Below are 60,948 nucleotides of genomic sequence, written 5' to 3' on the forward strand. Positions count from 1 at the left end.
CCTTTTCGTGTATAAATTTTCCTAAAACATAATTTTGCGGCCACAACCATGACCCCTAAACATTTTGTTTTTTATTCATGTCAATACATGCTTTGGTAAATTTGAAAAAATTGCAAATTTGTAGTGGCAAGTTCATTTTGGTCTTAAAAATTAACCAAGGCATGTATTAACGTGATCCAAAAAACAAAATGTTCTGGAGATATGGTTCTGACCGTAAATTTATATTTTCGGAAAATTTACACAAGAAATTATTGCACAGGGTGTTTTAAAGTTAGGATAAAAAAACAACACCTCGATTAATCCTTTATAATATGCCGAATTGTATACAGCTTGCTAAAAAAATCATTTTTTTATTCATTCATTATAGATTTTCTCACATTTTGACACTATTTTTTGACTGAAAAAAACTACGTAAAAACTTGCCCCTCTCTCCCACATGAGATTTAGTGAGATTTGGCTTGACCGTCTCCTCCCCTTGATTCCCTCATGTAATTAATTGACGCCACCTAATAAATAACGGTATAGTTAGTCAACACTGTAAATAAAGTTAAATTAATAATAATTTGGCGCCCAACGTGGTGCGTCAAATATATCGCACCAGCTACTCAGCAGATAAAATAATTAATTAAAGAATTATTTATTGATAAATATAAATAGCATAAACTGGAGAAAACTATCAAAATACACAAAAATAATTATAATTCTTTTACGCGGAGAAGCCGCACATGTCACTCTTTATCTCCATCCGGTCTCCTTGTATTACTGGTTGCAGCCCAGTACAACGGTGGCCTTCATGAGTATCTAACAGTACATGACGATGCACTGTATGAAAAAAACGGCGTCGAAAACGGCTGGGGAATGACAATCGATGATAATTTAATTTGCCTATGAAAAAGGACCGGTGGAGGGGGGTAAGCTGTTTATTGGGAACTGCCGATTATAAATCGCTACTTTAAAATTACAAAAAGCTCTTTTTAAGATTAAAATGGTTAAAAACATATCCTAAACTATCATTTGACTAAACGGGGAGTTCGAAATAATGTTGCCGATTCTAAACAATAGTATACTGTTTTATTAAGATTAAAAATAATACTTTTTGTAGTGGGGCTGTACTTTGATGACATTACATGCGAGGCATAAAAAGTAATTTTTACTCGGAATAGAACATGCTATTTTTTTTAAAACGTTCACAAATAATTTTTTTAAATATTTTCAAACGTTGCAAATAATATAAAAAAATTATGATATGATTATGAGAAAATATGATTACACTCGTTGAATTTGACACTTTATGTCAGTTTAATAATATATTTTCGTACTTTTGTGCTTAGGCGAAAAAGTGCTTTACTTTTATACCTAGGCGTTAAAATGAGTTTTTATATCGCAATCACGTCGCAAAAATTAATACTTGTCACGTTTGAAAAAAAAACTTTATTTATATGACATGCCATGTTATAAAACCTAAGTTTTATAACATGTCCAATTAAATTCGGACTAAAGGAATATTGCTGGTTGCTGTACTAGATATTTTCTTCAGGAAAAATACGTAAATGAAAAGGCCTTTTAGGTTAAAAAAAGTCAAAAGGACAATTTGTTCCAAAAAAGGACTGTCCTTTCCAAAAAGGGACAGGTGGCAACCCTACTCTAGACGTCATTTACTAAAAATTGACATAAAACTTTTTCTCAAAAATAATAAACACTAGTTATAGAATGATTAAAAATGATAGAACCCCCCGTTTCCAGACATACAAATCTATTCCCAAAAAAATTTTCTCGAATTTTAAACCACACCGTCAAAATTATCATTGATTGTTATTCCCCAGCCGTCTTTGACGCCGGTTTTTTTTTATCGTAAAGTATTTTATAGTTATATTTCTATTATACACTTGATATTTAATAAAGACTGTATGCCATCCAAAAACGCCACAATCTTATAATTATTAAACAAACAGAATCAGTTCAACAAAATGGAATTATTTATTTATTTATCCTATGTGGAAAAACCGCGTCAAAATGAATATATTTACATACCTTCTTTTATTGTAGATCAGTGCCAGCTTCGGAGCACCCTGTCCCCTGCCCCCGCCCAACCTATCGCACCATTCCAAGAAGTACCATCTGTCGGTGAAGAGGAGACTCAGCGATGCCTGCGGCGTGGTGGCCCCGAACGTCAGAAGACCCAGTATACGAACGGACCTGATGATAATGAGGACTAAAACTTATAATTGTGGCAATAATAGTAGTACTCATAGTTCGCCGTTGAGTTGGAGAAGGAACGATAATCAGACTTGTGCGGTGCAGTAGCGTAACTATAATACTTGACACAAAATACAGATGTTACATAAGTGATACTCGTCTAAGTATAGAGTGCATTTTGGCGGAAGTTACTCGGATCTGCTGAATAATTCTGATAGTGTTAAGATTTATAACATTCACTTGCAGACTCTAAAAATAGGTAAACCTAAATGGGTTCTGAAATATTATTTGATGATCCCATCATGTTTTTTTGTTTAAATCTTGCAAAATTGTCATATTTTACAGGACTATCTCTTGTATAAAAGTCATATGCATATCGGAAATTTAAACAGGGTGGCGCCGCGGGACCTCCAAAGAGAACGGTAGTTTATATCAAAATGAAATTTCGGCAGCATATGTAGATTAACTGAAAGCATTTTATAAAAATATATAGAATTATACAGAGTGTCTCCAAAAAAAGTTACACATCAAAGTTGTGTTTTTTCTAATGGAACACCCTATATATTAATTGGTTTTCGGATTCTAGACAAAAATAAAGGTGAGTTATATTAAAGAAGCATATACCTAAAATCTAAGGATTTTGACATATTTCACATTTTGTGAAAACGAAGAGTCAATTTTAAATTCCGATAACACCTAATTAAATTTTAGTTGACCTTGTAGGTATAGCTTGATATTTAATTACAGTAACCGTTGTATGTTAAACCAAATTGAAATTTGACCCGAAAACTTCTACAGGGTGAGACAAAATTAATATAGAACATTAGTCACTTTTAAAAGCAAGTTACTCATTTATTTTATTCACAGTATATTATTCCGGTGTTCTATTATATATCTTTAAAATATTATTATGGTTGCTGCTAGTAGATCTTTATTATTTAAAAAAAATAAAGATTGTAGAGCCAAATACTCAACGGTAATAAAAAGATACACGTTTAAAACATACTTAAATTGTTGCAGAGTTAAAACTAGATATAAACCTATAATTATGCTCAAATATACAAATGCTCAAAATGCTTCCTTTCCTGTCAACTGCATAAAATGATGGTATTTTCAAAAGGATCTTTTCATTTTAAAATGCATATGTGGAGTCCTACCGCGAAAAGCAGCTACAATAATTTCTCTCATGTTGGCGACAATAGTTGGTCGAGTTTTGTAAACACTGTCTTTGACATATCCCCATAAAAAACAGACTAGATAAAATCAGTAGCATTTAAGTATTCCATTAATTGGTGAATGCACTGCTACGGTGTGCTACTGCACATACTGCATTCACCAACTAATAGAATAATATCAATTCTTTCTGATGTAGGATAAGTTTGCATTTTCGGCAAATTTTTGTGAATTTTTTTTATATTTTAGCTGACACAAAATGATAACTAGTTGTTAAAGTTGGACTAATTAGACAGCTGTTTTGAAGTAACGTCAGACATACCTACATATGCTCACAAAATTTTATTTCAATACGAACTGTCGTTCTCTTTGGAGCCTCTGCGGCGTATGAGAGGTGCCACCCTATACAGGGTGTCCCAATATTCTGTGGACATAGAACAACTACGTTTTTTTTGGAATCAAAATAAGTTCATTGAACACAATTTACCTCTATTTAAAAGTGATTCATTTGTCCGCTAGAGGGCAGCTTAATTTAAAAAAATAAACACATTTTTTAAGATATTTTAAGAACCGTTATTCCGATTTGAATGAGATTTTGAGTGACTATGTTTTGCTAAGTGCTTTAACATTTGACTTTCACAAAAATCAAGAGAAAGTACAGGAAGGATGAAAACTACCCCCACCCCTACATAAATTTAAGTGTAAATATTCCACCGACGATTTTCTTTTCGTAAAATGGTCCTTCTGGTATTTACTATATTTTCCTTCTCTTGTAAAAAAACGCCACATGGCATAGTTTTTGAGAAAAAAAAATTTGGAGAAATTATTTTTCCCAAGCAGACATACAAAATATACAGGGAGTTCCAATATTCCGTGAACATAGAACAACTATGTATTTTTTGAATCAAAAAAAGTTAATTGTACATAATTTCACATAATTTTAAAAGTTAATTGCACTTAATTTTCAAAGAGGGCATCAATCAAAAATTAACCTAAACGTTAATTAAATTAAAATTTATTTTTTTTTAAACTTTTTATGAATCTTATTGTGGAATATAATTTGTGATACTAACATAAAATTCCATATTTTGGCCAACTAGATTATTAGAGCATAGATTTTATGGGCCTCCATAATTTGATGTGACAAAAACATTTTTTGGGAGTCGAACAGTAGGTATGCGCGGTGGCGTTTTTTTACAAGAGACAAAAAATTTAGTACATACTAGAAGGACCATTTTACGAAAAAGAAATTGGTCGTCGGTTGAGTTGGAAAATATTTATACTCAAATTTATGTAGGGGTGGGGGTAGTTTTTACCCTTCCCGTACTTTTTCTTGATTCTTGTAAAAGTCAAATGTTAAAGCACTTAGCAAAATACAGACACGCAAAATCTCATTCAAATTGGAATAACGGTTCTTAAAATATCTGAAAATATGTGATTATTTTTTTAAAGTTTGATACCCTCTAGCGGACAAACGAAGACATTTTGTACTTATAGAGATAGATGGTGTCCAATGAACTTATTTTAATTCCAACAATTCGCAGTAGTGCTATGTCCACGAAATATTGGGACAACCTGTATATTTTACAAAGACTGGAGTGAAAATCTCATATAATACAAAATTTGGTGGATATGTTACTTAACACTGCGACTACTCTGATTCGCCACCAAGCTTATACAACACCCAGAAAATCGACAATTGAATATTTTCATCTAAAATAGTTCTAAAACTATTATTTTTTTAGGCTCACTAGCTCTATCCATAAAGGGGTAAACGATCATTTAAAATATGTACAGGCTTGCCCAAATTGGACACTTATAAAGGGAAATACCCTTTTCTATAAATAGGAGATAGACGAGAACTAATATAGGTGTCTGGAGCTCAATTTTTATCAAAACCATCATGGTAAAAACCGCACATCGATATCTGTTACCGTTTCGGAGTTGCGGGGTGTTTTTCAAAAATGTGACTTTTTAACAAATCGCTGTATCTTCTTTGCTATGGAAAATTATGCATTTTTATGAAATCATTTCCAAAGCACCTTTTTACATAGAATTTAAACGTTTGCAACTTTTAATTAGTAGGCGGTGGACCCCTTTATTGATGATCTGCCCCTAATGGAACTCGAAAACATATTTTCGAGCAAGACGAGGTACCGCCTCAGAACACTGATATTATCAACTAATTTATGCAGCCAATTTCGAGAATAATTGAGCAGCTAACCAAGATCCCAAACTTAATGCCTATGGATTTTTATCTTTGCGGAAGAACAAAGGTTCTTATTTTTAAATTGTCCGTATAATCTAGACCAGAATTAGAAGTACTTAGCGGTTATGCGAGGGTATCTTTCACCCCCACTGAGTTAATGAATTCCGTGAGAAATGTTAAAAAAAGGTCGTCTGTCCATAACAGAAGACGGTTGACATGTCGAACACCTGTGCCACCTTAGTAGCAAAATTTCACGTCTTGGTTTGCTATTATATATTAAAAAGGTGCTTTGGAAATATTTTCATAAAAATACAAAATTTTCCATAGCAAAAAAGTTACAGCGATTTTTTAAAAATGCACATTTTTGAAAAACACCCCGTAACTTGGAAAGGGTAACAGGTATCGATATGCCGTTTTTACCATCATGTTTTTGATAAAAAGTGAGCTTTAGGCACCCATATTGGTTTTCGTCTCCTATAGTAAAGAGCGTGTTTCCTTTTAAAAGTGTTCAATATTGTTAATATTGTTAGTTCTGTTGTCGTTATTAATGTTTATTAAAACCAGGACTGTACCGTTAGTCTCTAACGTTTTTTTTTTAATTTGGAGTATCCAATGCAGCGTAATATGGCGTTACGACAATAGCCACCAAAACCATCTCGTCATATTGAAAAATTACATAAAAAAGTAAGTATTTATTGAAAAAATTGCAAATCGATAGTGATCAGTTAATTTCGTTCTTAAAAATTAACCAACGCATATATTGACATGAATCAAAAAAAATGTTCAGGAGTCATGGTTCTGAGCGTAAAGTTATATTTTAGGAAGATTTATACAATAAATTATTGCACAGGATGTTTTAAAGTTAGGCTAAAAAAACAACCCCTCGATTAACCCTGTATAATATGCCAAATACTAAAGTTTATAAAAAACTGAGTTTACGAATTAAAGTTGATATAATTATATATAACCAGCTAAAAAAATCATGAAAATAGGGCTAAAAATATCAAAAATATAAAACTTTAAATTTGATCAAAAATTTCTCCGTTGCGTTTTTTTTGCATCTGAGTGCACTTCTGTGGCGAAATATCATTTTTCAAGAGGTATATGAGTTCAAACTTCCAAAAAACATGTATTTTTTTAATTAGCATCAAAAACGTAAGGAATATTTTCAAAATGTTGGGAAGTAAAAAACATATCTATTAAAAATACTTAATTTAGGTCTTTTGGGGTAACAAAAGAGTATCTTTACTTTTCCCTAGAGAAATTGTTGAGTTTTGCTTTGGTACATAAAACAACAAAAGTAAATATTTGTGATACTACCTGCCCCCAAAATAACATAATATATTCCAGGCCAAATAGAAATGTTGAACCAAAATATCAGAGTATCTCTATACTGTAACATCTTTATTATGTGCAAATGATGTGACTGCTTCGAACCAAACAAAATTATTCAGATAAAGTTGGTTCTACACTTTGCGAATTTACGTATAAACCTGCTGTTGGTGTAATTGATAAAAATACGTGGTATTTTGTAAAGACTATACTCTATAGCATAAGCATAATAAGATTTTGTAATCAGAAAACGTGGAAATTGTCATTCATACTGTGTGAGACGTGTGAGTTGTCATCAATACAATATAACTATCATTTAGATACCAATGAAGAATAATGATCCATTAAAAATTACTTCCCTTCAAAATTATGTAACTATAGAAGATATCGCAGAAGTTTTCCCTGTTTTGGTAGTTCCTATCACGTATAGAAACCAGTAAAATAGGAGTTTAAACAAATAAATACTTATACAGCATGATACAGATTTTTTGGGGTGTTCTCTGGTGATTTACGGTCCCTTTCGATTTTAACTAACGTTTCTGCTATACCGTGTATGTGGTTGCATCGTCGACCTGAACCTCTCTTGTAGCTTGTAGATTTAGAAATTATAAATAACAAAAAAAACTTATTTGAAACTTATAAAGCTCCTTAAAACGGTGGAAATTTTTCATTTTGAACAATTTATTACTATTACTGCTATTACTCGCTGACAAGTATTTGACACGCACCAGAAGATGGTTACGTAAGGCTGTTTTCTTTCGTGAGCTTTTCTGTGACTGGAAAGCCCAATACGTCTATATCTGTCATCTAATCTTATTACTTTGTTACTTCTTTACTTTTTAGTTGTCGATGATAACTGAATTTACAGAATTGTAAATCTCCATTGCGTTCTATTATGGTTTCCTCTTACCGTCTACGGGCTCACCATAAAGAAGATATTTTGGTAAGCGGTTTTCTTGAATCCTGCATACGTCACTAGCGTTAAGCAAGATTTAGTCGTCATGACTTCCACGCTTTTGCAGCTGGCTTTTTCAAGGACCGATACATTTCAGACATGGTGGAACCATTTTATTCTTAAGAGTTGTCTAAAGTATCTCTGTTGCAACCCAGGTTTCGCTTCCATTTAACATTATGGGGATTATTATTGCTCGGTATACTGCAAGTTTCGTTTTTGTGCTCAAGTCATGATTGTAGAAAACCCTGACTTTTAATTTCCAGAATGCTCTTGAGGCGTTGCTAAATCTGTGCTGAATTTTAGAGTTGATATTGGCCTTTTCCGAAATAAAACTACCGAGGTAATTTAATTCCGCTGTATATTCCAATAGTTTCTCTCCGATTTTTATAGCATTGTTGTGATTTTTCGGTGGAGTGCACATAATTTTAGTTTTATCGATGTTCAGCTAAGGCCCAAAGCGAGGTATATGTGTTCAGCATTTCTAGTAATTGCTATAACGTTGTAGTAAAACTAAAGCGCAATCATCAGCGTATTGAAGTTCTGTGATGAATTTTATACGTATTTTTGCCCTGAATCTTTTTATGTTGAACAGACCGCCGTCGTATCTGTATCTAATGCCCATTCCTCTTCCCTGCAGTTTGCTGTCTAAAGTTTCTTTAAAAAATTCCAAATACTTTTTTCTATAAAATAAGATGGCGAGCTTTTATTTATGGTTTATAAAATGTCTATGGGATTTTCCGAGGAATTTCCTGAATGTTCAGGAATGTCCAGGTTTGCGTTGCAACAGACGAGACGCTATTATTATTTTATTTAGTAAATACATGACAAAATTAAAATAACAATTTTATTTCATCACTCATCAACCAACAAATCTCTAGAATGGTGAGAAATTCACCAGTGCAGAAACAAGCAAAAGAGTTCAAAGTGAACATTCGCCAAAATTCACAGCAGACCTGAGAAGCGAAGATAGACAGTCAAATCTATAGCGGTTCTACTGACAGGTTGTTGTAATCGTAATAGGTATCTAAAACTGATGGAATTGACGAAGCCATGTGCAGGTGCTATCAATCTGAACAAGAAAGGAGAAAACACATTTATGTCGGTGGGACAGACTGCCAAATTGAGGTTCTTTGTACTAGGCAATGATAATGATAGGCCATTGACAAAGAACTATATGGAGTGTTCAGTCTCCTAAGGTCCTAAATTGCTAGGCAGTTTTAAAAAATAGAACTAGGGAATGTAACCTAAAGACCAGAAGAGGACCACAATAGATCTGAAAAATTGGCAGTGGAACACGCCGATTAGTACCATCAAAGGATCTAACATAATCTTCATCTTTCACTCTTGGTTGACAAAAATATGGAAACAATACTAGGTTCTACGTTCTACCACTTATACAGTTTGTTTCTGTAGTTTTGTGTTTCTTGAAATATCTACATAATTTAAATAACAGTATGAATGACATATATCTACGCTATTTGGTTATTTTAGTAAATAAGACCATACGTTAAAATATTTTTTATTATGTATTAATAGTATGACATACCAATAATAATCTCTTGACCAATTGATATTGATATTCGTAATAAAATAATACAATTTATTATTTATAATTATTAAGAGAAGGCATAAATTATTCAGTTTAAATATGCACATAATCTATTTTTCTTATTTAAAAAAATTGTCGATTTTTATAAAAATTTACACTGTATAAGTATGCAATAATTAACAATTAATTTTTTATATTTGTTATATAGTTTTTAACAGAAAATACTCCATTTGTTAGTTAATAAAATGGTTTAAAAATATCGTAGGAAAATAAATAAATATACTACAAGCGGCTATGAAAGAAGAAGGCCAATTTTAAGGTTCATCTTTCTGTTCTAACATGTTTTTATTTGGTTTGGTTTGGGAGGAATATTACTAGATCCGGAAAAAAATGTTGTTGGTTAAGAAAATTTTGGAGAGAACAAGTAAAGCGATTGTAAATTTGTCTCTGTGGTTTTCCAAACCAATAACTTTTTAGCATAAAAAAAATAATATTTTGTAGTACTTGATTGCAAATGACAATCGGGATAATCTTCAATCGGGAGAAGATCAACCATGATCAGCCACCGCTCTTAAGTACTAAAAGTATTAATGGAGCTCTGACAATTTATACAGGGATCACCCTGTAACCTAAACCAAACCGAACTGTATTCCGGAATCTTCGGCAGCATATTATGCAGATAAAAATAAGTAAAAAAGTTCGTATAAATGTATGTCCTAAAATGCTTAGTTTTGGAAATACAGGGTGTAGAAGTTTCATTTTTATTTCGATTTTTTCCAAATAATTTATGAAGTAACATAAATATTTGGATGAAAATTGGTGTTTGGGGTTTTTTTGACATGAGAAATTTGATTTTGATGTCAATATAACTCTTACTTCTAGAGGGCACCACCTACATATTTTTAAAACTGGTTTGAAGAGTAATAACTTTTAGTCCGTACCTGTACAAAACTACTGAGTAAAAAAAGATTCACAGATTTTGCAACATGCGCAACAATCATAGGCGTATTGAAAATACCAGACACAAAAGTCGGCGGTGGTCAGCAATCACCTGTTTTATACATTTTATATTAACTTGTGACGTCATTTGGAAGAGCTCAATAGAAATATAAAAGAACTAATGCTTGTTTGGAAAGCAATTTGACATTCGTGACGTCAGCACTCCGGCAGTCTAATGTATCGCTAATTGCCATTCGCAAATATATTCCAGATACGTATAGTAATATTGTATTAGTATTTTGATATTTGATTTTTATCGTGAGGGTTTTTTATAAAAGTGAAGAATTTAGTAAGAAAAATATTAATGATGGAGATGAACGTGTACGGATTCATGAATGGTCACGATCACGGTCACGACACTATAGAAATGTGAGGTATGTATGTATATATATATATATATATATATATATATATATATATATATATATATATATATATATATATATATATATATATATATATATATATATATATATATATATATATATATATATATATATATATATAATTATTTAATTAATTATTCCCTTTAATGCATCGATTGTGCACATTATCCTACGGGCCAAGAAAAAATATTGCATTAGTCTAAATTTATTATTTATGTTATTCCTCTCTTTCACGTATAATTTGCCCCCCGCTTCTCATACGGAAAGAGTTAGATTAAAATAGCCCAACTGTACTTAACAACCTATGCCTTGACGCATATTCTTTTTTATAATAATATCGGCTTTCAGAGACTAAACATCCATATCCATAAAATAGTTGGCCCACACTAATAAGACCTCATTTCGGCCCTCGGACGGCCTTGCTCTATTCAGCTATCGACTTACGTGTTGAAAAGTTGATTAGGCAGGTTATTGCACTCCATGTCGCCTCTAGCATGTCGTTTTTTCAAAGATGGGTCCCATATAAACGCGGTTAGAAGTATTTTCAATACTAATATACATTTACGACATTTTTTGTGTAAAAAAGGTCTCTTGGGAAAAATCGCTACGAGTAATGGTTCTCGAGATATTTGGACTTGGACGGATAGTTATTAGACTGAAATCATAAATTTGAAATGTTTTTGTGCCAAAAGCTCAACAGAAACTGTATTATCATCATTGCTTTGCAGAAAAATTTATGATTAATTTATAAAAATAAAAATTTCCCGAATTTATTATTTCAGTCAAATAACTATCTACACAACGTGTTTATTTTTTTGTCAATAATGACATGTATTGACTATTTCCATTCTAAATATCTTGAGAACGGTTACTCGTAGCGATTTTTACCAAAAGATATTTTTTATGTAGAAAGTCATGGAAATGTATATTTTTTCACTCAGTACTTTTATACAGGTACGGACGAAAAGTTATTGCTCTTCAAAACAGTTAAAACACATGTAGGTGGCGCCTTCTACAAATGAGAGTGATATTGACATCAAAATCAAATTTCTCATGTCAAAAAACTCCCAGACACCAATTTTCAGCCAAATATTGACGTTATTTCAGAAATTATTTGGAAAAAATCGAAATAAATATGAAATTTCTACTCCCTGTATTTCCGAAACTAAGCATTTTAGGACATACATTTATACGAACTTTTTTACTTATTTTTATCTGGAGAATATGCTGCCGAAGTTTCCGGAATAACAGTTCGGACCACCCTGTATATTGTATATTTAATTTTCATTTTATAACTCTTTGCAGAATTAAATATTGTACACAAGTTTTTATGTTTTATATCTATGATTTATATCATTCAAACGCATACAAATTGTTAATATTGTTTTAACTTTTTTAGAATAGTGCAGACATATTATATGAAATTTAAAGTGTGGTGATGTAACAATAATAGCATATCATGATAAAATTATATGAATTAAGTATGCCTATCAAGCCATACTAACATCAGATATGTTAAATATATCATTTTATTATCAAAATTTGGTTTTTACCAATGAAAATCGTTTTTTAGTGTTATGTCACATACACACGTTATACATACATATACTGGATTAATGTTTTATAAAACCTAGTTGTAAGCAGAAGAAATCTTGAATCAAAAACAAAACATGTTTGTGCAAGTAATAAAGTTGATGTTGATATAAATTTTTTGGTCTTTTTCCCAGTTTATTTCACTACTACAGTTCACTTTTAGTCAATTGATTAAGCTTGACCGTCACAGCGTTGTCCACTTTTATATATTTTCTTTTAATCAAAATATTTTATGAAACAAAAATTAATTAATTATAAATTATAAACAGTTATTATTGCTCAATTGCTGCAACTCACCTTCTTGACAGCACTTAAGGAACATAAAGAGCCATTACTACCGCTTTGCAGTTCAAAATATTCTAATAAAGTTGCGATGAGTTTTTTACGACTAAGATTAAGCTATCTTGTACCGCTTCGCACTAAAAGACGTCCTAAAAAGAACAATGTTCGACTGCAAGCTTTGCTAGTAAACATTTTCAAACTTAAAGTATCACAACACTATTTATTTAAACCAAAAACTCGTAAATATACAAAATATAGTCAGTGGCGCGCTGTATAGGGGCACGGGGAGGGGGCGATTGCCTCCTACGCCCTTAGTTCTGACCGAGGCTCTGACTGAGTGACGCGCCCTAGTGAAATCGCAAAATTGAACGTACAATCTAACTATTCTCATTCTACCAGGGGCGGCTTGTCCTATGAGGCAGATGAGGCAGTGCCTCACCAATACATTTGAAAAATTACACGTATTAATCGATACATCTTTAATCACAATTTTATATTTTTTTCCCTATTTGCATCAATAATAATTGTATTTTTTAACCGTCATTCTACAATAAATTACGTCGATGGTATTCCTTTAAACGCTTCCTTTCCCATATGCGACAAACTCGACGATGTATATCCATCTCATTTGTTCTTTAAGAAGTATATGTGCAGAGGTTTGCCTCTCGCCTTTCCTTGTCTAGCGTATTGTGGTATATCCATAGATAAAAGAAAATAATCTACTATTAAGATAGATATGAAACTTAATAGTAAAATTTTGGGTCAAAGCGCCCCTCCGTGTTTTTAGTGGAGACTACGTTTAACCCAGCGCCTTCGCCTTTTCTGCTGTAAATGTTTTTTATGTTTATATTTGAATTCAAAGGATTTATTTTTAAAGTTACACTGATATATTAGTATATCAGAGTAACTTTAAAAAACATAAGAGTATATATATTTTACAATTTATTTTACAGAGCTTCATTTAAATGATCGTAAGTCGACTGGCTGTCTAATGAGGAGATCGAGATTTATAGATTTTAAAGCGAACGAAAAAAAAATAAAACAACGAATACATACCATATATTTTTCTTTTATCTAAGATACATACCTTATCGTCTTTTGGAAACACGTACATTTTTGCAGTTTTGTTAGTTTCTTTGCAAGACGCAACACAACAAGAAAACACCATTTTTACAGTTAATAAATAATAAAACTTTTTCTGACTATGATATTTAAAATTTAGATAGATAGAAAATTAAAAAACAAACGAGTATTTGCAAACGCAGGCCTAAATTCAATAAAAATCAAAATTTTTCCTGCGAAAATCAGGCTTTTTTCACTGAAAAGGTATTTTTTGATTTATCAGCAGTCATTGTCAAGTTGACAATATACAGGGTGTTTTCGAATTAGTCTAAAAAATTATGGTGTGATTCCTCATGTTCTTAAAACAATTTTTATATAACCATTGGGTCTAAAGTACTTCCTTTCTGATCTAGAGGGTGTTAAAAATTAAAAAAAAAATCGATTTTTTTGCTTAACATAAATGGTACACCACTGCTTTATTAAAGAAAAAATATTTTTTTCTTGACTGGCCATCCTTTTTTAACAAAATTGATCTTTTGAGTTTTTCTTGTTCATCAAACGGTTGTCGAGAAAAAAATAATTATACTTATTAAGAGCCCGCCTTAATTCGTTTTCTAACGATTTTTTATTTTTTAGATTAATTAGGAAACACCCTGTATATGCATATCACAGGCAACCAAATAAACTACGAACCTCTAAAAATTATTTTTCCGACCACTAGCGACATACCGTGTTTTTAGTGTGTAATAAATTATTTTATCAAAATTTTACCATATAAGTTTCCAGGCAATGGGTATATCGCACTGACGGAGCGACAGCGTTTACTGGAATCTCAACTCTGTAGAATTAAAAGAAAAAGCATAGGCAAAACCTTTAGTTGAAGAGAGATAAAATGTATGGAGTAGTAGCGCGTAAAAAGACTGTATTGAGGCGAGCCTCAAATGTAAATTTGAACCTTAAAAGCCGTTCGTTAAAAATATGTATCACTTCCGGATCAGTTCCCGATCAGCTCGAGAGATTTTAGGCGACAGGCTGAAAATGCAGAATTGCATTATTTGGGAATTTGGCTTAGTTTGAATCAGAGTTTGAATTAATTCTGCCGTTTATTACACTGTTTTGTCTACGTTTTTTAATGTGAATTGTTCATATTAAGTAAATACCTAAAAAGTGGGCAGTGACTTACTGTTGATTGATATGATGATTTAGAGGGACCATGCATCATCAGAGGACTTCCCCAGGTAAAGTTTTTCGAATAATTTCTAGATAAATTGTGTATAGTCAAAAAGTAAAGCGACCTGTTACAGATTTCGTTTTGTTTTATTTTTATAGGATGGGTAGAAAAACAAAATTTTACCATACAGAGTAAAATATAAGAGAAAATATCCTGAGGTCGCTTTTGATAAAATTTACTGTTGCAATAGCCCTATGTAATAGATACCGTATGATCGAGAAAAACGGCGTCAGCGTTGGCTATGAAATGAAGATCGCTGTCATTTTATATGTAAATTTATATGGGAAATGTCATCGTGATTTCCCAGCCAACTGGACGCCGTTTTTTTTCGATCATACGGTATAATACTGCGAATTATATTACATAAGGCTATTTCCGCAACTGCTAAAAATTTAGAAATATTTTAAACACAAAAATGTGCGCTTTTTAAGTATGTAGGTATCTAAAATACTAAAAAAAATATATATCGTGTGTATTGCATTTAAAAAAAACTGAGATATAGCATTATAATATTGCAATGTTGGCCGCGCCATAAAAAAATCCCTGTGAATGTGAATTTTTTTCTCGGATTTCTTCTTTTATCCTACATACCTCGCTATATTATACGTACTTAAGCAATAATATATCAATAAGTTAAATTCACTCCAGGTTTTTACCACTTTTTAAAAGATAAAATTTTTCAAATATGAATTATCATGGAAATCCCGCATATATAGTGCTTCAAATAAATCAATAGTGTGCTGTATGCTGAATTTTATGCTGAACCCAATTCTGTACAGAAAAATGGTAATGCGATTGCAATTTTAAAGAAAATATTTTTTTAGGATATGTACTTTTTTTATATAGAACTTCGTCGTACTAATGGCCACCCTATATACATACTAATAAAAATTCTCTTCTAATGTGCCTCACCATTTTCCAGTGCTACGAGCCGCCCCTGCATTCTACGATCACGTTATGGTCTAGTCTTTTTATTTGTTTGCATTTTCGACATTTTCCTGTGACCAACACTACTTCTTGTAAGAGCGGTTGGCAACGTTGCTTTGTCCAGTCGAAGAGCGCTGCCGTCGCGCTGTCCGCTGGAGCAGAAAGATCGTTTAGCAGGTTAAATAAAATTTTGAATTTCCAAAGATGTTCAATGACTCAGGAAAGGACAAATAGCTTATCATTACTTAGTATCCAATAGGAAAAAGCGCAATTAATCGATTATGATAAGTTATTAAACAAACTTAGCCCACGGCCACACAGAAAGCGTTTTTTTTGCGTTTTTAGCGTGAAGCGTCTTTAGCGACTAAAACAAAATAACAGGATTATATAGGAGTGGCCACACCAAAAGCGTGTAGCGTTCGGCGTGTCTCGTAAAAAACGCAAATGAAAACAAATCAGTTTGTTTTCTGTAGCGTCTTTAGCGTTTTCTAAGATGAGACCCCGTCATAGGTGGACGTTATATTTAATAATACAATAAAAATAAATTAAATAGTATGTATTTTTTTTTTCATTTTAGGGTATTATCTAAAATATTTTTATAAAGAAAGAACATCTACTGTTTAGGAAGATTCTATTAAATCCAAAAATTTGAAGGAAATGTTTGAAAAAGTGTAGTTTGAAATGTTGAAAAAGTAATAAATTAAAGGAATATTTTCTTACGCGTAAAAAATAGTTTTTTATGCGTAAAGTGTTTTTTTCTGCGTAAAAAAGGTTTTTTTAACAGAAACAAATAGATTTTGACGCGTAAAAAATAGTTTTTTACGTGTAACAAATAGTTTTTTTACACATAAAAAATATTTTTTTTTGGGTAAAAAAGTTTTTACCAGAAACAATAAGTTTTTGACGAGTAAAAAATTAATTTTTTACGTGTAACAAATAGTTTTTTACACGTAAAAAATATTTTTTTTTGCCTAACAAAAGGTTTTTTACGAGAAACAATAAGTTTTTGACGCGTAAAAAATAGTTTTTTACGTGTAACAAATAGATTTTTACACGTAACAAATAGTTTTATATGCGTAAAAAATAGTTTTCTACCAGTAACAAATAGTTTTATACGCGTAAAAATAGTTTTTTTACGTGTAACAGTTTTATTCGCGTAAAATAATAAAAATAGTTTTTTACGTGTAACAAATATTTTTTTTGTGTAAGAAAGGTTTTCTACCAGGAACAATAAGTTTTTGACGCGTAAAAAATTAATTTTTTACGTGTAACAAATAGTTTTTTACACGTAAAAAATATTTTTTTTTGCCTAACAAAAGGTTTTTTACGAGAAACAATAAGTTTTTGACGCGTAAAAAATAGTTTTTTACGTGTAACAAATAGATTTTTACACGTAACAAATAGTTTTATATGCGTAAGAAATAGTTTTCTACCAGTAACAAATAGTTTTATACGCGTAAAAATAGTTTTTTACGTGTAACAGTTTTATTCGCGTAAAATAATAAAATAGTTTTTTACGTGTAACAAATATTTTTTTACACGTAATAATTTGATTCACTTTTACAAAATTTGTATTAAAATATCAATATTTTTGATAAACATATGGACTGCTCACAAATACAAGTCGCCTCACTACGTATTTCTAAGCCGTTAACACGTTTCGTTACAACGAGCTCGTGTGTCAGGGCCGTCTCACTAGGTCGCATGTCACGGCCTTGAATTTTTACTCCCAGCGCGCGTAAAGAAGTTTCATTCCAAAATGTTTCATAAATCATGTTCTAAAATTGCATTAGCAACTAGAAATATTTGTAAAATGTAATAATTATTATTTTTACACACACCACCGGCATAGGGTTCCCAACCGTCCCGGTTTGACCGGGATTAACCAGGAATCAGAAAGTTTGTCCCGGCGAAAATTTTGCCTTGGCCGGGACCAAAAAAATCACATTTACATATAATATATTTGAATTTCTAATATTTAATGTTTTGTTTCAATTATTTAAAAACTTAAAAATAATTGTCCCGGAATCGCCGATGCTCAAGTTGGGAACCCTACACTGGCACTAGCAGTAGATTGTGTTTGTCTCCGAATATGCCCCGGCCCGTCCACAATTCAATCCCCGCATCTTTTATCTTTGTCTCTTCAATGCTAACGGCGCCGATCTCGCCTATCTCTTTCTCACAGGATTGATTGTTGGACGGGCCGGGAAGCGTAATTCCATAATATACCATGTAGAGAGCATAGGGTCTCTAAGCCACGCCCCCAAGCTTAGTTCAGCAGTGAAGATGTCTCTAAGGCGGTATAGAATGGAATAGGATAATGCGCCAAATGCGGTATAATATGGAGTCGGCTTCTCAGCGTTACAACGTGATAACCTTGCCAAACCACGTGTTAAGTATGTTAGAGATTATGTTAATACAAGACCTGAAGTAAACTTTGAACAGTGACTCAGCTTCACAGATTTGAACAGTGACTCAGCTTCACAAGAGTCAACAGGTTGCTATTCACTAAGAAACATTGCTGTAAGTAACGCTACGTCTATATTTGTCAAGCCTCAAGAATTTAGTGATCAGTTTTGAAGCCCAACATGCTTTATTGAAAACAAATATGGAAAGGATACTGGGTTTATTTAACATGATAGAAAGATAGATGCTATAGAGATGCTTAAAGATGCTAGAAATATTAACACGGTTTATTAATAAGGTTACATCATATTGCCACCAGAACACCAGTTAAAAACATTTCTTACAAATACTACAATAAACTGTAAAAAAGCAATTATATTAAAGTACAATCAAGAGCTTTAAATTATCCAGAAGAATTTATGATTCACGCTCCAAAAAAAGACAGGGCTATCAGAAACGCTATCAGAAGAGAACAGACTAAAAATGAAAAAATGGTGCTTGCGCCAATATATAACCTACCAAAAATGTTTCAAATGCCAAAGGACATTTGTATTTTAATGCTTTAACCTAAACATTTGCAGTTTAACAGGAAATAGCAATGTTAATTGTTAATCATGTTTTTAATATTAAGGATAAAGAATATACAGGGTGTCTCAGATTTTAGTCGGAAAAATTTAATAGATGATAGAACTTGCAAAAATAAAACAAAGAGTTCATATCAACTTGAGAGATTTAAAGCTTCCTTTTCGAGATACAGGGTGTTAAAGTTATATATTAATATTATTTTAAAGGAAAAAATAGGCACGCCACTGCTTTTTTAGAAGTTTAATATTATTTTTGGATTTAGTAATTAAAAATATTATTTTTTTGTCTCCTGACTTTTTTGTCTATCTTGCTTACTTCTTGCGAAAAAAAATAAATTCATTTATTCACTCCACCCTGGATAATAAATTAAATAATAATGGTTAGTTAGAACAATTACAATAATTGTTCGAATTGATAACCACTAACAGCAACGCATTGATTTCTGGTATGGTTGCCGTCAACCAACTGGGTGGTCCGAACTGTATTCCAGAAACTTCGGCAACATGTTCCGCAGATAAAAATAAGTAAAAAAGTTTATATAAATGTATGTCCTAAAATGCTTAGTTTCGGAGATACAGGGTGTAGCAGTTTCATTTTTATTTCGAGTTTTTCCAAATAATTTCTGAATTAACGTCAATATTTGGATGAAAATTGGTGTCTGGGAGGTTTTTGACATGAGAAATTTGATTTCGATGTCAATATGGCTCCTATTGTAGGGGGCGCCACCTACATATTATTTAACTGGTTTGAAGAGTAATAACTTTTTGTCCGGACCTGTATAAAACTAGCTATTTAAGAAATATACATTTAAAACGGTTTTTACGTAAAAAAGGTCTCGGTAAAAATCGCTACGAGTATTTCAAATGTTTTTGTATCAAAAGTTCAACAGAAACTGTTTTATCATCATTTTATCAAAGAAAATATATGATTAGTTTAAAAAAATTAAAAGTTCCGAAATTTCTCATTTCAGTCAAATAACTATCTACTCAACATGTTTATTTTTAGTCAATAATGACATGTATTGACTATTTCCATTGTAAATAACTTGAGAATGGTTGTTCGTAGCGATTTTTACCAAGAGACATTTTTTACGTAGAAAATCACGGAAATTTATATTTTTTTACTCGGTAATTTTATAGAAGTACGGACAAAAAGTTATTACTCTTCAAAACAGTTAAAACACATGTAGGTGGCGCCCCCTACAAACAGGAGTCATATTGACATCAAAATCAAATTTCTCATGTCAAGAAACTCCCAGATACCAATTTTCATCCAAATATTGATGTTACTTCAGAAATTATATGTAAAAAATCGAAATAAAAATGAAACTTCTACACCCTGTATCTCCGAAACTAAGCATTTTAGGACATACATTTATACGAACCTTTTTACTTATTTTTATCTGCAGAATATGCTGCCGAAGTTTCCGGAATACAGTTCGGACCACCCTGTATACCTACACTATTTTACGTAAATGAATATTACTATATATACTATCAAAAGTTACGCCAGTAATGCGACTACAAACTATACCCGATTTTGACGCATTTTCCAATTCCATTCTATACCGCGTTAGAAACATCTTCACTGCTGAACTAAGCTTGGGGGCGGGGCTTAGAGACGTTATGCTCTCTACATGGTATATTATGGAAATACGCGGCTTGGAATCCACGAGCTTGTGGCGTTACTAATTGACATCTTGATAGAAACTGCAGACCTGCCGCGTCTTCTGCGTGTTTTTAATGGACACAAATCGAAAAAAGCGCTTAAAAGGGTAAAATCGCAAAAAGCGCTTGAGACGCAAAAAACGCAAAACGCTAAAAACGCTTTCTGTATGGCCGTGGGCTTAAGTCTGTAAAAATAAGACGCTTAAAATTTTAATTACATAGATAGTTTTATTTTTTGTTTGTATTTTCCCTAGTAGTACAGTAATGTAATAATGTATGAATAAATACATCCCAATACAACCCCTATAATCCGAAGTACTGTATAATCATATAATCCAAGCGCCCCAATCGTGTAAAATGAACCATAATCTGAATACCTTGAATTCGGCAATTTGAATTACTCTGCTTGTACCCGGCGCCCTCAACATAGCTCGCCCACCCCGCCCTTTTACCCACGGCACGCTACTGACTATAGTGTCAAAACGAATGACAATGTCAGGAAATAAATAAATAAATGTGGCAACTTGATACTTTTTACAGCAGAGCTACCATATGAATCCCAAGCGCGAAATTTAAATTCCAGTTAGTCAGCACGGCGCCGCACAGAGGTCATTATTGCAGTATTAGGTGGTAATAAATACATATTCAAAAAATACATCTTTTTGAAAGTCGAAACGTATATTTTTTGAATGATGGTCGGAAAGTAATGTAGATAATATAATTAAAATAAATTAATCGTACTTTTATACAGGGTGTTTGTTGAAAAAATTCACTAATATAGTGGATGTTCCTAAACGATATGCTCGTATTTAGGAGATGATTCTTAGACCCTTTTTAAGAAAAAAACTTCATATGAATGTATGTCTCAAACGTCATAACTTTTAAGATACAGGGTGGTAAAATTTTCCGAAATGAATATAAAAATTAAAATAAAAAAAATATATTTTAGGTCGTCCTCGCATTTTACCACATAGATTGTGTTGAAAACATATGTCAAGACATGAGTATTTTGCTCTTCAAAGGGACTGCCTTCGTACCAAACAGATTTTGTATAGATAAATTGATTTTTTTATTTATTGACATTATGTCTCTAAAAAAATAATTTTTGAAGTTCTTGGCACTTCTTGGCAGCCAATTTTAGAATGACTCTTTAGATAATAGGCTTACTCATAATAAAAACGTCGTTCGAAAATAAATATGAATAAATCCTGTATTTGGCAAGTTACAAAATCCAGTCTTGATAAAGAAAAATAATTTTTTACGAAACATTTAAAAGAAATCCTTTTTTCTATTTTACACGGGACGTAAATATGTTATGAAATTATCCAAAAATACATAATAACACCAACTTAAGCCCCATACTCACACTTTGCTCCTTCCTCTCCTTACTTCCTCGTGTTACTTGCTCGCTTCGTCCCTTCGTTTCCTTCCTTCGCCTATTCGATGCTTGGAAATTAGTCAATTATGCAACAACACACCACAAAATATTTTTAATATAGCAGCTACATGTTTAATACGAAATATCTAGTAACCTCTAAAATTTTTAAAAAATCCGAAAGGCGCATAATTTTTATTTTATAAAACTGCAATTTTTGTCGTGTCAAAAATAAAAATTGAATTTTAATAATATATATATTTTTTTAATAAATCCGAATATTTCAGTATCATGTACAAGGTATATCAGTATGAATGTACAAGGCGAGTCAACAATAGAGTAAAGTTTATTATGTAATTTATATCGAAACCATGAAATATGACATACTAATTATGCACACTATTTCTATTTTTTTATTTTTTTCGCTACGATTACATAAATATGGACATGCATTTTTTCACAAATATGAAGACAATATTGTTTTTTTCTTCCATTTTTAGACTATTGTGTGTGAATTATTTTTATATCGACTGGCGATTGCTAGATGTGCAGGATGTCCCATTTTTGTGTTTTTTATGCAGGGCCGGATCTACCTAAGGGCTGTTTGGGCTGCAGCCCAGGGCCCCTAGGTTACAAGGGGCCCCCAGACCCCGCTAAAAACAACAGACCCATAGGTGGGAACTGTTGAATCGTGAAATAAAATTAAAATTCACGTTAAAAAGTTTAAGCCGGACCAGATGGTCTTGCCACTATGATGCTGTCAAAGCCTTAAAAAATAATGATGATGACATTATGAAAATTTTCGAAAGTTTCACCGAAAATGAGGTTGAGAAAGTTGACTTCCGGAAAGAGGCACGAAATTTATTCAATAAAATGGCGAAACTCGAGGCTACAATTTTGATTATCTTTTGGGAAGAAGTTTTGGAGAGATTTCATTTAGTTAATAAAAAAAAATACAGAGCCCTGGTTTAGACATTTGTAAAGGCAACAAGTTAATTGTGTCATTAAAAGACTTTTAGAACAACATACGACACCAATCAGATCAGAAGCTAAAGGAATACGAAGAGAAAGCTAAAAAATTAAGTACTAGTGTGGGAATAGACTACAATGACATAAACAAGAGACGCATTACTCCAAAATGTTCAGATAAGTCTACAGGTGAATTCTCAGTATATGGCGCCGGCGCAGAAAGATTTAAAAGAGACACGTTAAACGTTGCGTTGGATAAGCTGATTATGGATTTAAATAAAAGGAGCCAAGTCTATATGAGACTTCTAGCAAAAAATTCAAATTTTTAATGGATTTGCAAGACAAAAATATCGAAAACATAGATTTGGAAATTGCTCGTCATATTATTGATTACTATCCCGATGACGTAGACGAGCATTTAGTGAATGAGTGCATTCAATTAAAATCGTACTTACTCCAATCTAAGCCAGAGTACACCTCTTGCAGTGACATTTTATGCTCATGTATGAAAATAAACTTATTGACGTGTTCCCTAACTGCTATACCATTTTAAAGATTTTTTAAACACTGCCAATCATTAGCTGTGAAGCAGAACGCTCCTTCTCCAAGATGTCCTATGTAAAAAATAAATATAGGACAACAATGTCAAACCATCGACTAAATAATTTATCACTTCTTTCCATAAATTGTGATCTAACAAAAGACTTGCAATCTGATGACCAAATAACTGTCAATTTCTGTGACTGCAACCTATCAATTTCTTTTACTAATTCATAATAAATAAATAAAATTGTTTTATTTTTTTTATTCTTATTATAATATCACTATTTCGGTTTCTCTCTCACCCAAAGGTTGCCTGGAAGAGATTGCTACCACAGCAATAAGGTCGCCTTTTCTACAACTAATACTTGCGTAGATTTAAGTAACATTTATGTTTTTTTTGTGCAATAAAGAATATATAATAATACTATATCATTATAGAAACAGTTTTTTGACATGGCTATATTTCTCACGTCTCTAGCTATACTTGTTAAGTTGTACTCGTATTTCTGATATTACTGGTATTATACCGGGTATTTACTATGCGGCCGTTGGAAATACCTTTTATAAAATTAGACTGTTCATCTAAATGTACAGGTATATACCGGATACCCTGATTTTGTTTTGTTCTACCTATTGAGTACTTACCCACCGCCCGTGTCTCATTTTTCAGGTAGAATGGCAGTGACGAAAGTGGTTCTTCGTTGGAAGCTGTCTATTTCGAAAAATGACTCAAACGTATGTTCTTTTTTTTTTAAACAGGACACTCTATATATTATTTTTTATTTTATTTGCTTTGTTATGAGCTTTCGAAAATTATAATATACTCTATATTTATTTATTTAGATACTGGTAAACTGCTAAACGGCTCTTATTTTATTTAACTTAATTTTACCAGATAATTTTGCTTTGCATAGTGATATTTTGATAAACTACACGGAAACTGAACTTGTGCTGCTTTTAAAAAACATGCCAATAACCAACATTTTACGTCGAATAAATTAGTTAATTGTTTTGATTACCTAATTTAAACCGGCCGACTATGTAATAAAGTTAAATAATGCATTTTTACCCCGTTTATGAAAATAAGTATTTTAGAAAGTTCGTAACAAGGAAAATAAAATAATGTACAAAATATCGTATTTAAAAAAACATATAAGTCTTAGTCAATTTAAAAAAAGACAGATTCCAACGAAGAAATAGTTACGTCACTGCATTCTACGTGAAAAACTGTACGGGAGACCGTTTTCACCGTTTCGATAAGTGATGATACAAAGGGGATCGAAAAATGGAATAATTTCAGATTCGCCCTGTATTTTAGGAAGTAAGAGAGCTAGGACATATCTGTATGTAGCATCTTTAGTTTCATAAAAAAGGAACAGCGTAATGTGAAAACCGCATCTTTGTATTTCGACTCATAAACGAGAAACCCTGCAAAACACACGAAAATGGGACCCCCTGTACAGACTTACTGCCAAATCAAGAAATCAACTACCTACGAATGAAATCCAAGATGGATTTATATATTTTATATATTTTAATATTTTTTTGTGTTCGTGATAATTCCTTTGCTACTTCCTCCAAAAACCGACAGTACGCGGAAGGAGCGTTTCGAGGAAGTAAACGGACGAAGTAGCGTTTTGACGAAGGAGGAAGGAACACACTCGCATAAAATCGACATTTTCCCATAGTAAATATATGATTTTTGGACGAAGGGACGCGAGGAAGGAACGAAGTGATGTAGCGAAGTGTGAGTATGGGGCTTTAGTCTCAAAAATCGCTGCCTAGTTATGCAAATTACAACTTTAAAAATTCAAAGATAAGCATCACAAAACCAATAAAGTAAACAATCTAAGAAATAATCAACTTTGACGTTGTGCCTAGGCAACCTATGTTGAGATAAATAATTATATTGTTGTTTAATCATGTCTCTGGTTTATTAACAATAAAATACAATATCAATCGTAGGTTTTTTGATACCTTATTTTTTCGATTTATTAATTCCTAAAAAAATTAAAATGACCTCTGTGTGCCGGCGCGGCGCGGCTCCGAATTTGTCCATGGTTGGCAACAATGAATTTAAAAATCGCGCCCTCGATTACGTAACTAAAAGTAAATGATATGAAACAATGACTAAAGAATACAAGGACATATAACACCCGAGACCAAATTGTTACCATGGCACCAAACAGTGCCGCGGTCATAGAAGGGATATTTATATTTTTGATAAAGGTTTTGACTACGCTTATGGTGCAGATGGTGGTATCATACTAATTAATTAGGAAAAAACGTATTAAAAAGGTACAAAACTAGTATAGCATATATCAAGTACATATAGGGTGAGTTTCCTACGATGTTTTCTATGGGTATCTCGGAAACTACTGGAGATAGAGAGCCGGTTAAATGGGGAAAAAATACAGTTTTGTGGGACCATAAATATACGCCTTTCAGATTTTTGAAAAAGTTTATGACTTACTAGATATTTCGAAAAAAACAAATTTTGGCTATTTTAAAAATTGTCCCTAATTCCATTATAATCTATTTTAGAAAAAAAGTTTTCAGATAAAAGTTGTAGAAAATCACATCCCTAATGAGTTTGTGTTCTTCGATTTTTTCTAAAGTCTGTCATTATTGATATATGACACAAACACATACATGTTTTTTTAAATGGAAACCATAGTTGGCCACAATGACTAATTGGTTGGCCATGACTTCATAAGAAGCGCCATTTTTTAAGCTTTTCAACGATATAAGCTATAATATGTTTTTTTCACAAAATTAGTTATAGCCAGTTCTTATTTTTCATGATTAATTTCACTTAGTTAACCATGGAAACAAGTTCAATCGTCTTTGCACCCAGAAATGTAAAACTGTCACATACAAACTTTGTAAATTAAAATAAACAAAAATTGTAAATAGGAATTTTTCCAATGAAGAAAAGCGTGTAGGATTATTGGTTCAACTTTTCTTGGCCATACAGTTTCGAGTTACGTTGAACGGTGAACGTTACTTACGTTTTTTACAGAACGGTTTTCAAGACTATGTTATTTATTATTTTATGAATCTCTCACCAGAAATCTGATATACCTAGGTATAGCAATGACTATACAGGGTGGCGCGCCTCATTCGCCTCGGTTGATTATACGAAAACGGAAAGATGTAGAAACAAAATATTTTATGGGTATATGTGGGGAAATGTCCACAATTTAAAATTATTTTGAAATATACGGGGTGTGTTTCAGAACTAAAATCCATACCAAAGTTATATTTTTTCTTATGGAACACCCGGTATTTTATTTCATTTTTGGATTCTTGGGCCCAAAAAAAGGCATTTATTATAAGGGTTAAATATGTTTAAAATCTTTAGTTTTTGAGATATTTAAAGATATTTAAATTTGCATGCTACAATAGAATAGACTATTAACACCCTGTACAGGGTGGGTCAAATTAGACGCTTTTAAATGGAAACACCCTTTCCTCTAGCAGATAGACGAAAACTAATATCGGTGTCTGGAGCTCAATTTTCATCAAAAACATGATGGTGAAAACCGCACATCAATATCTGTTACCGTTTCGGAGTTACGGGTGTTTTTCAAAATGTGCATTTTAACAAATCGCTGTAACTTTTTTACTATGGAAAATTTTGTATTTCTATGAAAACATTTTCAAAGCACCTTTTTACGTAGAATTTAATGGTTTAAGTATAATTTTTTTTAAAATTAATAATTTAAGAGTTATCAACAAAAAAATTGATTTTTTATTTGGGACACCCTCTATATTTTTAATAAACTGAAAAGAATTTAAAATTACCTTTCCAAAAATATAGCACACTTGATATTTTGTTATAATCTCCTTCGAAATACAGAATTTTTAAAAGTTCGCCACTTTTAACTAGTAGGCTTTGGACTTTGGACCCCTTATTGATGATATGCCCTTAATGGAACTCGAAAACATATTTTTCCAGCAAGACGACGCACCGCCTCTGAACGCTGAAGTTATCAGCAAATTTTTGCAGCCAATTTCAAGAATAATTGAATAGCTAACCAAGACCCCAGCCGTTGGCCGTCGAGGCCGCCTGACTTGGTGCCCATGGACCTAATCCCATGGATATATTTGCGGAAGAATAAAGGTTCCTTATTCTTCCGTATAATCTAGACAAGAATTAGAAATACTTAGCAGTTATGAGAGGGTATATTTCATATCTACTGAGTTAATGAATTCCGCGAGAAATGTTCAAAAACTGCCCCGTCTGTCCATAACAGAAGACGGTCGATATGTCGAACACCTGTAGCAAAATCTTATGTCTTGGTTTGCTATTTATTTTTATTGTTATTAGATATAGTTTAAATAAATGTTGGTTAAATATATTTTAAATTATTATAAAATTCTGCATCTCTCATAGCAAATATTATTTTCGTTTTAATTAATGCTTACAGCTAGAATTTTTTTGCATTACAGCCGGTGCCGTTCAAAGCCTACTTGTTTAAAGCCGGCGAATTTTTATATACTCTATATCTCGAAGAGGAATCGAGCAAAATATCAAGTGTGTTATATTTTTTTGGAAAGGTAATTTTAAAGTATTTTTAATAAATTAAAAATATACAGGGTGTCCCATATAAAAAATCAAATTTTCTGTTGATAATCCTTAAATTATTAATTTTAAAAAATATACATAAACCATTAAATTCTACGTTAAAAGGTGCTTTGGAAATGTTTTCATAAAAATACAAAATTTTCCATAGCAAAAAAGTTACAGCGATTTGTAAAAAATGCATATTTTTGAAAAACACCCCGTAACTCCGGTAACAGATATCGATATGCGGTTTTCACCATCACATTTTTGACAAAAATTGAGCTCCAGACACCGATATTAGTTTTTGTCTATCTCCTATAGAAAAGGGTGTTTCCATTTAAAAGCATCGAATTTGACCCACCCTGTACATAACTTTTCAGAATTAATTCTTATGCTGAGTTTAAAGGTATAGAAATAAACTTTACTGAAAAATGGTATTGGTTCCTTAAATTTCTACAGGGCTAGCAAAAGTTGTTGATCTATTTTAAGGATATATTTTTATAAAAACTTCGTTATTTCAAATGCAACACCCTGTATTTTTTTAAACAAATTGAAGGAGATTCAAATTCTCTTTCAAACTATATTATAGTTTCCTATACCTATCTAGCTCAGATTTTGAATAAAAAGCGATTTTTAAATAAAATTGCAATCAAGATGGCTGGTGTCGCCATGGCACTTTTCTAGTGACAGTTAGTAACTATTTTCAAAGTCGACATTTGTTTAGGGACATTATTATTTATAGTTTATAACAGTTTACGTAAATTTACCTACAATAGTTTAATAAGTAAGTACCAATTCATTATTTTATCAAGAAAAATAAAGTAGTATCTGCTGGCGGAACGAATAGAAATGTTACTAGTGATATTATTTTGTGTGTATAAGGGCTTATGCTCAAAGATATCCAAATAGGAATCCTGATAAGCCTTTCTTTGAGAAACTTCTTGTCCTATTTTGCTATTTATAAAAAAACTATTAAGCAGAAACCTGTCGTTGGAAGTGAATAAAATTAATTTGCCGTAATTGGCTATTTTATAGAAATCCATATATCTACAAGTCATCGTAAAATAATTCAAAGAACTACTTCTTCGTTTTTCTTGATAGAATAATATACACATATTTAATAAATATTTTTTATTAAACTATTGTAAGGTAAATTAAATAAAAGCTTTGAATAAGAAGACTAAGGAAGGATATCTTTGGATATCAAAAATCTTAGGTCCACCGCGATGGGCCTCAAATATGGCCGACTTAAATTCCGGTTTATCAGTGCCGTTCTAATTTTATTTAAAAAATGTAAAACTATGATGTAGGGTAGACGTGGGGTAGACGCAATATTTTTTTTTATTTTACGTTGTGAATAAATGTTGGTAGTTATTAAAATTGTTATAAAATATAAAATTCTAATAAAAATAGTTAAGTTATAATAATTATTTATAACCATAAACATCCGATACGCTACTGAAGCAGGTAAGTCAAATTGACGTATCTAATTTCTTTGACATCTAATCTTTGACAAGTAGTAAATAAAAGCAAAAATGCAAGTAAAAATATATAATTAGTTAATTTAAGTGAATTTCATAAATGATCGGTTTACTACACGTATGTATATTATATAGTCACTTACTAGAGAAAAGTTGTTCCATTATTTCACACATTTTTGCCGAGATCTACCGCACGCTACACAACCAACTATTTTAGAGTCTTTTTCGATAAATCGCGATAGTGTCACTGCTAATTTAATTTCTGCCACAATTTCCATCTAGATTTACTACCTTTATACAACTATCAGTAGTAGAATAAATAATGAATAACATAAAATAAGCTCCGTAAAGACTGACAAATTCACAAAATTGCAAATCAAATTCAAATGTGTCAAATGAATCGCCAAACAGAACTGTCAAGGGTCCCCACCCTAGAGTCCTTTTTCCGTCCACCATGCATGAATACATGGATAGCATTATGCACCTTCCTTAAGTCTTCTTATTCAAAGAATAAAAGTAAACTGGTATAAATTTAAATAAGTCCATAAACTAATTTCGATTTTGAAAATAGCTACTAAATGTCACTAGAAACTTGCCATGACAACACTAGCCATCTTGATTACAATTTTATTGAAAAATCGCTTTTTATTCAAAATCTGAGCCAGAAAGGTATAGGAAACCCTAATATAGTTTTGAAAGAGCATTTAAATCTGCTTCTACTTATTTAAAAAATACATAGTGTTGCATTTGAAATAACGAAGTTTTTATGTAAAATAAATATTTAAAATAGACCAGCAATTTTTGATACCCCTGTATACATTTAAGGAAGGAAAAACATTTTTCTGTAAAGTTTATTTCTCTACCTTTAAACTCAGCACAAGAACTAATTCTGAAAAGTAATCTACAGGGTGTTGATAATCTATTCTATTGTAGCATGCAAATTTAAATATCTTTAAATATCTCAAAAACCAAAGATTTTAAACATATTTAACCCTTATAATAAATACCATTTTTTGGGCCCAAGAATCCAAAAATGAAATAAAATACCGGGTGGTCCATAAGAAAAAATATAACTTTGGTATGGTTCTTATTTCTGACCCACCATTTCAAAATAATTTGAAATTGTACACATTACCTCCCCACATATACCCATAAAATATTTTGTTGCTACATCTTTCCGTTTTCGTATAATCAACCGAGGGGAATGAGATGCGCCACCCTGTATAGACACGTACGAAGAAAAGTATAGAGCTTTATCGGAGCACTATGTATGTTTAGTTCAATACAATTAAAGGGTCCAGGGGGAAAACCACTGGGAAAAACATGATAAGCGCCATTTTACTAATTTAACAGGAGAGCACCGGACGCGGTGCGTGGTTATCAGAGGTTATTTCCGTGTATTCTAGATTTTTACTAGGCATGTATCATAGGATTTAACAACTTATTGCTCTGCAGAGTTTATACATTTTGTAGAGCCCAGTTAGACCTATTTATAATATTGTAAAATCCAAAAATTAAGAAATTAGCGCTTATCAAGTTTTTTCCTTGGATGCTTCAATTTGAAACTAAAATTTGAATATAGAGTAGTTTAAATGTAAATAACAAATTTAAAAACATATTTACCATCTTACTGGAATACAAAATCACAATATTAACATTCTCTAACTTTTCCTCAACTCAAATAAAAATTAGAAAAATTTGAGAAAAAATGAATAAATCTCAGAAACAAATAAAAAATGAAATAACTCCTTGTGCCATCTATGTGCGCAAGGCTTAAACTCCTAATTAACAGAAGTAGACATTGTCCTTGTATTGTCAATCTGAGTTTTTAATACAGTTTTTAAATATATTATGTATAGTATCTATATTTTCTTTTCACTTTTTTTTGGTAATTTTATGGTGTTAAGATTACAATATTACACATATATTATGAAAATTTTAAATTAATTTTTTGATTATTAAAAATGATGTGGGTCTTATGCAACTTAAAATACAGTAAGTTTTTGACAATCTGATGTTTGTCAATGTCGTTTGTCGTCGTCTGTTGTTTTGTCATTTGTCTTTGACACTCTATGTCAATTTTCCGTGTTTTGAATAATCTCCAAAAATAATATCGACAAATACTATAATTACTTTAAACAAAATGACTACATTCAATCAATAACAGTGAATTGTAAATTGCACAGCTTGTACAGTTTATCTCCCTAGAAGACGAATCCTTTCCTCCAAACAGCATCATTTCTAGTATTTTTCTTACATAGTTGTATGATTCATCAGTTTATTACTATAATCTTTATCATTTAAGCTTAGTGCATATTAAAAATGGCATCAGGTACTACATTACAAAAAGCAATAGATTTAGTAACAAAAGCCACTGAGGAAGACCGAAATCAGAACTATGCCGAAGCTTTGCGTTTATATGAACACGGAGTAGAATACTTCTTACATGCTATTAAATGTAAGTATTACCCTATTATATTCTCGGAAATTTGATAAAATTATGGTTTATATTAGATGAAGCACAAGGAGAGAAAGCTAAGGAAAGTATTAGGGCTAAATGCGTTCAGTATCTCGAAAGAGCTGAGAAAATTAAAGAATCAATAAAGAAAGGAAAGAAAAAACCTGTTTTAGACGGAGGTTCGAAGTAGGTTTAATTATTATAATAATGTAAGTTTATTTTATTTATAAAAAATTATTTAGAGAAGACAAGAAGAACAGTGACAGTGATGAAGACGATGATGACCCAGAGAAAAAGAAATTACAGACTAAATTAGAAGGGGCTATAGTTGTAGAAAAGCCTCATGTTAAATGGTCGGATGTAGCTGGGTTGGATGCAGCTAAGGAAGCTTTGAAAGAAGCTGTTATACTACCCATCAGGTTTCCTCATTTATTTAGTGGCAAGAGAGTACCTTGGAAAGGAATTTTACTTTTTGGGGTATGAACATTAGTTATTTTAGACATAGTTTGTTTATTCTGAGTTAGAAATGATCAATTATGTATCTATTTAGCCTCCAGGTACTGGTAAATCATATTTAGCCAAAGCTGTAGCCACAGAAGCAAACAATTCAACTTTCTTCTCAGTATCTTCTTCGGATCTTGTTTCGAAGTGGCTGGGAGAGTCAGAAAAGTTAGTGAGAAATTTATTTGAATTGGCCAGAGCACATAAACCAAGTATCATATTTATTGATGAAGTAGACTCCTTATGTTCATCTAGGTCAGATAATGAATCTGAGAGTGCTCGTAGAATAAAAACTGAATTTTTAGTTCAAATGCAGGGTGTGTTACATTGTATGATATGTGTAAGGATTTGTGTGTTTATGTATGTATTTATTACAGGTGTCGGTCATGATACTGAGGGTATTCTGGTGCTAGGTGCTACAAATATACCTTGGGTTTTGGACGCGGCTATAAGGCGACGTTTTGAAAAACGTATTTACATTCCTCTGCCTGAGGAACATGCACGAGCGACAATGTTTAAAATACATTTGGGCAATACGAGGAATGTGCTAACTGAAGAGGATATTAAGGAATTGGCAATGAACACTGAAGGGTAAGTTACACTGAACATGTTATATTTTCATGTGTTTTTCAAAAAACATAACTTGATACAATAAATTAAAGTAGTATCATTTATGCAAAATTAACATATTTGCCAAATTCAGCTTTCAAAACAGTTGTGATATTTTTTGCTGATGTATAGGGCTTATCTTTTACCCCACAGGAAATATATTGTTAAAATATTTACTTTTTTATTTAACATATTGTAAATACACTGTTCCTATTAATAAATATATGGTGATCATGTCTTAAAAAGTCGTTATATACATATTTTAAAGATAAATATTTAATAGAAAAAATAATATTGCTAATGTTTAGCAGTAAATATACACAAGGCGTTTATGCAATTTGTACAAAATAAATATGAATTTTTATATTTCTAGTTTTGTTTATAACTTGCAGTTAAAATAGAATAATCATATTTGTGTATATTTATCTTTTGGTAATTTCTATAATAGTACAAATTAGTATATTTACTAATAATAAACACAAATACTATAAAAATATAATAGTAAACTAATATACCTGTGATATATTGGTTTATCTGAGGGTGTATCCTAAACAATTTGATTCTACTGGGTGCGTCTGAAAAGTGGCCCACCCCTATAACTTTTTTCATTTTTCAGTTAAAAAACGAGATTTGGTATGTTAGTATATGACATAAATTAGGATTGATTAACATATTCAATTGTTTTCGGTCACTTCCTGTTTTACCGGAAATGACTACAACTTTTGATTTTTAAATGACACCCTCGGTATTTTTTTACTTTATTCGATAGAAAATAACACTCTGAATAGAATGACATATCACATGTCAACTTCTGACATTTTCGCATACGGTTTATTTGAAATTATAACTTGCGGTTTGTGACGAAAATTTAACTCGAAATACCAAGTGTATGGTATCAAATTATTCATAAAAAAATGCTTTTTCCAAATATGCTAATGAGCCACCCTCGTTCCATTTGAAAAAATTGAGATATGAGTAAAAATACGATTTGAGCATTTTCTAACTGGCCAGGACAAGACACTAAAAACATTAAACTGTGGCACTTCTTCAATTCAATTTTTTATTAAGCGTGAATGTCAAAAGTTGATATATGATAGTCATTCTATTCAGAATATCATTTTGTATCGAATAAAATAAAAAAATACTGAGGGTGCTATTTAAAAATCAAAAGTTGTAGTCATTTCCGGTGAAACAGGAAGTGATCAAAAACAATTGAATACGTCAATCAATCCTAATTTATATCATATACTAACATACCTAATCTCGTTTTTTAATCTGAAAAAAAAAATAAAAAAGTTGTAGGGGTGAGCCACTTTTGAGACACACCCGGTATAGTATACTAGTTTAAAGTACAAAAATTAAATACAAGATTACTACATCACACATTCTCTTCTTTATTTCTATTACAAAATAACAAGTTTCCGACTTATGAATTAAGGTCTTAAGAAAAAGAGAACTTTTAGAGTATATTTTAATTTGAATACTACCATTATCTGGCCAATATTTTTATATGCCTTGTATTTTTTATTTTAAATATACTTTAATTATAATAAAATTTATATTTTAGATCGTATAACACAAATATATCTACACAAATACCGACTATACTTACATCACAGTTTGGATATTTTTTGAATAAATATTTATCTATACAATAGATCAATAAAATTCAAATGTTAGTAATTATAACGGTTTTTTGTCTGTATTTTGCAAAACTATTATGTTATTAATGATATTTTTTTATTGTTCTTATTTAAATTAATATTGTAGTAGTTTTTATTTAAAATTTAAAATTCAAGATTAAAAAAGCTTAATGTTTTTTAAGCCTAGTCCTCAGAGAAATCTAGGGACAACTATCACTTTCCAGCAGTGGTGGACTAAGGGGGCGGTCCGCCCCGGGCCCCGTCTTTAAGGGGGCCTCCGAATCTTAATAAGTAATTGGCAAACAACGCCAATATATGTGTTCAGTAGTTTTAAACCAGTTTGTAGGTGGAGTAAGCAAACCATACATATACGCCAACTATAAACAGTATAAATGGAAGCAGATATTTACTTAATTATCAATTATCAGGCCCCAATAATTGTCAATGTCATTTTCTATTTAGGAAATTAAATCAAGGGGTAATTTTCTTTGTTTAAAATATCGAATAATTATTATTTTTTATATATTTTGAGACTGAATTTATTTACATATTTTAGCTTTTTAGTTATTTTTCATTTTTTCATTATTTATTTTTACCGAATAAACATTTTAAATTACAACCAATGCACAGCATAACTTGTATTCTAGCTTCATTACTGATGATGAGCAGTGAAGTCTTTAGTATAACGGGGGCCACGGGCCTGAGACAGCGAAGGGGTTCCTCGGATTTTGGAGGACTTACAAAATCGCGATATTTTGTCGCGGTATTTCCCTGGAAGCATTTTTAAGAAAAAAAATATTTAAAATTTTTGGACGAAAAAAAATACCTGTCAAAAAATTGTGTACAGCCTAAAAGTCAAATTTAGTGATTATCACAGCCCCTGTGATATAAAGAAAAGACATGTGGCTATCTATTTCAAAAATTAAATTGTTTAAATGTCATATAATAATGGCGGTAGCTGTCATGGAATTGAGCGATTAAAAAATTACCATAAATATTTTTTTTTTCAAATGGAAACCCACTTTTTTTATTTCACTAGTGAAAAGGTTTTCCAATTCGTTACGTTTTAACGTTTAGACATATTCCTATACTTAAAATAAATCGTTTTTAAGTTATTTAAGATTTAGTTTGAAAACGTATATTTTTCTTGCTTTTATCTAGCTTCCTTTGACATTAAGTGTCAAACAGTCAGACAATTTATTTCCATCTGTCAGAAAATGAATATTTGAATTTCCTATATTATAACTACTGCTGCCTTAAAAGTTTAAAAAGTGTATTTATATAAATATATCTCCATATTTTCGTTCTTTAGTGATATCTAATAGTTGATATTTTAATAATATACCGTACGATCGAAAAAAAAAACAGCGCACAGTTAGCTTGGAAATGACGACGATAATATTCTGTCATAGGCTACTTGTTAAAATCAAGAAAAATATACGCTTTAAAGCTAAATCTTAAATAACTTAAAAACGATTTATTTTAGGTACAGGAACATGTATAGTCAAAAAGTAACAAATTTTAAAAACGAAAGTAACGAAAGCCTTTTCACGAGTGAAATAAAAAAAGTGGATTTGCATTTGAAAAAAAAATGATTTATGATAATTTTTTAATCGCTCAATTCCATGACAGCTGCGGCTATTATTATATGACATTCGGACAATTTAATTTTTGACATAGATAGTCACATGTTTTCTCTTTATGGTACAGTGGCTGTGGCAGTCACTAAATTTGACGTTTAGGCTATATACATATTTTTGACAGGCAGTTTTTTTCCTCCAAAAATTAGAAATATTTTTTTTCTCAAAAACGGTTAACGTTAGGTATAGTGTTTAATATTAAAATTCATAAAATTTTACAGAGAATTTAAGTATGTAATAAAAAATGGGGTCACCTATTTAAAATAAGAAAGTTGCTATATTGAAAATATTTTTAATCGATAGATCTCATTGTGAAACAATGATATGCACAAAATCTCATATCTAGATATTGTAGTTCTCTAAAAACTGTAAGGCTATTTCTTTGGTTCTGTGAAAAATAGCCTTATTGACGCCTAGTGGTAAATCTAGATCTCTCGGGCGCCACCTCTGTGATTTATAGTGGCAGAGGCCCACGTTTGCCAGTACGGGTAGCCTTTAAACAGTGGAGACTCCAGGTATGAAGGGGTGCAGGTAAAGTCAAAATAAAACAATCAGTTTAAATTAAAATAATATAAACAATCTTTATTAACCTCAAATTCGTTGAGAAGCAGCCGTAAAGTCTTGGCTCAGGGGTTTCGCGCAAAATGGCGCGGAGTAAGGTTCTACGCAAGCGCGAGACTTTCTATTTTTCTAACCAAGGGCGCATGCGCGGCCTGAAATGCAGACGTAGATGGATGGATAGCTCACCCTAGTATTTGCGGTCGGGGAATGTACTGCGCATGTGTTAACTTTCGAAAGTTAGGATGACTTTCGAAAGTCGTCTGGTCCTAACCCAGCGCTTCAGTCAGCTACGCAGTGCCTTGTTACTTTCTAAAAAAACGGGCACCGCATGCGCACCGGGACGAAGACGGCAGGCGGCCTCCTGACGTCTGTCGGGTAGCGCAGGCGTGGCAAGATCGCGAAATCAAAAAGTTACTAGTTAAACCCTATCTTAACCCGGAGACGAAACTTGTTTTCGTTTGTTCACTAACCCACAATCTAACCGTACGTGAAAACAGCACCCACGGTCAAAATTGTAGGTTTTCACGCTTTCCTTCAATCACGGATGGATTAGGCCAGGAAACGCCTCCCGACAGTACTTGTGAAAGTACTGACCAAAGGACGCCACCTACTGCTCTGCCTAGTCAGCCACCTTTGAAAGACAGAGAACGGCCTTTCACAATTTAATGTAAAGCCGCTCACCGCTTTTCCGAAGGCGTTGGCTAAGACACACGTTCACGTGATTGAGTGAGGAAAACTGAAAGGAAAGTTTTCAAACGACAAGCTTCACTTGATGAAAAACGTGGCGTAGCACTACACTAGAAAAGACACTGCGCAGGACAGGATATTGCGGAGAGTAGTCGGGTGAGCACTTTCTAGAAAGCGAGGCTTTCTATCGAGTTTTTACCTTCGGAGGAGCAGAGTTCAGCTGTCGTCTAATCGCCAACCCAGGTACCAAGCAACTGCCTACTTTTGATTTTCTAACGGTACTGCTCTCGTCTACCGGAGTGGGGAAAGCAGCACACAGTGGGGACAACGGCGCGCGCCGTATCCCCGCCACTATCGATCGATACGAACCAAGACTCTACTGCTTGCTTTTAACAAAATAATCATTTTATAAATAATTTGATAATTACAAGCTAATTAATTTAATCACTACAAATTAATTATCACAAAAATTAAGTAACATCGTTACATACCCCCCTTGCTTCGGATAAAAAAAAAAAATATAGGAACATATATATATTTTTTTTTTTTTTTTCAGCTATGCTGAGTCAAATAAAACAACCTCAAAAACAAAATTTTATTAGTCTTTACTTAAGTCTAACTTATCTAATAATATAACCCTTTAGTTTACTCAAATCATCCGTTATTAAGGAAATAAAACACGTACCAAAACAAAATTTTATTAGTCTTTACTTAAGTCTAACTTATCTTAAAAAAAAACTTAACCCTTTTAGTTTACTCAAGTCATCCGTTATTAAGGAAATAAAACACGTACCAAAATAAAATTTTATTAGTCTTCACTTATATCTAATATTTTACTAATCTTAAACCTCCAGTAAATAAAGCATTTTCAAAAAAAGACTTATTAAACCAAAATTTATTATTTCAAAGAAAAACAATTAAATTCTACTACCACTTAGGCTATGCTAAATTAACAAAAGCAAAAACAAATAACATTTTCCATACGATATACTTAAATTTTCCTATCCTAAGTATATTTATAAAAAATAAAGAAAGATTCTCTGGCGGACGTCTCCAGCCCTTAACGTCGGCAATGCGGACACCTCCCGCGCGTCTCTGATGTTGAGTCCGGGCCCCTCCGGCGCGGAATGTTGGTTCGCTGTCGTGGTCTCTTTTTTTGTTGGCCCCCGGTGTTTGGTAGTGGATTGGTTGGGCGCACCGCCCGGAATTGTCCACAAGGACAATCTCTTGATTTAATACCGATGATGCCACATCGGGAGCAAAACAATAGGGCCCCTTTCTCACAACGTTCTCTGGTATGACCTGGGTTCCACAGCGCCAGCACACATTCAATTCAACGGGAACCCTATTTGGGTCGTGTGTTTCGTATAGTATTGGTCCAAAAGGATTTTCCATAGGTCGAATGGCCTCCAGATCTCGGTAGTATACCGGAGCTGGAGCGCGTGTATACGTGGCGGTCGGTCGGACGGACGAAGTTCTAGTCTGGGAGTAGCGTCCCGTGCTGGTGGAGGGGTGCACGACAGGGGCCATGGTGGTCACCGGTGCTGATAGACCTCGTCTTTCTCCGGAGTGTCGTACCGTGAAAACGGACGAGCGTACGACAGGGGCAGTGTACGTCACTGTTGTGGGGCATCAGGTGACTCTAGGGGTCGTACTGTATTACCTTGTGGGCGGACGAGAGACGTCGTGGAGGTAACTGTAGCTGGTTGACTTTGTTTGGACATGGCGGACGGTCGGACTACTGGAGATCTAGGTTGTCGTACTGTAGTACCTGGTGGGCGTACGTGAGAGGCGGTGGAGGTACCTGTTGTTGAACTTGGTTTGGACATGGCGGTCCGTTGAACTAACGGAGATCTTGGAGGTTGTCGTACTTGGTGTCCCATGCCGAGGGAAGAGCGCACCACAGGGGATGTGGTTACGGGAAAATTTAGGACATAATTCCGTCCTCGGACGGACGACGTGGGACGGCGGCGCTCCGTAGGCTCGAGTCTCAACTGCTCCATCACGTCCTCTTCCAGAGCTGAAACAAAGGATTCGCCCGACGACATCCCGTTCCTCTGTTCTTAACGTTGGGGCGATTATGTCTGGATTACTGGACGGTGGTGACTGGACGGTAGGTTTTTTTTTTTTTTTAATACGACTATTGAGGAGGTGATCTGGAATAATTCAAATTTATTAGTTGATTCGAATTTCAATGACGTATACAGTCAATAAATAGGGTTTAGAGGGAATCTAGGCCTAGGAACAGAAAAAAAATTGTTAAATAACAAAACAACAAAAAAAACAAAAGCCAACTCAAGCTTTTCTAATAGAAAGAAACTCAAACTTGGACTCTCCGACCCAACTCTCTATCACCAAAATTTCTAGGTTTGTCTATTATACTCCTACTTCTCATAGTCCGCTGGGATGGTCACTCGAATGCGGCGCCCTTTGCTGGTTGTCAGCCACATTCGATAGCGTCGAACGGGAGAAGCAGTGGGCGGTCGGAGTGCGCGGATCGCCTCTCTGAGTTCAAGGTTCCAGGTTCCGGGCGTGGCCTCTATTTGGTCAGCTAAGTTGATCTGTGATTGTTTGGAAGTGGAAGGGACGGGCGAAGAGGGTGTTGACGAGTCCGTGGCCTGTGTTGGAGGTTGGGCAGTGGGTAGGTTCGGGGGTCGGACTTGGATGTTGGATAATATTATGATTTTCGGGAGAACGTCGGTCGGAGGGATTGAAACTAATGGCAAGGGAAGTGGCGATTTGTTAAACTGGCTCACCATCTCCCGTATACTCTGTGTCCGGAGATTTCTTTCCCGCCGCACCCGTTCAACTTCGCTCCTCATAGCATATAAATGTCCTATGGGTGGAGCTCCTCTCGGCGGTTCTCCCAAAAATCGTCGGGACATGTCTAAAAGAAAAAATACATGTGTGTTTGTGTGTGATTTCTTTAGTAAGCGGGTTTGAGGTCTTTAATATGAATTCTCTGTAATTTGCGATTATTTCGATCAACCAGATCATAGACCACGGGCGAAAGTTTTCGGGTGATGGTATACGGGCCAGAATACTTTGGTGCGAGTTTAGCTGCAAACCCTTTCACTGCAGAAGACAAGGGATGCTCTTTCTTCATCACTCGATCTCCTGGTTTACATTGCCATTCTCTTCTACGCAGATTATAGTAGCGACTCTGTGACGCGAAAGCGCGTGACAAATGTATCCGAACCAACTCGAATGTTTCTTGTAGGCGATTTAAACGATTTTCGTTGTGTTTAACATCAGCAGTGGTCGGTTCAGGATCTTCGGACGGGATGAACTGTTGTTCGTCGCGTAGGTGTGTTTTTGGTGCTTCTAGCTCTCTACCATAGTTCAGGAACGCAGGGGTGAAACCAGTGGAGTCGTTACGAGACGTGTTGAAGGCAAAGATCAGTTCGGAGAGATGTGTATCCCATTTCTTGTGATCGCCCTCGCAAAACTGAGCAATCATCGTTTTGATCGTCTTATTTGCTCGTTCTACGGGATTAGCTTGAGGTGTATATGGTGGTGTAAATCGATGATTTATTCCAAATTCTTTCAGAAGTTGCCGGAACGGTTGACCAGTATACTGCGTGCCATTGTCGGTGATGACCGTGGCCGGTCTCCCCAAAACGCATCAGAATTTCGTCGTATAAGGCTTGGCTCACTGCCTTGGCAGTAGCGGTTCTGATAGCCTTACAGACAATCCATTTGGTAAATCTGTCTTGGAAAACTAGAACGTAACAGTTGCCTTTCGTAGACCTCGGCAATGGCCCCACTAAATCTGAACTCACAGTTTCCCACGGGCCTCGGATAGTCGTTGGTTGCATTCTTCCAGGCGTCTGTTGTTGAGATGTTTTATACTCTTGACAAGACCGACATCTTCGAACATATTGGGCGATGTCGCGAAACATTCCTGGCCAGTAATAACGGGCAGCTATCCGGGATGTAGTCTTGGCAATACCTAAGTGTCCAGCGGTGGGTTGATCGTGATTTTCTTGTAGAACTCGGGGCCGCGCTGATTTTGGAACACACAGTTTCCATGGGTCTTGCATTTCAGCCTCTTTGGCATCTGTCATATCTAAGAAGTGTCGGAAAAGTTTTCCGTCTCGGACACAGAAGTCGGGGAAATAGATCTGGGTGACTCTGTACTTCGGATCTTTTCTTCTCATACCATGGACAAATATCAGTCTCAGAAATAGTCAGCAATTCTTCTTCGGATGGCGGTGGATCGGTAGGGTTTCGGGACAGCGCATCCGCTATCTTATTGAGCACCCCTTTCCTGTATCGAATTTCAAAATCATACTGCTGTAGATAAATACTCCATCGGGCCAGTCTACCACTTGGATTCTTCAGAGAGTGTAGCCACCTGAGCGACTGGTGATCAGTGATTACCACGAAGCGATACCCCTCAAATAGGGTCTCATCTTTTCGATACCCCATACTATGGCTAGACATTCCTTCTCCGTGACTGTATATTTCTTTTTCGGATGAGGTAAGACTACGGCTAGCATAGGCAATGACATGATCACCATCATGTAAATGCTGAATCAAGGCCGCTCCCAAACCATTATCGCTGGCATCAGTTTGAAGTACGAATGGTTTCTGGAAACTGGACAAGTCAGAACTGGCGCCTTTGTCAAGCATTCCTTGAGCTTTTCGAAATCTCCCTCTTGATCCTCTTGCCACTGCCATTTGCTATTCTTTTTCAACAAGTTATTGAGGTTTCGCAATTTGTGAAAATCCAGGAACAAATCTTCGGTACCAAGAAGCTATACCTAGAAATCGTCGAAGACTTGTGACATTTGTCGGTGTAGCTAACTCCAAAATAGAGGCTACTTTATCCGGATTGGTTCGAATACCTTCTGGTGTGACCCAGTGTCCTAGATAATTCAGAGACTTGCGACCAAACTGACATTTTTCAGGATTTAATTTTAGGTTTGCTTTCTTCAAACGTCGAAAAACTTCTTCCAGGTGAGATAAATGTTCTTCAAAGGTCTCTCCTAGTACAATAATGTCGTCCAAGTAGGCAAAACAGTAAGGATCCAGCTCAGGTCCAATTATTCGGTCCATTAGTCGCTGGAAAGTGGCAGGTGCTGAGTGCAGACCAATCGGCATCACTTTAAAATGAAACAACCCTCTGGTAGGTAAGGTAAATGCCGTTATTGCCCTGCTTTCTAAAGTAAGCGGTACTTGCCAATATCCTTGTTTTAGATCAATACTGGATATGTACTTTGCCTTACGGAGCTTGTCCAGGATCGCATTTATATACGGCAATGGATAAGCATCTTTCCTCGTCACAGAGTTAATCTTCTGAAAATCCACGCAGAAATGATAACTGTTATCTTTCTTCTTTACCATTACAATCGGGGAGCTCCATGGACCATCGGAGGGTTCAATAACTCCGTCTTCGAGCATTTTGTCCACTTCAGCGTCTATAGTGGCCTGCATCTTCGGGTTTTGCGGTCGGTATCTCTGTTTAATAGGGTCTTTCTTTATTAGCCGGATTTCATGTTCCACCAGTGGCGTAGTACCACGAATATTCTCAAACCAGGAAGCTCCTGTTCCAGGAAAGACTGGAGTTTTACTTCTTCGGCTCTTGAAAGGTCTGGAATATCCAAGTTATCCGAGACAGTACAAAGTGTCGTGAAGTCGTTCTCCGTTACTACTTGTCCGTTCAATCTTACTTGAGGTGTCTGTAAATCTATATTAAATCGGTGCTTTCGCAGAATATCCATTCCAATCACGACTTCGGGCACCAGACTCTCCAGAGTGTGGAATACTTCATTCAAAACCTGATTTCCAATCTGGAATTTAATTTTATAGGCCTCGGAAATGGATTCGTTGGTACCGTTGGCAAGGGTTGCTCCCTTAGCGTTGGCTTGACTACAGTTGCTTTAGAATTACGGCACATTTGAGTCAAATTCTTTCCAATAAACGAATTGGCCGCCCCAGTATCCAGGAGGGCTGTATATTCGATATTCCGGTACCGGATCTTGAGGGTCGGGCGATTGTCGTATCGTAAAATGGGCGTGGTTTCGCTGCTTCGATTCGTCAAGGATCCGCGCTGCACCGAGGTTTGCGTGCAGCGCTGAGCTAGTTTCCCGAGCGGCCACATGGACAATCTCTTGACAATACTCCTTTTGTTTTACATCGGGAGCAAAATATTTGCGGCTTCTGCGTACAATCAGTACGATAATGCCCTGTCTGACCACATCTCCAACAGATTACGTTAGAAGTGGCAGGGGATGTTGATGTTGCAGCGTTGAGGGGTCTACGGGGAGGGGTAGACATGTGTCTTGATCCATTCTGATTTGTTCGTTGGTTCTGAATAACATTTGTATGGTTACTGGTATTCGGATAATCTTCAGTCCTAACGGCTCGCCGGGATTCACGATTTGGCCTCGTTTCGACGGTATCGGTCGGTACGTTATCGAACGCTACTCGTCTATGAGACGTCTGTTGAAGTTCGTTTCTCAGTAGTTCAAACTCCTTGGTGACTTGTGAAAAGGTCGAAATGTCATGGAAATCTCCTCTTCGGACATATTGACGATATTCCGGCAGTAAGTTTCGATATAACCATTGCAATTCTTGACTGGGAGATATGTTGCCATGACGGCGGATCAACGTTTGAAGGTCCGTGATATATGCTATGACGGATTCATTTGTACGCTGTACTCGGCGACTTATTTTGGCCTCCAAATCGACTTCATAATTAACAGGATAGTAGAAAATCCTAAATTCTCTTGTAAAGTCTTCCCAGTTCCTGTAATTGCCTCGGTTATTGCGGTACCAGAGTGCAGCTTCTCCTTGTAGAACTTCGGGTAGCTGTGGCAATAACCGATCTGGCTGAATGTTTTGTGCCGTACAAATTTCTTCGAGTCTCTCCAGAAAAGTTGCCGGGTCGGAACGCCCATTATAGGTCACTCCCCATTGACGAATATTTAATGGACTGGAAGTATAACTATGCGATATTCCAGTATTAGGTAGCAAGGATAGTTATTAATCATAGGAGCGGACATCACAGGTGCAGGTGTGATACCCGTATCCAGAGGCAAATTATAGTCAAACATCGTAGCAGCAGACATAGCATTTTGAGCGGTCGGTGTAGGTCGGGTTGTTGACACTGTTGTAGTGACAGTAGTGGTTGTAAGGGTAGCGATAGTACTGACGGTCGGTATGGTAGCACCATTTCCAGAAAAATCAAAAGGTTGCGTCCTAGGTTGTGGACTGGAATGACCATCTCGAATAAACTTCACAATCCTCCTCCGCATTTCTTCAAGTGTCCCTGTATTACACAAACCAAAGCGTGTCAATTGTGCAGCCAATTCGGATTTCTTTAGCAAATAAATCCACCCTGTGCGAGAGTCAGAATCCGTGCTTGGACCTGGTGGTACTAGGTTCTGTGTTGTAGGCATAAATCCGGTTTCACTAATGTCATCGGTGTCCCCGATCGAGTGAAAATCTTCTTTGGCCTCCATCTTTGGTTTTTCCCCGGTCTGTTACTCTTGACTGTGTTTAGAAAACTCACGCTTGACTGTTGTATTGTTTTCTTGTCACCCCTTCTCACACTGTTCCGGTAGCTTTCCTAGCTTTTCCTGGCTTTACCCGGTTTCTCCTTCTTTTGAAATGTCCCTGCTCGGGCGCCAAATTTTTGTAAGGCTATTTCTTTGGTTCTGTGAAAAATAGCCTTATTGACGCCTAGTGGTAAATCTAGATCTCTCGGGCGCCACCTCTGTGATTTATAGTGGCAGAGGCCCACGTTTGCCAGTACGGGTAGCCTTTAAACAGTGGAGACTCCAGGTATGAAGGGGTGCAGGTAAAGTCAAAATAAAACAATCAGTTTAAATTAAAATAATATAAACAATCTTTATTAACCTCAAATTCGTTGAGAAGCAGCCGTAAAGTCTTGGCTCAGGGGTTTCGCGCAAAATGGCGCGGAGTAAGGTTCTACGCAAGCGCGAGACTTTCTATTTTTCTAACCAAGGGCGCATGCGCGGCCCTGAAATGCAGACGTAGATGGATGGATAGCTCACCCTAGTATTTGCGGTCGGGGAATGTACTGCGCATGTGTTAACTTTCGAAAGTTAGGATGACTTTCGAAAGTCGTCTGATCCTAACCCAGCGCTTCAGTCAGCTACGCAGTGCCTTGTTACTTTCTAAAGAAACGGGCACCGCATGCGCACCGGGACGAAGACGGCAGGCGGCCTCCTGACGTCTGTCGGGTAGCGCAGGCGTGGCAAGATCGCGAAATCAAAAAGTTACTAGTTAAACCCTATCTTAACCCGGAGACGAAACTTGTTTTCGTTTGTTCACTAGCCCACAATCTAACCGTACGTGAAAACAGCACCCCACGGTCAAAATTGTAGGTTTTTCACGCTTTCCTTCAATCACGGATGGATTAGGCACAGGAAACGCCTCCCGACAGTACTTGTGAAAGTACTGACCAAAGGACGCCACCTACTGCTCTGCCTAGTCAGCCACCTTTTGAAAGACAGAGAACGGCCTTTCACAATTTAATGTAAAGCCGCTCACCGCTTTTCCGAAGGCGTTGGCTAAGACACACGTTCACGTGATTGAGTGAGGAAAACTGAAAGGAAAGTTTTCAAACGACAAGCTTCACTTGATGAAAAACGTGGCGTAGCACTACACTAGAAAAGACACTGCGCAGGACAGGATATTGCGGAGAGTAGTCGGGTGAGCACTTTCTAGAAAGCGAGGCTTTCTATCGAGTTTTACCTTCGGAGGAGCAGAGTTCAGCTGTCGTCTAATCGCCAACCCAGGTACCAAGCAACTGCCTACTTTTGATTTTCTAACGGTACTGCTCTCGTCTACCGGAGTGGGGAAAGCAGCACACAGTGGGGACAACGGCGCGCGCCGTATCCCCGCCACTATCGATCGATACGAACCAAGACTCTACTGCTTGCTTTTAACAAAATAATCATTTTATAAATAATTTGATAATTACAAGCTAATTAATTTAATCACTACAAATTAATTATCACAAAAATTAAGTAACATCGTTACAAAACTTCTAACGCAGGCTCAGCCTGGGACACCCTGTATAAATACTTGAATTTTGTCAACCATTATACATACGTCATTCAATTTTTACAAAATGTGCATTAGAAGTATATCATTATCTAAACAGACCGGGGCCACATTTAGCTTCGCCGCCCTGGGCCCCCAACAGGCTTAGTCCGCCACTGCTTTCCCAGTTTACATCTATGTTGCCACATTTCACGGGAATCTATCATATATTTAGAAGGAATTTAATGAAAAAGTTTTTCATTTATACAGAAGTAAAATTACATTATTTTTTATTATTATATTTCAGTAAAATAAAAAATATATAATTACTTAGTATAGTTTGTGCAATAAAAGTGTCACAAAGTCTGCATTTTATGGTATATTCTGCGGGGATTTTTTTTTCGGAGACGAATTTTCCTTTCTTCAAATTCATATCCACCCCATATTGTTTGCAGAAGACATTTATTCTTTGAAGTAGGTTCATCATTTATGTATAATTTTCATCTTTAGTTACAGACTTTATGTTTAGATTTTTTTTAAAGAAGTTTTGCTAGGGTAGTAATTTAGTTGGGCAAATTATTATATATTTTAATTTGATTAGGGACCCCTACAGGGGTTTACATTTCACATTTTATATTGTGTAAATAATTTTCCAGGATGTGCAATTCAGCATTTGGTGATGAAGATGGCAAAATTCTTGGATATTTTTCGAATTTCGTCTATAGTTGCGAAACGTCGCGCTCTAGCGAATATTTCGTTATTACGTAAATCTGAGTTAACCTTCGAGCGGGAGCGTCCGGAATTTTATACCGCAATTTTACTAATTTCGTTAAAACAAAATATCCATTGGGCGTAGGTCGGTGGTGCCATTAAATATTCTTATTTAGGGATATTTGACACCCTGTAGCCTGTAGTTAGTATCCAGCGATTTTGGTTAGGTTAGGCTTTCCAACACTTCTTTCCAAGTGACCCCTCTAATTTGATTGGTTAAATTGGGTGATGGTACCTTTTAGGTATATCGCCAATCTTGAAGTTATTGATGTAAATTTGATATTAATATGTCCTACAATTAATGTTTTAACGTTTTAAATACGACCGACGATCCGTATTTGTTAATAAAACGTACTAAATGTTTGAGATCACTTCAATAAAATTATTTATTTTTTGACCAAATTTGAGGTTAGAATGTAGCTTTCTCTGTTAGTTTAATAAGAGTGACAAAGAAGTTGATAATAATAGATATTATCTCTCCAAAAAAGCCTATATGGGTTTTTCGCCACTGCAAGAAAATCTACAAAATAAAATAGTTATTTTATGTAAACACTTCTGCGATAATCCCAAACGGAAACTACTTGTCAGAAGTTAGGTTAGGTTTAAAGATATGCAAATTTGCTTAACGAACAAATAAATGCTTAACGTTTCGGAAAGTTTATTTTCATCTATGTTAGGTTGAGAAGCGTTCGCCGTAACCGAGTTTTGATTGCTTTGGTTTCAACATTTTTGGAGGGTTTCGTTTTTGGTATTATTTATGGACGATCCGCACTTTTTTTGTTAGAAAATTTCATTATAAGTGTTCCTCTTTCCCTCCTTCTCAATTCTGTATAGAAAATTTTAAAATTTTGATGTACCGTAAAATGGGGTGAATAGAAACAGTTTCGTAGGCTATTAGCGATATACCGGTTGATAAAAAAATGTGGTATTATTTTCCAGAATATTTTAAAACATGGGTCTTTGTTTGTTCTTTGCGTATACATATAATTTGATTTTTGAAAAATATGCATATAAATATTAAATAAAAATAACATTTGTGTTTCTATTCACCTGCTATTCGGGAGAATAGAAACACACATTGATGTTAAGGTTTTTATCTATTATACTTCCAACAAGGTGATTAGAAACAGTAAATTATTACATATTTAAATAGGTTTAACAATCATTAACAATACATATAATATAACAACTTACATTTAACAGCTTATGTATTACTTTAAAAATAAATATTTTATTTATAAAGTTTTCGCGCCATACAAAATAGGTTTGGTTTGGTTTGGTTAAATCGATCTCACATTTATTGATCAGTTGATTGACAGAAACAGTGCTGCCACAGATAAAAATATAGTTTTTACATTTTATTGTGTATTACCAATGATAGAAAAATTAGATATGTCGACTCTTTTTACTTTGAATATTTTTAATCGTGATTTGATTTTTTTCAGAAATTTTGTTTCTATTCACCACTATGTTTCTATTCCCCCCATTTTACGGTACCTGAAAAGTTGTAAAAGTTGTATTTGACCCGTCAAATTGTATTAAAAGGACAGATAATAATTGCCATTGTAAATGTTCATTCGTTGGACAGACTATTATTATTCTATTTTTATTTCTCTTCTAGATATTCCGGTGCAGATATCAGTATAGTGGTTAGAGATGCGCTGATGCAACCGGTACGGAAAGTACAGACCGCCACGCATTTCAAGAAAATCAGAGGTCCCAGTCCAAAAGATCCGAATGTTATAATGGATGATTTACTGATCCCATGTTCGCCCGGTGATCCAGGAGCAATGGAAATGACCTGGATGGAAGTCGACGGTGATAAATTAGCCGAACCTCCAGTTACAATGGTATAGTATAATTTAAATTTATTATTTATTATTTTATGTTATAGTATAATTTAAATTTATTACTTATTATTTTAATATTGTTACTAGTGTTGTAAAATGCTTGGGAATATATTTTTGGGGGGAACGTTCTTTGAGAACCAAAGAGAACAAACGAGCAAATATCTAATTAGCCCAAAGAAAATAAGTTGGAAAATTAATGAGTTACTTTTTAAATTTTATTTTGAATTTTCTTTTTTTGTCTTATTATTTATAATAATAATAGCTCCCGTATATAGCGTTTAACGCCTTGGGAGTAGCAAGGTTCAGTTTGCCATGCTAGGGCCGATCGGTATACAAGGAAGGTAACGTTGCTAGCACTACGCTTCAACCGCCTATTATAACCTCAGGATTGTGAATCCCAAGTATTCATTTAAGGCTGAGTCGACCTAGGTACTCAAACTATTTTTATCTTGATAAAAATAGTCGGCTGATGAAATGCCAGCTGTAGGATTCGAACCCACAACCTTTAGATTGGTAGACGAGAGCTGTACATCTACGTCACCAGGCAGCATATTCGTAATTCGCCGACACATTAGCCGCTCGTATTATGTCGGGTACAGCGACGGACGACGGTTGCTAAAGTACCGACGTATTAGACTAGTCCCAACCCTTATGCGTCGGTTGTCAACCCTTATTACGAAAACGAAATACTGTTGTCTGCATATTGCATTACAGTATAACTAGGTTATGGTAAATCGAGAACTGTTAGAAAATTATACAAAACAGACTTGAACAGAAATTATCTTTAATACTAACATTAAACGTGCGGTGTATTCCATTTAAAATAAGCAATATGATTTTCAAAAATTTTATGAAGCAATTTTTAATTTGTCATTTTTAGTACAAGTGTAAAAAGTAGTGTTGTGTTATTCCAGGTTAAGGCTTGAGTCTCAAATTTCTTAAGTTCCACTTTTAGTTGGTTTCCACTTGGAAAGCAGAACGGTGCTACCTAGTTAGTAGAGTGTTCTCTTTATAATTTTCATCCCTTGGTGAGCTGGCACCCAGAGTAGGACTTCAAATTAATTGATATTGAGATAATTGCTTTTAACGCTGCTTGACTATCAGATAAGACGGCTATTTCTTGTTTCCGATAGTTCCTATCTAAGACAAGTTGTACGCATCTTTCAATAGCGTATATTTCTACCTGTTAAGCTCAACGCGCACTGCATCAGATCGGACCGGTCAGCAAAGGCGATAGATATAGACCGGCGCCGGCGACTACCAAATATTGCGGCATGTAGAGGCCGCCTATCTATACATATACATACCTACCGACATAGAGACTCCTACCTATACATATCTACGATAGTCGAGTCACCGCCGTCGCGTCGCCGTTTCTGCCCACTGGTTTGGAGAATTTAGTTCTCGGCCCAAACACTCCGATCCCTGGTGGTAAGAGAAGGAAACATTCTCTCATATAAGAAGCCGAGCCACAGAGATATTTCTAGTTGCATTAAGTAGTGGCGATATTAATCTAGATGGCCCAAATGTGGAATGTTATGTTAGTGCGAACTTCATAATTTTTAGATTAATTAACGTTTAGATTTATTTTTAATTGATGCCCTCTAATGGACCACCAGTTCACTTTTGGAATAAAGTCAAATTGTGTCCAATTAACTTACTTTGATTTCAAAAGCACGTAGTTTTCATGGAATATTGGGACACCATGTATAATATACAGGGTGGTCCGAATTGTAATCGGGAACCTTCGGCATAGAGGTGTGTAGTTCGTGAACGAACTAGTTCCAATGAACTATTCCGACCCCGGAATGAAAGAACTAGTTCCCGGGTTCTCAAAGAACTAGTTCCGCAGGACCTATTCCGGGATCGATATTTATAATATTATTATAAATAATATATGCGACGGAGACGGATCGGCCAGCGCGATCGTAGCCCGATGCTAGGCAAGAGTGGGGAGTGCCAGCCGTATGTTATCGGATCCGGACCTAGAGGAACTAAAGTTATAAGATATAAGTTATAAAATATTAAAGTTATAAAAGACTAGTTTACGTACGAATCGGCCAGCACGATCGTAGCCCTATGCTAGGCGGGAGTTGAGAGTGCTAGCCGTATGTTACCTGTCCCGGACCGAAAGGACTGAGAGGAACTAATTAAAAGACTAGTTCACAGGAATCTATTCAGTTGGCAGATCCGATATAATAATACATGGCGACGACGATGGATTCGGCCTTGTCTATTGCCATAGCCGGCGTAATTACCACAGAAAATTGTCGTGGATACTGTTTTTGATTTTTAGTTTGTTCTTTGAATATGTTATGGGAATGTTTCACTTTAGGTCCCTAAAATTAAGAAATATCTTATAAAACGCGAAGTAGATATTCTGAATTTTTAGACAAAAACAAAAAGCTTCAAGTAAGGAAAAATGCAATTTTTCGTAAAATTTTCGTATTATTTGCTCCAATTGATTTGGTAAACCCTGATTTGAGTTTCTTTTTTATTTTTTTTATCTGCAATAAAACTTATATTATGTTTTTAACATACGCCGCAGTTACACGTCTCGTTATATTTCGTACATTATAAAAATTATACAGGTCATACTGTGAATAGTTCTGACTGACAACGACACCCATTCGGGAACAATTGTCAACTAAAACCTAGTTCAAGGAACCTCTGGGGGGACTAGAATTCCTACCTCTACTTCGGCAATATATTCTGCAGATAAAAATAAGTAAAAAAAGTTTATGTCCTAAAATGGCTTCGTTTCAGAGATACAGGGTGTAGAATTTTCACATTTCTATTTCGTTTTTTAATATGCTCAGTTACTTCATATCTACAGAGTTACCCCAGTTTAGTTGCAATTGTAGGCTATCTTGCTTAATAGCAAATATAGAATCTTGAGGTTTTCAAGAATCTTGCCCTAATAATAATAATTTTAAAGTAGTATGAAAATAGCAAATCTACAGTATAATTTTTTCTTGTAGAATGATATGCTGAGGTCCCTAGCCACGTCGAAACCTACCGTAAACGACGAAGATTTAGTGAAACTGGAAAAGTTCATGAAAGATTTCGGTCAAGAAGGTTAATAGGAATAAATTTATTGGCCTAAACAAATTCTATATATAAAAACGTGATTTTTGTCTGTCCAATGTGGTTTCTTCATTCCCCATTTGGATATGTGTTAATAACTTTATATTTTTTTCTCTGAAATAAAGCAAAACAAAATTGTTTTGATCTAAATTATTGTTTTTTGTTCTCAATTTTTGAAATTTAAAACGTGAGTAATCTACACAAATTGTAAAATAAGCTAAAAACGCAAAAAACGGTTGCTTAAACTAGTTTCTAAATGTAAACCTAATTTTTGTATTGTTTTCTAGGATTTCCCGTATGAATCGCCTTATTAGTTTTTATTATAATATATGAAATAGTTTATATTTGTATTTAATAAAGATATTAAATAGTAATTCGTTTTTAACTTACATTTGATACCTCACAACTACCTATAATATCTAATAAGTAACAGAAAAAATAATCTATGTAATTTTAAATTCATACAACAGACAACTGTCACGTCCATAGATAAAAGAAACTACCGTATGATCGAAAAAAACGATGTCCAGTTGGCTGGGAAATGACGATCGATGACATTTCCCATATAAAATGACAGCGATCTTCATTTCATAGCCATCGCTGACGCCGTTTTTATTCGATCATACGGTACTTATTGTCACGTCTAAATTAATGACAACTGTCATTATTTTACATACCAATGTCATATCAATCGCTATGGAATAAATACAATATGATTAAAAAATGGATATACGTTTATGACGCAAAATTTCCTTTTATGTGATAAAGATGGATAAGAGAGTGTGATATACAGGGTCTGGCAATAGTTCTTAGGGCATCTGTAGCTCCTATAATAAAAAAAGTTGGTAATTTTGTTTAAGTGCAAACCTAAAGTATGTACTAGAATGTATTGCAGGAAAGTATCTTAACTTCTATAGGGTGACTCAAAAGTGAGTGGATCGTGATGATTTACTTTAAACACCATGTATATTATTGTATTTTTGGCTTCCTTTCATCACCATCATCCTTTTCAGCACTTTGTATAATCCTAAGATATCAGTAAATCTATTTTGATAGCTTCAGAGATATTAATAAATAATTAAAACATATTTTTCAGCCTTTATTAAAAATACAAGAACTGTACTGAAATCAAAATTATATTAGGTATTTACTTTAGATGGTCTGTACCATAGACTTAAAATAAAATATAGACTACACTATTTACATCTCAACGCGGACAAACAACCTTTTTTGTACACATGTTTACTTCTGGGTACAGTCGACCGAGCCTTCCTCATCCAGCCTATGTTGTCACGTCTTTAATATTATCAATATTTTTTTTCTTGTTATACACATATATTGAGATATTAATACTACAGTTTAATAAAGTAGGTTTTAATATTCCAGAGATGTATTAAATAGTCCTTATACTACTAAATTATAAGTCGGATACTGTTTAAAAAGGATAAGTTCTTTACAATATGACAACACCGATTAGAGGCGAGGGAGCCTATTCATTCATTTATTACCTTGTAGTACGTGTCGCACGTGTGCGGTAAAGCTTTGTTGCCGCTATCTCCCCGGCTGTATTAACGCATTTTCTTAGCTTGTAGTGCTTAAGTGTTTATTTTATTGACTTTTTCTGTTCAAGAACTATAAAATATGGTTCGCCAGTGCCAAATTTGCAAGAAATTTGACTTAAATAATCCATTTAAGTCTTGAAACGACTTTTGACCGGTAGGCAACTCTCAATTTACCCATTGGGAGTCAGTGGCGTTGTTGTAGAAAGGCGCTTATTTAGATAATATTTTAGTAAAATGTAAAATCTGAATTTTTTCTCTTACATTACATTATTTACTTACTTACATTGTAACAAAATCATAATTATAACCCTGTTAATAATTAATAATGTTTTTATTAAAAATATATTCCGGTTTATTCTAAAATTATCTTCAGAATCTAAAATAACATACAAGAATTTTAAAATGATATTACATTATGAAACAATATTTTTTAATATACCGGGTCGTCTCAAAAGTGGCTAACCCTATAACTTTTCTTATTTTTTTCAGAAAAAACAGATTTGTATGTTAGTAGGTGTATGACATAAATTAGGATTTATTGGACGTATTCAATTGTTTTGGTCTCTTCCTGTTTTACCGAAATGATTACATCTTTTATTTTTAAAGGCACCCTCGGTATATTGCTACTTTATTCGATAAAAAATGACACTCTGAATAGAATGACATATCATATGTCAACTTTTGACATTGTCGCTTAAAAACATATCCTATTTTAAATTTCAATCCAGTTTTTTTCAATCCACTAAGTTTTAATCAAGGAGCCTTGGAAAAATAGTTTTGATCGTCTAATAGGTTTCGTGTCTTGTCTAGGCCGGTAGATGTACAAATCGTATTTTTAATCATACATATGTCAATTTTTTCAAATGGAACAAGGGTGACTCATTAGCATATTTGGAAAAAGCATTTTTTTATGAATATATTGATACCACACACTTGGTATTTCCAGTCAAATTGTCGTTATGAACCGCGTGTTACAATTACAATTAAACCATATGCGAAAATGTCAAAAGTTGACATATGATATGTCATTCTATTCAGAGTGTCATTTTCTATCGAATAAAGTAGAAATATACCGAGGGTGCCGTTTAAAAATTAAAAGTTATAGTCATTTCCGGTGACACAGGAAGTGACCAAAAACAATTGAATGCGTCAATCAATCCTAATTTATTTCATATACTAACATACTAAATCTTGTTTTTTTATTTGAAAATATAAAAAAATTATGGGGATGAGCCACTTTTGAGCCGCACCCGGTATAATAAAGACAGTACCGAGTTAAATAAATGTAGTTTTTATTTTATCCACTTCCTATCACCTTCCTTGCTTTAATGGAACAGATTTATGTTTTCTCTAATTTACATAATAAGACATCACTTAACTAGAAAAAAAATTACAACAATCATTTTTTTTTCTCTCCCTGTCGCCGATTCTATTATATCTGTGGAATAGATCCGGTTTTGATTAATATTAGGGGTTGTAAATGTTTGACTAAAATTAATAATTTATTATTAATTTCAAAAATTACGTAATTTCGATTATAAAATTTCTTCTATAACGTGTATTTTATTATGTTTATCCTTTTCGGACTCTAAGACGTTTTTTCTAAACTTTTATGTAAAAAACCTGTCCTAAATCTTAATAAAATATAAAAACGTTTAAATACGATATATTTTTAATTTACTTATAGCTTCATTAAAATAAAAAAATTACCCGGCTATGATACGGAGAGTTCAGGTGTACTTGAGAAACGAAAGACAGTGTTGTGTTTCTCGGCAGAGTCGTCAGGGAACGACCGTTACGACAGAGACAACCTATCTATCGCTCGTGTCGCACTCGTTATAACCTAAAACAATAACACAACAATAACAAGACAGTGTCTGACCGCATGTTCCAGCTATTTATGAATGAGATGCTCAGTCTATATTTTATTTTAAGTCTATGGTCTGTACTTACTTTGCTCTAAATATGAAAATCGTAAATTATACAGGATGTGCAAAATTCTAAGCCAAACTTTCTAAAATATAAAATAAATTTTCTTCGATATTTTAAACGGAACATCCTGTATGCCATTTTTTTAGAAGATGGAGAATTAAAAAATGAACATTTTTTGTATTTACAGTATTTCAAAATTTTTAACGGTTTCGCAGATATTCGCGGTTTTATATTAAATATCAAATTTCATATAGCATTTTACGCAGTAAATTTTTATCAAAGCCACCCAATGATTATTCGCTCGTATTTTACTGTTGAAAAGCTATATGAAATATTTCGGCTTGTATCTGCGAGAACATTAAAAATTTTGAAATACTTTAAATACAACAAATGTTCATTTTATAACTCTACATCTAATAAATAAATAATACAGGGTGTTCCATTTAAAAAAACGAAGAAAAATTATTTTATATTTTAGAAAGTTTGACGTAGAATTTTGAACACCTTATATGATTACGATATTTATAGTAAAGTAAGTAATAAGGAATAAACTAACTATAATATATAAATAACTATATGAAGTAATACCTCATATAGTTTTCATATCAAGACAGTTCTTGTATTTATATTTTTTTAAGGAAAATTGAAAAATATATATTTTTATTTATTTATTAATACCTATCTCTGAAATTACCCAAATTCATTTACTCATATCTTAGTGGGAGCACACAATTCCAAAGCACGAACGAATCATCTTGCTAGGTGACTTTAATGCCCGTGTTGGTAAACAACAGGAAATATGGCCAGACGTATTGGGAAAACAGGGAATGGGAAACGCAAATAGCAATGGTGAACGCTTATTAACATGCGCAGAGTATAATCTTTGCATCACCAATACGTGGTCCATGTTGAAGGACAAGTTTAAAGGTACCTGGAAACATCCTAGATCACGCCACTGGCATCAATTGGACCACATAATCGTTCGAAGGACGCATCTAAAAGATGTTAGGCTCACAAAAGTTAGAATAGATGCCGAATGTGGCACTGACCACCGACTTTTAATTTCAAAAATGAAAATCCAGTTAAAACCCAAACATCCACGCTGTAAAAAGTAAAACAACATGACCAGATTGAACGTACGGGGTCTAGAGAACAATAATACCGCCGACGCCCTCCGGGAAGCCATCAAAGAATCACTTCCACCCATAACTTCAATCTCAATATTGGAAGCTGAACAAGGCTGGACACAATTAAGGAATGCGATTCATAAAACCAGCGAAGCAGTACTGGGAAAGTCGAACAAAAAGAAACAACCAGACTGGTTTAACGAAAATCAACCGCATATACAGGCTTTGTTGGAACAAAAGCATAGAGCACATCAAGCAGTCACTGCAAATCCACATAATCCAAGACTGGCAGACAACTTTAAAGCAGCCAACAACGCGCTTCGAAGAGAACTGCGCCAAGTAAAGGATAACTGGTGGTCACAAAAAGCGAATCAGATTCAAGAGTACGCCACGCATCACGATTATCGTAAATTCTTCGAGGCTGTAAAAGAAGTATACGGTCCAACTAAGAAGATAAGCTGCCCAATCATGGCTCAAAATGGCGAACTTCTAAAAGAGGAAGAACAAATCAGAAATCGCTGGAAAGAACATTACAGCCATATCCTTAACCAAGAAAACAACCCCAATATGGAAGCACTAAACACAATACCTCAGTATTGATGTATTAGACATCCCAATAACAGAACAAGAAATAAAGACCTCCATAAAACAGCTTAAAAACAACAAATCAGCTGGCCGTGACGCGATTCCGGAGGAAATCTATAAGTGTGCAAGTAAAGAACTTATTGGTCATCTTAAGGCTCTCTTTGATGTCGTATGGGAAAGCGGAGAGGTACCTTAGCAACGCGAATATAGTGAATATATTTAAGAACAAAGGAAGTGCATCAGATTGCGGAAATTACCGGGGAATTTTGCTACTGGCTATCGGCGGAAAAATTCTTGCAAAAATAATGTCAAACCGCTTGCACCCATATATAGAAAAAATCCTTCCAGAATCGCAAACGGGTTTTCGTACCAACCGCGGCACTGTCAATTCCATATTTTCCATCCGTCAACTACAGTCAATCAAGAGCAGCAGTCTAAACTTTATGTTGCATTCATCGATCTAACAAAAGCCTTCGACTCTGTGAACAGAGATGCGCTTTGGGCAATTATGGAAAAGTTCGGAGTACCCAACAAATTTCTTACAGTGTGTAAAAGCCTCCATAACAACAACAAGTCAAGAGTGTCACATCATGGATCACTGAGCGACCCATTCCTAACAAATACAGGAGTTAGGCAGGGATGTGTCTTAGCGCCTCTCCTATTCAACATATTCATGTCAGCGCTCTCCATTATAGTGGACAGCAAACTGCAGGAGAGAGGATCGGGCATTAGATACAGATATGACGGCGGTCTGTTCAACATAAAAAGACTCAGAACACGTACAAGATTTATCACAGAACTTCAATACGCTGACGATTGCGCTCTAGTTGCAAACACGGTACAACAATTACAAGAAATGTTGAACACATATACCTGGGCATACGAGGCTTTGGGCCTTAAGCTAAACATCGACAAAACTAAAATCATGTGCACTCCCCCGGAAGATCACAACAATGCTATAAAAATCGGAGAAGAACTATTGGAATATGTGGAGGAATTCAATTACCTTGGCAGTTTGATTTCAGAAAAGGCCAATATAGACTCTGAAATTCAGCACAGGATTAGTAGCGCCTCAAGAGCATTCTGGAAATTAAAAGACAGGGTTTTCTATAATCATGACTTGAGTACAAAAACAAAACTCGCAGTATACCAAGCAATCATAATCCCCACCATGTTATATGGGAGCGAAACCTGGGTGCCTTACCGCCGACACATAAACGCATTAAACAAGTTGCAACAGAGACACCTTAGACAACTCTTAAGAGTTCGGTGGTTCCATCATGTCTCAAACGTATCGGTCCTTGAAAAAGTTAACTGCGAGAGTATTGAAGTCATGGTCACAAAATCCCGCTTAAGATGGGCTGGGCACGTATGCAGAATGCAAGAAAACCGCATATCAAAATCTCTGCTTTACGGTGAGCTTGTGACGGTAAGAGGAGGCCGGGCGGACAACTGAAAAGATACAAAGATATTTTCCACGAAAATTTAAAGGGAATTAACATGCAGAATGAGTGGGAAAAAGTAGCTCACAATAGAACTCAATGGAGAAGGGTTGTAAACTCAGTTAACAGCGGCAACCAAAAAGTAAAGAGGCAACAAAGCAATGAGATTTTTGAATGTCCGGAGTGCGGTAGGCAGATAACGTCACGTATCGGGATTTCAGTCACAGAAAAGCTCATGAAAGAAAACGCCTTGCGTGACCATCTTCTTTATGTGTGTCGAATACTCGTCAGCGAGTAACGGCTGTATGTATGTAAAGTGATCTGAAACGAAGCAAAAAATGCAATAATATATCGGCGGGAGTTGCATTTAAAAAAAATCATCCCGATCCACTCACACTTTTTTCAGCCGTTAAAATATTTTCGTTAAAATTATTGAGAAGTTAAAATATTTTCCTGAAATACATCCTTGTACAGGATGGACCATTTTGGTTGTTTCTATAGGGTATCTAGGAAACCGTGAAAAATATTCAAATTTTGATACTGCAGTCTCGGGTTCTTTTTTTGAAAAAATTACAATGGCGCAAACGGATCGTGGGTATCTTGATCGGTTTCGAAGCTACAGGGGGATTCTCAATATTTTTACTTTTTGAAGATGTTCGATAGTTTGTTTATTTCAGCAACCACGGAAAAATAAATTATACATTCTAAAGGCACTTTTCTGTGTAGAAGGCAGTGGCGTAGTCAGACTTTTTTCGAAAAAAATATTTTTTGAGATATGAACTATACTTATGTTTTTTTTAAATAGAACCCCCTGTATATTTTTAAATTTTCTAATTCAGCTTGGCATGGGCTTCTCGAAAATATATAACACTCTATATTTATTTTCACTATTAACCTGAACATTTCAAATTTTTCTTAAAATAACCACTTAATAGATAGTAGGCCGCGCCGAGTAACAAAGTAATCGGTTGTCATGGTGATCGGAACATACCTTTGATGGATGCGGGACATTTTATTTCAACAGATTGAAGTGTGTGTATTTTAAATAATAAAAAATGAGTAAATTTGAAAATTTTCAGAAATATAATACGTTAGAATGTTATATTGAGTCTAACAAACATAAGCAAATGGCAGCTGATTTATATTTTGAGCGGTATCCAGAGCGCGAGCAATCAAGCCCAGCCATGTTTAAAAGGTTAGAAGATAGTTTAATCAATTTTGGAACTTTTCAAAAACCCCGTCTGAAAAATTATCGAAAAGAAGATGAATAAAATCAATATATTAATGCCCTCAGAGCATAGACTTAAAATAAAATATAGACTACACTATTTACATCTCAACGCGGACAAACAACCTTTTTTGTACACATGTTTACTTCTGGGTACAGTCGACCGAGCCTTCCTCATCCAGCCTATGTTGTCACGTCTTTAATATTATCAATATTTTTTTTCTTGTTATACACATATATTGAGATATTAATACTACAGTTTAAAAAGTAGGTTTTAATATTCCAGAGATGTATTAAATAGTCCTTATACTACTAAATTATAAGTCGGATACTGTTTAAAAAGGATAAGTTCTTTACAATATGACAACACCGATTAGAGGCGAGGGAGCCTATTCATTCATTTATTACCTTGTAGTACGTGTCGCACGTGTGCGGTAAAGCTTTGTTGCCGCTATCTCCCCGGCTGTATTAACGCATTTTCTTAGCTTGTAGTGCTTAAGTGTTTATTTTATTGACTTTTTCTGTTCAAGAACTATAAAATATGGTTCGCCAGTGCCAAATTTGCAAGAAATTTGACTTAAATAATCCATTTAAGTCTTGAAACGACTTTTGACCGGTAGGCAACTCTCAATTTACCCATTGGGAGTCAGTGGCGTTGTTGTAGAAAGGCGCTTATTTAGATAATATTTTAGTAAAATGTAAAATCTGAATTTTTTCTCTTACATTACATTATTTACTTACTTACATTGTAACAAAA

General features: G+C 34.3%; 2 protein-coding genes across 3 annotated transcripts; one reads left to right on the forward strand and one right to left on the reverse strand.

Annotated features, from left to right (window-relative positions):
* Positions 1-31,530: 31,530 nt before the first annotated feature.
* LOC115885871 (vacuolar protein sorting-associated protein 4B) lies at positions 31,531-52,689 on the forward strand. Of its 2 annotated transcripts, none has more exons than XM_030904900.1 (8): positions 31,531-31,734; positions 31,796-31,948; positions 32,005-32,134; positions 32,191-32,425; positions 32,499-32,766; positions 32,827-33,040; positions 49,000-49,228; positions 52,210-52,689. In XM_030904900.1, exons 2-8 carry the CDS (start codon positions 31,813-31,815, stop codon positions 52,309-52,311), a joined length of 1,314 nt encoding a protein of 437 aa, XP_030760760.1. In that variant the 5' UTR covers positions 31,531-31,734; positions 31,796-31,812; the 3' UTR covers positions 52,312-52,689. The 2 variants fall into 2 exon arrangements, with proteins under 2 accessions (XP_030760760.1, XP_030760761.1); XM_030904901.1 differs by having other exon boundaries at positions 31,801-31,948.
* Positions 39,711-46,598, reverse strand: LOC115885872. The gene is made up of 3 exons (XM_030904902.1): positions 46,317-46,598; positions 39,978-40,476; positions 39,711-39,745 (listed from the first exon to the last, which is right to left on the reverse strand). Exons 2-3 carry the CDS (start codon positions 40,472-40,474, stop codon positions 39,730-39,732), a joined length of 513 nt encoding a protein of 170 aa, XP_030760762.1. The 5' UTR covers positions 40,475-40,476; positions 46,317-46,598; the 3' UTR covers positions 39,711-39,729.
* Positions 52,690-60,948: the final 8,259 nt, after the last annotated feature.

Source organism: Sitophilus oryzae, unplaced genomic scaffold (genome assembly GCF_002938485.1).
Source record: "Sitophilus oryzae breed Bouriz unplaced genomic scaffold, Soryzae_2.0 scaffold_465_pilon_pilon, whole genome shotgun sequence".
NCBI lineage: Eukaryota > Metazoa > Arthropoda > Insecta > Coleoptera > Curculionidae > Sitophilus > Sitophilus oryzae.

Bases quoted from the DNA above. Each gene is read 5' to 3' on its own strand.
- LOC115885871 (XM_030904900.1), top strand. From the start codon at position 31,813: ATGGCATCAGGTACTACATTACAAAAAGCAATAGATTTAGTAACAAAA. The intron at 31,949-32,004 runs GTAAGTATTACC...GGTTTATATTAG, and splicing joins CTTCTTACATGCTATTAAAT to ATGAAGCACAAGGAGAGAAA. The intron at 33,041-48,999 runs GTAAGTTACACT...TTTCTCTTCTAG, and splicing joins TTGGCAATGAACACTGAAGG to ATATTCCGGTGCAGATATCA.
- LOC115885872 (XM_030904902.1), bottom strand. From the start codon at position 40,474: ATGTCCCGACGATTTTTGGGAGAACCGCCGAGAGGAGCTCCACCCATA.